A 72,089-nucleotide genomic window follows, 5' to 3' on the forward strand; every position below is an offset into this window, starting at 1 on the left:
TACTCTTTTTCTTTCATTCATTCATTTTTTTTAACTCGCTGCTTACGGGGCAGCCTGCTCCATTTTACGCATTGTTCCGGTGGGCCTTGGTTGCTTGTTGAGTATTGTCTGCTGATTGTAACTGTAAGGGTTTAGGGAATCTCCATTACTCTGAAGCTGCTGAAAAAACGCAACTTTTAACTCCTGCTAACTTCCTCTCCATTTCTTTCTTGTTCTGTGCTCGTCCTGGCGCTGCTCTAGGCAAGCGTTATTCTCAAAACAGCTTTTGAACCTGCTATGGACGTTCCCCCCTTTTTGTGATTCTCTGCCCTTTTGTTTTCAAGGTTAGGACATAAAAAGTGGAAATATATTTTCCAGAGTTTCCCCGCTTCTTTCTTTCTTTCTTTCTTTCTTTCTTTCTTTCTTTCTTTCTTTCTTTCTTTCTTATGTTTGATCTCAGCCACTTTGGTGGGTGGGGGAGAGGAAGAAAGAGGGGGGCATTTCATAGTCAGCCTTGACCTTGAAGCTTTGGGTCTGGGATTGTTTAGCCTGTTATTAAAAGCAACGGCTCCCAGTTCTGCGCGAAAACAACCAGCTCTGCCGGTAGATATTTGGATTCAGCGTCAATCCCACTCCAGGATTTAATTGCTTCTGATTATGCCCCACCCCCATAACCTCCCCCCACAAATACGCTGCCCCTAGTGCTGGGCAGATCTGCGATGGTGTAGTGCCCCGGAGCTCTCAAGCCAGGTATGTCAAGAAGACTAGGCCTGGAGAGAGGCTAGGTATAAATCCCCCAGTGTATACTAGTGTATATGCCCATCACTGAAATAGGTGGCTGTGTACACACCCTTGCCGGAGTTGCTGTGTGAAAGCCATCATCCGATCAGATGCGCGCACATCAATATCTAGCTAACGCTGCTTGGACCCGCATGGGACCGGATAGATGTTAGGACACTTCTCCCCATCCCTGCGTGCCCCTCTCCATCACAACCCCCGGTCCCCGCCCAGCTCTGGGCTCTCTCCAGCCCTCTCCGGGTAAGAGACCAGATGAACTGGCCTTTGTCTGACGTTCAGTCTGTGCTCGGCGACTTGCTGCCTTTTTCTTTTTTTCCCTGGCGGCCATGCGGAGTTGGGGCAACCCGGGGAGCCGAGAGGAGCCGCATTCCTGTGGGTGCCGAGCGGCTCCAGGGCTGAGCCGCAGGGCCTCACACCCACACAGGCGTTCACCCCCACGCAGCCCCACCATGCTCGCCCCTGGAAAGTGCGCACACCCACCCACACACACACCCCTGCCGCCGCGACACACACAAAGTCCCCGCTTCGCCTCTGCCCTGCAGCGTCCTCCTTGGCACCCGATTGCTCCGGATATCACAGTAACAGATGGCGGATAAATCGCCCAGGAGCCTCTCTCTGCCGGGCTCCCCTAACCCTGGGTCCCTGCTGGGCTCCCTTATTACAGACAACCCGTCCCCTCCTGACTCCGGGTCACGCGCCGGAATATCTCCCGGGCCCTTTCTGCGGATGGAGAGCCCTTCACCCCTGAGAAATGTCCAAGTTTCCTTCCGGGCACATATACACACGCCAACCTGTCACCACACAAACCCCAGCCAGCGCAGGCAGGCATTTTTCTCGCTTTCACTTCTCTAGGGCTCCCCAGTAAATGATCCCGAGCTGCAACTATTCCTTTGTACAGGCATTCGGGCCTCCAGACGTTACACATTTCAGCTCTGGCAGCACGGATGTGGGAATATATCAGAAAGGGGCTTCGCACATGTGTTATTTATTACATATTTCTACCACGCAATTTTGCGACTGACAGTCTTTAGGGTGTTCAGTTGTGGATTACAGAACATATATATATTGCTTCAGTTAAATTAAACACACACACACACACACACTCACCCCTCCTTGCTTTTAGTCATCGGAGCGATGTCTGCAGTAACGCAATAACCTGGTTTTTAGGTCGGACGAGAACCTTGGAGATAGAAATTGGGTAATTTACATGGAGCCTCCTTTTTGGTAAGGGAGATCCTTTGCCACAGCAATTAGATATTTCTGTTCTTTGTTCTGCGGTGCCTCTGTTTACATGTGATTTATGGGGATAAGCAGTATTTTATCTGCCAAACATACATACCTTATTGGGCCTGATCCACATCCTCAGGCAAGAAATATACAAACCCGTAAAATACCACACTTTACTACCTTTAACCAAAGAAAAATACCTCCTCAAGACACCACAGAGTTTTCATTTCATTCGGATGAGGAAGCTCAGTTTAGGTTCAGCTGTGCACGGCCAGCCACCAGATGAAATTCTGAGCACAGGGAACTGCAACCTGAAATATGGGCTGCACATCGTAGGATTTCATTGTTTTCTGCCGTTCAGAAAAGCCTGTTATGTGCATAAGACTTCAGTCGATGCGTTTGCAATAGCGATAAGGAAGCCTTTCTAATACAAATTCACTTGAAGGGCCAAATCCTCAGCTAGTGTAAATCGAGGTAGTATCATTGACTTCATGGTTGCTGAGGATCTGGCGCTAAACGTCAGATTCCAGGAAATCCTTACGGTCCCCTTTACATGTACCATATAATGTGTTGGGTAGGCTTCGACTTGTATTATCCCTGATCCTCCCTTTTCCTTTCTACAGGGTATTCTTATTGATTTCCATGAGGAACAGGCGCATACAAATCGCATATTATTAATATTCACTAACAGTAACATTATTAACATTCCCAAGAACGAATTTAGTCCTTAAAGGTCATAAATCCACACTGCATTAATCAATTCCGCCCTATAAGGAGCCCAGGACAATGGACTCTGCAGGAACTATAGGAATTTACCTATAGAACAGTTCGAACTCCTTTCCAGGTTTAATACTGAGTGGGACCAACACTATAGGCAAGAAAATACCCCGTTTGCTACCATAAACCTACAGTGATTAACCCAACATCTATTTCCTGGATCGACTTGTTTTAAAAGGCTTAACATTAATACAGTGGTTATTAAAAACAAGCAAGCAAACAAAAGCACTTCGATGATTTGGCCCATTAAAAACGAAGCAGGATGGTTTGCTTCACATTCGGGGTTAATATAAACTAATCGTGAGACTAGAGCCAATAGCCCATGGAGTCAACCTGACTAGCTGTTAGGCAGCCGTGATAGTCAGGTTCCTTTGTTTAATTAATTACCATTAAGGCATTCTCTGCTAATTTCCTGTAGGACTCCTGATGACTTCTCCACTGAGTGAACGAGAAAGGGAATTAGGCCTATGGGCTCGATACTCTTGTGCTTTTTCCACGATGGCCAGATAGGATGTAAATTCAATATGGATCTTTTATTATTATTTATTATTATTAATTATTATTATATTATTAGGAAGAAAATGGTTCTGTTCCTAGCAAGACGTGCAGATGGTTAAATCATCTGAGAGAAAGCAATCACTCCACTGACAAATTTGCTTTCTTTTGGGGATGGGAGGGACCATAGGAGTGTTTAAAAAAAACCTAGGGAAATACTGCCTGGGACGAGATGAGCTGAGAAAAAGAATGATTTCAGACAGCAGCTAGCAGAAGTATCAGCCCCTGAATGCACAAGAGACTCACACTATCTGAGATTTGGACACGTAACACTGCAGACCACTGATTTGCTATTTTCTTAATTCCCGCTCTTCCTATTCCCTATGAATCAAACAGTCTTTTGTCCTTCAGAGTTTGATTTGATCGCTACTGTTCACATTTCACTTTTGTATTTTTCTCTTCCTATACCATTACTCATTGAGTGCCCCGTGAAATTACAATCCTACATTTTCAACTCAGCAACCCATTTGCAGTGCAAAAATAGGGTCTAAATAATGGCTGAATTAGCCCTACTGGACAGTTTCAGATGTAACACTCTGTAATAATTATATTGCAGCCTGGATTAGGATGCTATTATCATAATCTGGACGTTTACAATTATCTGTAATTTGCAAAGATGCGCCAGGTCTTGATTACAGCAGTTTTTTTTTTTTATCAAGCTAACCATCACTAAACAGTGACAGTAATAACAGCTAATTTTGCTGGCAATATAAGAGGTGCTGGGGTGTGCAAACAATTTCACACCTGGATGTGCTCACTCAACCAAGAATATAGAGAAAGAGCTTCTGCCCTGAGACTGCTTCTGTTCAGTATAGATTTCTAGACCCTGATCATTGCTTAACAGATTTTCACTGGGGGTAAGTTTTTATTTTTTGTATACTTCAACGCACAGTTCATCTTTATCTTTTCACACTTTCGTGGTTACTTTTGCGGTTTTTGTAATTTCTGTCATCCTATTAGACCGCTGTTTCATAGATTCAGAAATCTGTCCTTTTTATTAGTATTTCTACATAGTCGATAGGATTTGGGTTGGTTCAAGTTCTGTGACAATGGCTTTCGCTCCAGAAGCTAGGGACCTATAGGAAATTCTCTTTCTCTAGGTAGGTTTGCTAGTCGGCTGGATAGACGTTCAGAGTGGACTTGGTTTCTATTTAGATGCGTTGGAAGAAGGCTGATCGCTATACCGCAATAACTCTGAGTGTAAATCGTGAGTCCATTTTTTTGAACTGCTAGTCAAAGAGCGCACGATATAGTCATTCAGATCTTTCCCTGATGCCATGTATTTTGTACTCGTGTACCTCGTATTCATTGTCATCAATACACCGTACATTTTGAGAGGCAGGCTGTCGTTTTAACCTTGCATTTTAACTCCGAAGATTTGCTTACTGTTATTGCAAAGGCGGTAGAGTTTCTGATCAGGCAAGCACCGTTCCATCTGCAAAGAGGCACATGTAAACTACCCTTTGCCAAAGGTTTGGTTCAAAGCTCTCCCCTTTTATCTGAGAAGGGGTGGGCTTTGAAAGGAGCCATCATTTTATTTCTTGAGGTCCAAACTTTAATGCACCCCAAAGTTTTAGAAGAAAAATGTATTGCTTACCGAATATTATACAAACGTGCTGCTGAACAACCGTTCCGTGAAACCAAAATTGTAGGAAGCCATAAGGAAAGAATACAGAGAGACTTGTTCCAATTCTATCTATAGAGGACGCTGTTTCATGCAACTCTCTTTTGGTGGCAGCTATATAATGTTAGATGACACTGTCTTTGCTATCATTTGCTCACCATATTACTCTTGGAAAGGCCTGCTTGTGTCATCGTACATGTCTGTATTGGGTTCATTGCTTTTTTTTTTTTTTTTTAAAAAGTCTATCCTTGAAATATTCATAAAGTACAAGAAAAATTGTATCACATTTTTCTATGCAGTACTCCACAACGCAATGGCTATTGACAAAGCGTGCACATGTATTTTACACTACAGCAGCAACATCTACTCCAAAATACACCAGTAAAGCTCTTCTGATTCATCATATTTATGGATCACTCACACCGATTAAGTCAGTGGCTAGGAAAGGGTTAAGTATTAGCCCAGGCAGTTAAGGGACAACTGCTGTATCTTTGGATTCTGATAGAAATGGTCCTCTTGGGATATAGTATGTGTGAGTGAAGAGATAGATAGATAGATAGATAGATAGATAGATAGATAGATAGATAGATAGATAGATAGATCTAACATACATTTGCAACGTTTCAACTGGTTTAGGATTAACCTGCATAAATAGAGACTAGGTAGATATGCACTGGATTGTCTAAAAAAGAAAAAATACGGTTGTTTAAATGTGTGGTAGCTTTCTCTCTCACGTAATTTGAATAATTCAGTGAGACCCACTACCAGCTGTACTTCTGAAGCCTCTTCCATTCTTTTCAGCATTATAATTTTGGTTAATTTTCAATTTTAGGTCCTACGTCTCTGCAATTTGTGTATGAATAACAGAATAATTTTCCTCTTTTGTTTCGCCTTTCCTGTTCCTGAATCTAAATAAAGATGGCTTTTTAGTATTAAAAGTGGAAGAAAATTACAGGTAATTATCTTTGACGGTAAAAACGCTGTAATCAGCGGGCTACATGAAAAATTACTCTAATTATGGCTGCATTTAAGAGAATGGAAAAAAACCTTCTTGTGGATAAAAACCTTAAATTGTCCCCAATGTCTGCTTCAAATTGGATGGCACTGCAGCTGGAGGCTTTGTTCAGAATTGATCCTGGGGAGCTCTGAACCCAAAGTTTCACAGTAGGAAGGGGGGGAAAAGAAAAGAAAACATTTTTCTTAATGTAACAATGCGAGTGGTAGAAAATGACAAGACTGATCGGTTTTAAACCATTCTGAAGACTGACTGAGCGTGGAAGTTGCTCAACAAAAAAAAGGAACTCGTATATTGGTAAGTAGTCTTTGCTTTGTGTCTAATTATAGTGACTGTCCTTTTGCACGACTGTATGTAGCTGTCATTATATGGAGCACTCTGAGCATCTCTATTGACTTCTGATAAATGGCTCAGTGGTTTCAAGGTTCATAATTTGAAGGATGCCCAGGTCTCTAGCCATTAATTCTCGCAGTATGGGGCTTGTGTGACGAAAGGACTTTCATTTTCATTATTTCTGTGCTTTATACAATATAATAAAGATATAATTCGCCCTGGTCAGTGCATTGTATACCTATGCACCGTTCAAGCTTTGCAAAATATTGCACAGCTTTAATTGTCTGTCTGTTGATCAGAATCAAAAGGAGGGCAGCTCTTTCTCTCTACCCTCCCCCCGCCCTACTTGTGTAGGAAGTAATGCAAAGTACTGAATTTTACTTTGAGATAAACCTCAGATTAAATGACACCATAATGTTTTTTCAAATATTGGAATTACCGAAGTAACGTAGGCTAAGAAATGACCGGGCGATTAGAAACATCCACGATTCTCTTTGCAATACTTACGTATATACTGTCTCAGGTTTATTCTTTTTAAGAAAAATCTTTTCAAGGGTTTGTTGTTAGATATATTGCTCTCTATGTCACAAAATGTTTGAATATCTAGCTAGCTATTTAAGCGGGTGTTCTTTATAATATAGAGAGAAATACAGGACACAGGAACGTTTTGTGGCTTTTACTCTATATATGAAAGAAGACAAAAACATACAAAGTATATTTACAACTAAAATTCAGCAATATATACAGAAAAGGTTGCTCGATATAAACGTCTCTATAGCTTAGTGAATTGGTGAGAATGCCACCAATCAAGTACTGAACCTTTCAAAGCCATAGGATGGTTGTTTTGGTGGGTTCCTCCTTTGCCTTTTCCCTCTTAGATTTCAGGGGACTTCGGGAGGGGGAAGTTGGGGGGAGAGATCTGAGGGAGAGACAGTGGTTTCTTCTTGGTTGCTGTCCATTCCATTTTGATAAAGCATGCAGTTTTTGCTTCGTGGTAATGTTTTAATCGTACAGTATATTTTCCTTTTCAAGCACTTTCGCGCCCCCTCCCCTCCACTCTGGGTTTGGTGAATACAAATGCAGGAGCTTGAATAGCCTCCCTTTCATCATGTAATATCTTTAGCTCATTAAACAAGTAAAAACGTTGCCGGGTATACTCAGGTTCTTCTGGTGGGAAAAAGTCTGTAAAAAGTTTGCTTTGACAGTATACTCCAAAGCGACGAGGCTGGTTCCTTCGAGTCCAAATTAAAATATCCTAAAGAGAAGTGTCTTATGTGTGCCAGCATGGGGGAAAAAAGTCTCTTTCTGTTCAAGATCAATCACTGAGGTTACTAAAAGAAAAAAACCAAAACAAAACAAAACGAAAGCCCCACCTTGTCTCCTTGCCACACATACAAGTTCACACAGAGCCTGTTAAATTGGCACCGTTGGCAAGACAGCGGACTGCTTGCCATGTCGAGACTAGGGCTTCTTGATAGATTATTTCTCTTGGACAATTCACATCATCTGTGGTCTCTGCATTGTGTCTTGATGTGGAGAAGAATACCAGTGAGAATAACCAGGCATGTAGCTGTTGGGAGGCATACTGACTCCCTTGGCAGAAGCTGAAACGTCCCAGACTGGAGGCAGAGCTGGAGACCGCGGGGACAGGGCCGCGGAGCCTGGCAGAGGGTCGCTCTCATGAGGATTGCTGCCCTGCTTTAGCAGCTTCTTAAACTTGGAGCGTTTGTTCTGAAACCAGATCTTCACCTGTAATCAAAAGGCAGAAGAGATTAGGCCGCTGAGGAGCACCTAGCTGACAGCAGGAAGCACCCGAAGGGGGTTATTTTTGAAATATAGAGGGTCCTGAGTTTCCAAATGGTAGGGATGGAGATGTGGGGTCAAGCTGGCATTTTTAGGGGGTTAAACACGCCAGCATTGGAACTAGCCTATTGTTAATAACAGGAATAGTGACGCTGGGAATCGAGATGTAGGTTTTAAAATTGAGTGTCATTTTCTTGTCCAGACCACAAGTAGAGCACAGTAGAATTTATTCTGTTTTAATTTCTCACTCTCTCACCTACCTATGTGTGTACATTTAATTACTTACATGCACAGACATATATATATATATACACACAGATACAAATACACACATGTACACACACGTGTCATATTCCTCATTCCGTATTTTGGAGGTCGTTTGATCAGTTGGAGAAACTGTGGTTAAACAGAGGGAAGGGTATCATCCTATGCTAGGAGACCCACTAATAGTCAAAGGGCATCTTAAAAGTAAAACCTGAATCAGACAATTTGTACCACCAAGCTGTCCTTGTTTATATCCTTGGGGAAGGGGCTGAATAGAGCAAGTGCTTTATCTTCATTTTAAAACCAATTTTGCATGGAAATTGCCTTTTCAGAACGAGCAACTGATATAACTCATCTTGGGTCGCATCCTGCCCCCTCTAGACAAGTAAAACTCCCCTAAATTGAGTTTTCCCTGCATGGCGTCTGCAGGATCGGGCCCTCCATGTTCAAAAGGTATATGGGTGTAATTTAGAGATTCAAACTCTTGATCCTGCAACCCTAGTCTTTATGCAAGGCTACTATCTCAGTGGGACTACTCGTTTGTCTGTAGATTTTCAGGATCAAGCCCACATCTTGTGTGTGTCAGAACAAATGCCATTTGTACAATAAGCAAACATATTTTCAAAATTCATATCCGCTCAAAATTCATATCCGCTCATATCCGCTCAATTGCCCAGGTAAGCTATTGTTGCCAATTGCAATTATAAAATATATACATTATTTATTAAAGTCATAAATGCACATAAATATATTTTAAATGAATTGATAGTATTTATCCATTTGCTTTTCTACTAACCCCTGCTTGTGAAGTCTGTAATGCCACCATGTGTCTTTCAAGCTTAAATTAGCCAAGCTAGGACAGCTCCACCAGCCACTATTAACTATGGCTTAACATGCTATAATTTTGTACACGGTTGTCTTTGATCTTCAGATCTATTATCACCTTTTGTACATTTTGCCCAAGGGTAATCACTGCATTTGAGTTAGTCATCCAGGACGAATTAACTATTGATTTTACAGGTATTTTCTAATGCGCTCTTGCTTTCTCTGTCTCTATAGGTTGCCACGATCTGGCTTTTTATTTTTACCTCTGCCTCAGGCCTAAGGTTTTCTTGCCTTTGTTTTGTGCTCTTGTCACAACTGAACAATTTCATGTTGGTGCAGTAATTATTTTGAGCCATTTATTTTTTCTATTTGTGCCATCAAAGGGTAAAATTTGATAACTAGTCGGCAGGGGAAAGTGCAGATTATCAGTCAGTTATTTCAGTAGTAAGCCAGTTACTTTGTACTGTGTAATAAGATAACTCACATCACATTTGGCATAGTAGTAACATGTGGGTTACCTTTTCTACTATCATGTACGTGCGAGTGAAGATCTCTCTTTGGTTGGCCTTGTATTGTCTGACCAGGATTGCAATGATTTGGGTTTCCCATAATTTACCTGTGTCTGAGTAAGTCCTAAGGAAGCTGCCAGTTCAGCTCTCTCTGGAAGTGCCAGGTACTGAGTTTGCTGAAAGCGATGATTTAAAGCCTGAAGTTGTAAACTCGAATAAATGGTTCGAGGCTTCCGTATCTTCTTTCCTTTTCCATTGAATCTGATTTCACCGTTTTCAATCACTGTTGTTTTTTGCTGATCTGCAAGCAAGCAACACATTTGAAATGTCACCACCGCAGAGAATGCAGAGAACCCTCCTTGACTGTTTAACTTGGGCATTTTGTTGCTCTTCCCCCCCCCCCCCAGAACAGCCCGCATGCAATAATCCCATTGCTGTTTCAGTCCCACTGGCATAGTATGCACACGGTCTGAGTGCCTAAAGGCATCACACCGGAATATCTCTTATTAGAATAGTGCGAATCAGCGGACATAAAGAAGCCGTGCCTGTGTGCTGGATGGCTTGTTTTACTTGCAAAAGCACAGTATTTGTTTAATGAATGGATTGCTAGCTGCCTGGCCATTTACACTGCTAATTGACTTCATGTCGCCAGTTTGGTGGTCAGTGAATCACCAGTCGCAGTTTTAACAATGCTTTCCCCCCGCCCCCCCCCCCTCAGATCAGTACATAAAAATAATCTGCTAACTTCGGGGGGAGGGAATCACAACAAACTCATCTTGAAACTTTCACTCATCAGGTGTCTACAGTCATTTGCCTAATGCCGATCCCCTTGCCGAGTGTCACAAAGGAGCAACAAACATTGTCTCGTACCCCTTAGCTGAGGCTGGGATCACCGCAATCTACAGCATTGCTCCCCAGCCGTAAAGAGGCGGCTGCAGAAGCAGGGCGCTTGGTGAAATGCAAATGGCCAGTTTCACGTTAAATTTAGCTGAGCAGTAGGCCAGCGCTCGGAGTGTATTAATGGGCAACACAAACAAACAAACAAACACACCCACACCTCAACAGTCCAAGCCCACCGCCAAAGAGCGCTCTCGGGATGGAGAGATCGCAGCAAAGCAAGGAAGGGCTGTTGACATCGCCCTGGGAAATAGACGCCCCGGGCTTTATAGCCCCACGAAGAGATGTGCCCCCCTGAAGGCCACCCAGACCGGGATGTCCGCATAGACACGCATAGCTATAGGGACCGTCTGCAATGCATAAGCCGGCTCCTGCATTTGCATGCCATGCACACCGCTGCACCCCCCCCCTCCCAGGGCGAAGCGAAGGGAAAGCACCGCATTGTGCAAACACGCGAGCCCCGGCTGCTCCGGGGCCAGCGCCGGAGCCGGCCCCCGCAGGCTGGCGGCGGCGGCGGCGGCCGCGGCGCCCGGCCGGAGGAAGGAGCCGAACGCGAGAAGAAAGCGGCCGCGCTCACCTGCATCGTCCGCCCGCGTCTGGCTGGCCGCGCCGCTGTTGTGGTAGGGCTGGAGGTAAGGGCTGTGCTGCGAGTGGCTCATGTAGGGATAGGCGGCCAGCGAGCGGGGGTTGTAGGAGTTGCCGCTGGCCGGGTAGGGCGCGCCGTGGTGGTGGTGCTGGTGGTGCGGGTGCGAGCCGGCCGCCGAGTGCAGGCAGTGCAGCGGGTAGTGGGCGCCCGCCATGGCCGGCGAGCTCTGCTGGGAGTGGGGCGGCTGCGGCGGCGGCGGCGGCGGCGGCGGCTGCTGCTGCCCGAACTCCATGAAGGCGGATTTGGAGGAGTCCTGCGCTTCCAGCCCGTCAGCCATCGTAGTCATGGTCATCATCAAAGTTTGGGAGTGAGAGAGCGGATCCCTCCGGCTCGCCCCCCGCGCGCTCGCTCTCTCCCCAGCCACCTTAGAGCCTATTATCCTGCGCTGGGAATTAGTGAGGTGGCTTTTTTTTTTTTTTTTTGGAGCGGGGGGGGGGGGGAGAGCAGGAGTGAGAGGGGCCTTGTTCCCGGAGGGAGGGGTGAGGGGAGGGGTGTATAAGGGGGGGCTAGTCCTGTGATTTTTTCCCTCTCCTCTTCCCCTCCATTCCCCCCTTGGTGGTGGCTGGGGGGGGTTGTTGTTTTTTTTGGGGGGGGGCTGTTGTTTTTGTTTTTTGGCTGGCGGAGTTTAAAGCGGAGATTTTCGAAGGTGGATGCTGGTAAAGTTGAGCTTCTGCTTTTAGACTTGAGGCAGAGACGCCACAAGTCGAATGGTTGGTCTCCAAAGGGCAGTGCCTCCCCATTGGTCAGTCAACCCCTGACGTCACCATCCCGGAGGCTGCGACTGGCGTCTGTGCGAGCTTGAGCGGAGCCCGCTTTCGGCAGCTCCAAAGCCCGGCTCGAGCGCGGCGAGGCGGCGTGTGCGCGCGCGCGCCTGCCTGCCTTCCCCTGCCGCGGAGCTCTGCCGCTCCCCGCCAGCCAGCAGCCCCCCAGCCTCTGCAAACGCAGGCTTCCTCGCCGCTCGCTTCCTCCGAGCCACCGATGAGACAAAAGGCGTGTATGCTGCTGTCACGGCGGGCATTTTTTGCTCGTGTCGTGTGCATTGTCGAGCCAATGTAGCAGACAGCCAAGTGTAACGCAGCTACTAACCTACTAAAGGTATTTCAGTCCATCTATACAGCCCAGAGTTGAAATGCACCTTAGGTTTCCCTTTCCTGTACTTGAAAACACGCAGTAAACACGAGTGACAAGGAAAATTTAAAAGTGAAAAAACAGAACCCAAGTGCATGCTCCAGCGCCTTGTTCCTCCTGGGACTCGCTCCTTATTGATCAAGACAATATTTTCAATATTTTAGGAAGAGCAGCAGCCTGCTCACTGCAGCAGCGAATCGTTGGAGATCTGACAGTTGTGCATTTTTTCCTATTGAAAACAGAAGCTACTGTAATGCTTTCAAATATATGCAAATGATACATGCGGTTAGTGGTTTGGCAAATCTTGATTACAATATAAACTACCCAAGAAAATGTGCCTTCCTCCTAAATTTGTCTTTAGATTACAATTCCAGTTGATTTTATTTTATTGTCAACATTGTTAATGATAAAAATAGAGACGTTTTACGGTTATTTTTACTTTCTGGAAGGAGGCAATTAGACGTCTAATCAGGAATACACAAAAATCTCCCATGATTAACTGCAGTACTTTGTTCAAATTGCTGCTATAAAATTCAGAACAATTTGCCTGTAATGATTATGGACTGGATTTATTTTGGGAGGTGGAATAAAAGTGGATATAGCATAAATTATCCTCTAATTATACACCAGTGTCGCCTCAATTATCCTCTTATCAAAATGGTTGTCTAACTGCCGCATTTAGTTTCAATTCTCTCCTTTTTTTTCTATAAAAAGAACTTCATACCTTGTTATTATTAATCCATTTATTATTTGCTAGGGGATTTATATCTGAACATCCAGGTGGTATTACCACTTCTCTTCCAAAGATGGACTGGGGAAAGACATTTAGTTTTAACCAGCACTGTTGTGGATCTATCTTTTTTTTTTTTTTTTTTTGCTTCCCCTGTTTAAATCTCCTCGCGTCCAGCTAGAGAAAGCATGAACTCCAGAGCCAGACCCTACCGAAGAGGACCCAGGTAGAGAAAGAAAGGAGACGTGCAACTGGTTAAACCTAGAGAAAGCTGAAAGTTCTGTAGATTGGGAAATGGGATCAATCTTCGGGCTTTGAAAACCACCAGCAGCCGCAATTTGCAAAACAACTTTCAGGATTAAGCCCAGAAACGTATCCAAAACGAAGTACATGTCCTGACACTATCTCTGAGAGCGACATTTCCAGGGGATTTGTTTCGAACCTTTGCAGAATATTTAAAAACGCATCGCTTTTGGAAACATCAAGAGGGATTTAAAAAACAAACAAACCGTTGCTTTGCTTCTCAGCACGGTTATTAGCCCTAGGAAAGAGGTGGAAGTGGTAGAACGTGATCTCACCATTTGCATATTGTACCGTACATGCAGTCGATGGGTTTAAGATATTTTTCTCCCCCCCCCCCGGTGCATAGCCCCTAATCTCTCGACGTTTATAGTGCAATCTGATCATTTGGGGGAATTGAGGGGGGTGTCTTTTTTTTTTTAGGGAGGCTGGGATGTTTTATTCCCCCCCCCCACCACATCGGTGTTCAACTTCTTGAGCCTCTGGAGTCGGTTCAGTAACTCTGAATGCAGTTGTAAGTGTCTCGCTTTTGCTCTCCTCTTTTAACAGGAGTTCCACGTTAACACGCGAAAGGGTAATCCGATCCACGCGTTTACAAGTCTACAATGAATAAAAATGCTCATAGTAATACAGAGAGAGAGGAAGACAAGGGAAAGAGCGGACTATAACATTCGTGCTCCAGCCTCCAGTTCCTATTGGGACTCTTGATTCATAGGGTGTAGGTAACGTACTCAATAGGAACAGGTACATTTGGCAGTTTTATTGCTTTATACCCTCCAGCCTGTTGTTAACATCAAGAAGGCGTTTTTCTGCAGGTGCGCATACTACCATTTTCTCCACGCTTTTCGGCAACAGCAAGAGCATGCATGACAAAAGATGTCAGACAACGGGCTAAGAATGCATTCTTCAGCACCTTGTTTGGAAGGACTCTGGCTGCATGCTGTATAGCTCTGGATTAGAGCCTGCGACAGGTGGAATGCTTCACATATTTTTTTTTTTAGTAAAATCTACATGCCACGCTTAAGAAGGAACTAGACATCCTAGTCCTGAAACAAATAAGCAAAACAAACAAACAAACAAACAAGAGACAGGAATAGCCTAAAGTAACTGCTTCATCGATAGGCAACCTAGGGGTATAGATAGCTGTGTTTCATCTCAAAGCTTGGGCTAAGTGACGGGTGTGCACCTGTACGTAGAACACAGAGGGGAGTGTGTGTGTGTAAACTTTCACGTTAGAATAATAAAAGAATACAGGAGTATAAATAACAATAAAAGTATAAAGTATAGATATACTTTTTATTTATTAGTGATTTATTATTGCTCACGGTGTGTACACACACACACATTCTCAAGGTGTATGTCTAGATATAGATTACGATGTCCCTTGAGCAATTTACAGAGTAAGGACTGGCATTTTCTATAGGAGGGTTGAATACATCAAGCCGTATACTGGTAATTTCCCCCAATTCAATTAGGCAAATGTGTCAGTATGGAGCGGGCGCTTTTCAGGGTTGATTGGCTGATGTTAATAACTCTTGACTAAAAGGAGCGATTGTGGTTGTAAATATTGATCGTTTTCTTTTTGTCCTCGAGTTCGGGGGGACCACACCTTTAGGGAGTGGAGAGTGCTGGGAGGGGGTTGTTGTAATGCCGCACAAAAGGGGTGTGTGTGTGTCTTTTCTTTCCTGAACTCTGGTTTCATCGCCGGCAGGAGCTAGGCTGCGCCTCTCTCGCCCCATTGTCCCTGCGGCCCCCACTGCTTCAGGGTGTCCTCTCCCCCGCAGAGAAGGGAGGGCGATGCCTGCCCGGGAAGGGACCTCTATTATTCTAAAGGGGGGGGGGGAAGGCAATTTGGAGAAGATTGGATGCCGAAGCCTTTCGGGGGGGGAGGGGAGGACGGGAGAGGAGAGGAGGCAGGTGTAGATGATATTTCTTCTCATACGGAAAGGCAGGATTTGAGGCCTAAGCTTTTTGGGGGGTAGGAGAAAGAAAGAAAGAAAGAAAGAAAGAAAGAAAGAAAGAAAGAAAGAAAGAAAGAAAGAAAGAAAGATTTCTGAAAAGGGCTCTCACACTAATTTCTGTCTCAAACAAGAGTCTTGAACCGAGAATCTATCTCTTTATCATTGAGATGTGTGTGTGCCCTTCAATGTGTTGTACGAAGCTCTCTCTAGTAAAGCAGAGAAGTGGTTGGTTGCCAAGTTGGGCTCAGTTAACAGGTTGGTTCTAAAGAAATTAGACCTGTATAAATAGCCTTTGAATTCACAGAAATAACTTGGTATTAATTTACCTGGTCACTAAAGAACCAGATGCTATGGGAAAAGCCTTCATTTCTTTCTAGTATGGACTTCAAGTGTTTGAAAATATATCAAAAATCAATAAGCAAATCGTGAATCCGCACAGAGAAAGAAATCCCTTGCTCCCAAACCTGAAGCAAAGACAAGTTTGCTCTCCTTTCCAGATACTCTCCGGACTGAGGTGTGCAAAGTTAGTTTTGATGGGTTGTGAGAGGGTCTAGCCTCACTAGAAAAGCTCTTCGTACATTTCAGTCCCTTGTGGAACTGTTCAAGATTTCGACTTTTTTTTTTCAGTAGACATCAACTGGGTTCTCTGGGATTTAGACAAAAGCTAAAGAGCCACTTTTAAATATCATCACCCGTTAACAAATATTTCCCAAAAATGAAAAGCAGCAGTTAATCATTAATGATCTTTCTTCTAATTGTCTGGTTTGTGTACATTTCTTTTGACTGCCAAATTCGAGCTCCCGAAGCAAGGTAGAAAGACCAGTTCCAGAAAATGTTTATTCACGGCCACAAACCCCAAACTACAACCATTTCAAAGGTTTAACCGGCCTTTAGTCAATAGTAGGCCAACGCTGATTTCATTGCAGCTTTACCGAAACACAATGACTTTCATATAATAGAAATAAAATGCATTAGGCCTGTGTGATGCCACTGTATTTGAAACATTAAGTTAAATGCCTGGCAAGTTGGCATTTTAAAGAGAGATGTGTTGTTGTTGTTTTCAGAGAGGTACTGGCAGCTAGATGGAAAAATAACTCAATGCTATCTAGAAAAGTCCACCATGGAATTTAGGCCTTAAGAAACAGAAAATAATTAATTGGAGAGAAATGGATGATGTACATTCATTCTTACACACACTATCCTCATCTGCATATGCAGGTATGAACATACCGTGTATACATCTGTTTATAGTTTTTTAAACGAAAATGTAAAGCATGCAATACTAACAAAGCCACTTCTCTCTCTCCTATTTTATTTTATTTTTACGTTATTTTAAGTCATGTTTCTTTGCCCACAAAAGCTACATGTAACACAACGGACACAACCGGTTGAAGGAATTGACAACAACAGGAAACAGGAATCTATTTTTAGGGTATAATATGGAGTTATATAATCAGCCAGAGTCTTCCTAAATGCCTCCAAGCATTTTCTGTTTCATTCATTCATTCATTCAACAACACCAAAGCAAAACAAAACACCACATTTGTATTTCTTATTCTTTTTCTTTGCACTAAGGCTTATTCTGACAATATAGGGATGGATTTCTGAGATTTATTCTCTGCTGTATCAGGGACCTAAAATCCAGAAGCTTTTTGTTTGTTTGTTTGTTTATTGTTTTGAAATGGAGTCTTTAATTAGTTTAAACTCCTAAGCATGTAAAAACAGGCGCTAGCTCAATGACCATTTTAGACCGTCTTATTGTAAAAAGGGCTCAAAGCAGTTTTCTATGCATTTTGGACATCGGCGCACCCCCCCGTAGGCCAACACCCGAGATGGTAAACCCTCATCAACACATACAAACATGGACACATTTTGAGCTAGGGAATTATTTACCCAAGAATTGCTGGAAAAGTCAGATAGGAACTAATTTTATAGAGCTATTATCATGTGTATTTTCTAGTTATCAGAACAATGCATCTAGTTACTTAGTTTCTGAGGGGAAAAAGGCCGGTAATGTTGTATGATTTCTTTATGGAGCTGTCGGTGATGTAGTGAAAAGAGCTTAAAAAGGGAGGTTATTTATTTTAAGCCGTGGAAAAAGCATGTGTGTGTGTGTGAGAGAGAGAGAGAGAGAGGGAGGAAAATATTGCTCCTGGCGATAACCTGGTAAAGATATATTAAAATACACCCTGCTCTATCTATCTATCTATCTATATATCGTTAATTGTGTATTGCCTTTATTGACAGTAAAAAATTCTTGACTAACTAAATACACGGACTATGCATGTGCATAAATTCTAAATTTACAGCCCGGTCTGAAGGCGACTGGTTCACATGGGAGGCATGTTTCCTACATACTTTACTTTTGACATTGTTCACAAGCGTTAACTGCCCGGGAATGACGATTCCACAACAAATAAGCAAAAATATGCCTGATTAAAACCGTCCTTCCTTGGCAGCACCACTCTGCCTTCATTATTTACTGCTCCCAGAGAGCAGAGAAAGGCTAAACAAAATCTCTCTCCCTACATCTGCTGATCACATTTCTCTTTTCAGGCTCATACGCCTGTTTACCCCAAAACACATTACTGGTCTCTTCTGCCAGGATGTCATATTGCCATCGCCTTAATAGCAACTGAGTGGGAAGCAAAGGATCCCACAAAAAGAGGTCACCTCCTCAATATGAAAGCAAGCTATTTTAAGGAGAAGCTGGGGAGTTAAACGCTGCCAGTCCAAGAGTAAGAGCGGCGTGGAGGTTTTCTGGATTTCAACCCACTAGCATCATAACAGACAGGCAGGCGTCGATGGCTTTCCATACCGCTAGTGTGAAGGAAGTGGCAAGGGGGGAAAAAAACCTCTGAGCCTGCAGATGGATCACACACGCAGCTTTCTGTATTGTAACGTGGGTCAAAATAATAGAACTCAGAAGGGAAAGATCCGCAGAGAGCCAGCCACTGTCTCTTGTACAGATTTGTAGCGAAGCCTGCGCTGTAATTAAAACCTTACAGCCAGATTAATTCAATGTGTTGCTCTGCAGCGGGTTTTCTTTTAATAGTCAAAATCCGCTTTACAATTGAATTAGGTTTAAGGACTATTTCTGCGAGGCTCTTCGCATTTGTCAGGGGATGGGAGATAATGTTATTGCCTAGCACATTCTGTCTTCTCCCAAGGTACCAGATCCAGGGGTCGACTTGGCTGGGGAACATGATCGGTGCGGGACCCATAGAATGCTTTGGGCAGGGAGCTAAGCATGGTGGCTTTGGCAGTGAGGGGTAAATATATACCTGCCATGCAAACAGCCAGGATACGAGGATTGAGCAAAACACACCAACACGACTGATCGTGTTCAGTTTTCTCTCTCTCAGACACACACAGACAAGTACGTCTGTCCCCAGATTCATGAGGGAAAATTCCCCAGTCTATCTCGAAACAATTTCAGATTGAATGCTCCCCCGAGTGTAAATGATCGGTGCCCTCTCTCTATTAGCAGCTGGGTGACAGACAAGAGAAACTTGTGGTTCTTTTTTTCCCTACCCTGCTCCTCTCCCCTCCTTTTTTTTTTTTTTTTTTTTTGAAAACCTTCCAAAAATTAAGAGTAATATTTCAAGATCTCTGTCAAGATGTCTCCAAAGCTTTTTTATTTGGCACGCCCCCCTAGTGCTCTGGTGGTGCTGAAATAAATGTTTTATTATATAGAAAGAAAGAAAAAACCCTTCTGAAAAACACACTTCAAACTTTCAAACTCCGAAATGCCCGACTTGGAAAAGCTCAGAACCTAATATAAACTCTAGGCCCTTTTAAGTCAGCCACAGGCTACAATTTCTTCTGCGGTACCAGCCAGTCTACCCCCAAACCAAACTCAGGGCTCAGGGTTTCAAGAATTCTTATACCTTCCTCTGATCGAGTTGCAGCTCTTTCGTCAATGTTTTAGACGCTCAGCGGAACGTGTCTCTTAAAAACATAGGGCTTCTAGTAGCATTCACGATTAGTATGTCACTTCAGCACCGTTTGCAAAATCGCCAGCTCCTTGGCAAGTGAAAGCAGACGCTTTAATTGCAGCAAATTATCGCGAGGTCCTCTTTTCATTCTGTTTCGCCCCAGTTTATTTTTAGTGCGCTTCAAATGCCTACACATTTCCCTTGTTGGGATCAGTGCAATTATTTACTCTACCTTTAGGGATGCATTTACCCACTGACTGGCAATGTAGTAAACACTGAAAAAAGTCAATCCCGTTATTGAGGTTTATTTAATATTAAGGGAGGTAAACATCGTGGTTTTACTTTTTCTTCAGGCCGTCCTCATTATCTGGAAGAGATTGCAATGAGCTGTTCCTATTTTTCCTTTCAATATTGTTGTTTCTTTTTCAGGATCTCGGTAGAGAGTAAAAACAAAGCTTAAAATAAAACTGGAATAGGTATCCCAGAGGGATTCATTATCTAAAAACTCTCTGGAGAGAAACCTAAACAGAAACCTGTGACTGGGACTTAAAAAAAGGTAGAACCCTCTTTAGCAACCGTCTCCCCCAAATTCCTCATGGTCTGATCATCTGGAGCAAAAAAGATCCTGACAACGTCACTAATTCACTTTCACTGGAGTATTGAGTTCGCCTGCCTGATTAATTGCTCTCACATACAACACTGAGATTTAATTTTCTGTGAGTGGAGATCGTCACCTTTCCCAACCTGGATGGCCCCCTGAATCATCACCCCACGACAAAGAGCATCGTGCACTGAACAAATGCAATAAGAAAGGGACGGAGGGAAGGGGGTAGGGATAGGCCAGGTATCTGTAGCACGAAAGGAGGGAGGTATCCAAGGATTCTGACAGATGGATCTGAAACGTATCAGATCTGGGTTAACATGCCTGCTTTGTGAATTGTCTGCATTTGAGAAACCAGGCCTCCTCCACTCTGCCCCTGGCAGGTTTTGTTACAAAGCGCCTTTAAAAATGTTGGATCCCCCTCTCCCTCCTTAAAGATCCGCTCCCTTCCTTTCTCTCACATTAGAATATTTCCACTCTCTGTGAAATAAAACAAAAAAGCTCAAAAGAAGTAGAAACGTTTGGGGTTTTTTGGTTTGTTTTTTTTTTAACGAAAACATAAGTAACCTAATTTCATATCGTGGAAGTAAATTTCATGCTAGGATATATTTTGCATAACATGTAATCTCTCAGAGCCGGAAGACATTTAATTAAAGCCATACTCTGAGAAGTACAGTTAAAAGCGAAGTCATATCACCACATAACCTCATTCACATTCAGGATTCAGGACAGAATTCACATTGTTTTACTGTAGTATATCGCCTTCTCCGACGCCTGGAAACACCAGAAATAACGCAAAGGACGTCAGGAAAAACGATAGTACTTGAAGCGCTAATAAATGGGGTTCCTTTATTTTGCCTAAATACCACTGCTCTCTGGTTCATGATTCAGAATTTCCGAGCAAAATAATTTAGAGGAATACAAATAAGATAACGGTTGGTATAGGATGGAGGTCAGTTTAAATCTCTGGGACAGTTGTATGATGTTATCACTTCACTCTGCGGCGCTGATGTCTTCTTAAGACTGTTTTGGAACACATACACCATCGGGTCTAGAATATATGGCACATTTCAGGGGGAAGCGGGTTGCTCTTGGGCCGTTTCTGAAACTTCCTGCAGTTCATACGAAAAAAGGGCAGGAATGCACTTGTTTTTTTCAACATCTAGTACCTGCCCCTAGCCCAATGTTCTTTCTGTGCATGTGCACAAGCGGCTAGGGACCGAGTTCTTAGAAAACCAGACACAAAACTCCAAATAGCCTGTCTGCTCATTTAAACGTCAGACTTCTGGAAATGGTTGTATTTCCAACACGGCTGATCAGTGTGTGTATGAAAAGAGCCAGCAACACCAGTACCTTCATGGGATCTATAAGCTTTTATTCCCAGAAGAGTTTTGCCCCGCTGATAAATTTCTTATGGAAGTTTTTTCCTCCTCCCCTCTCAGGATTTTGACTAATCCGGTGTCATAATACTGGTTTAGCCCCAAAAGAAAGGGGAGAAATACCCACATTCCAAAACGTATGCATTTGGTAAAGAACTCTCAGCAGAACACCAAGGCTGCTCTGCTCAGAAAGGAGTATTCATCATTAGTCTTTTTTAAAGTAAAAGGACAAGATCATCTCCTAAATTCCAAATGGAAACAGTAGCCTTACTGCAAGGTTTGCTTGTTGGTTATCGTGTATAATACTTACACAGGCAAGGATATTTAATTATAAATTAATTATAAAGCCCCTTCTCCCCCTCCCCCATCTTTCTTCTGTCCAAGTGAATAGAAAAACTCCAGGGAATGTGTGGGAATAGGATCGGGCCCCAGGTAATAATTCTGTCTCCAGCAAATTTTGTCTCACAGGCTGCTAGATCTTTCTCCTTTCTGTGTGTGCTTTTGTAACTGGTGCTCTTAGTACGGTTTGATAGCCTTAAAAATGACTGTCTGTGCCCCAATAACGTGTAATTAAGATATTTTAGCTAGTTTTTTTTCCCTTTAAGGTGGTATCAAGACATTATAAAGGCGTGAAAAGAAAACAGCAGCAGTCCTACCTCACGGATGTGACTGTTTCATTTCACAGGAGATAAAATTCAGCGGTCAAATCAAATCAGAAAGGCTCTGGTTAGTCTCCATGTAGCGGTAATTAAAAATATTAATTGGCTGTGTCGACTGCTGAAGAAGACAAGTGTTGGTAAAAAAGCATCATTAATCCTCCAGTCATTAACATGCAGTAGTGGAAGCTGGGCTGATAGGACGCTCAAAGGGGCAATTTGTTTAGTAAGTGTTTCCCAAGACCGAAGAAATGATTTAAAAAAAAATCGTTTCCATTACTTAAAAAAAAAAATTCACTTTTATGTGGCACTAAGCAAAAGTCAGTGAAAGCGTTTTAAATGACCTAAGTGCAGTTTTAGAGGACTAAAGTTAACCCCCTCCTCCCCCGAAAGCCACAGCTCTCATTAATAAAAAGAAAAGGACTTGTGGCACCTTAGAGACTAACAAATTTATTTGAGCATAAGCTTTGGTGAGCTACAGCCCACTGAATGCATCCGCTGAAGTGAGCTGTAGCTCAGGAAAACTTATGCTCAAATAAATTTGTTAGTCTCTAAGGTGACACAAGTCCTCCTTTCCTTTTTGGGAATACAGACTAACAGGGCTGCTACTCTGAAAGCCCTCATTAATGTTGCTATCAGCAAGGGAGGCAGAGACGTGTCACTTCAGCTCTTACTGGTGTGTCCTAAGGGCCTTGCCCCTCCTCATCCCTGATTTCAGGAAGGTCCTGTTAAACTAGCCCGCAAACAGCTCTTCACAAGTTGTCAAGGCATTGATCACTGGGCCTGATTCTCCCCTTACCTGGAGTCACCCGCTGCAATGAATGGAGTTACACTGGTGACTGCGTGGAAGAGGAGGAAAATCCGCCCCATAATATGGAACCCGATTCTGCACTTCTTACATGCCCAGGGAAGCCACTGGCGAGCTTCGTGGGGCTCATTAAGAGAGCGCAGGATCGGGCCCGGAGTGGACTGGCGAGGAAACTTCTGCAACGGCCGAACCAAGTTTGCCAAACGCAAAAGCACGTTCGGGCAGATCCGCTGATCTCTGCCCCTCGAAGCGTCGGAGATAAGAGCCCAGGAGCAGAGGGGAGATCTGCGAAAACGTCACGTCTGACCGGATACAGGGAGGGGCCTTGCTGCGCGGTGCAGTTAGACTCTCCTTTAATTCACCGACGGAAACCTGAAGAAGAAGGCAGAGCCGACCCGGCCACCCGTCCTTGAAATCGCGGCTCTTCCATTGCCCAGCCAGTGCAGGGGACCAGGCTGCTTCCCCCAGCCTGCCCCCCAGGCTGAGCCCAGCTCCCGGGCCTCCCGTCAAACCGGCTCAGTTAGCCTGAGCCGGGAGTGCGCAGGCCGCCTAGCTCCCCGCTCCCGGTGGCGGCCCTTCCCTTTTCTGCCAGCCGCGGTGAAAGCAGCGCACCCGAAGACGGGCCAGCAGAACTCCCGGGCGGACCCGGGAGGGCGAGCGAGGAGCGGGCGTGAGCCCCAGGCCCCGCAGCAGCCGGCGCTGCACAGGGAGCCTGCTGAAGCCTGCTTTCAGGGGACTTGCCAAACAGCCACTTGCCCCTCCACGGGCGGGGAGCATTGCCCGCGCGCCCCTGCATTTCCCATCTCTCTCCCCTCCCCCCCCCGCCCCCCTACACGTGGTTTATTGACCGACCGACAGGCGACAAAGCCCCACTTTCCTGAGCGGCCCCCTCAGAACCGCCGCCTGCCCACTGCCCGGCCACCGCGGCCCCTCAGGGAGTGCGGCCGCCACCGGGGATTATGGATAGGCCTCGCCTAGGCCTTGCGACAGCCCCGCCGCCCCTGAACTCTCAGAGCCGCGGCAGTCCCTCGTGTGAACTCAGCTACTGGGCATGCGCGCTGAGGCCCAGCGAGAAACAGCCTTGCCCCGGGTTTGTCGAAAGAAAGTGACCGAGCATGCTCAGTAACCGATTTTTCGTATAATCTAGGACATTTCTCTCCTCCCCCCCACCCCCGCTCCCCGCCTTCAGTAATCCCCCCGTTGGGCTAATGGCCTGCAGCATCTCAGCTGACAAATAACATCTTGTTCTCTACAGAGAGAGGCGAGAAGGTAGACCATCATGTGAGACCGTCAGGCTCTTGTTGTTGGCCCCCTCATTTCAGTTATTGCCATTCACGAATTAAAGCACGTGTTTAAGGAGCTGTCTAAATGCCCCCACACTCTTCTCCAACCTAGCAGGCGTGAGCGCCGCGCTTTCTCTCCATTCCGCAAACTAGCTTTAAACCTTCCCCGGTTCAAGAAGCGGGCGCCCCAAGCTCAAGGCCACGGCTTGTTGTAGGGGATGAAATTTCCCCGATTACTGCAATGTTTCGGCATAAGGGAGTTGCCTGAGGCTTAATCTCCATGGCCATTGTCAAACGAAGATGCTCCTTTCACTTAACACCGTGAACGTTTTGAAAGCCCGTTCTGCAAACAGCTGTCGTGCATGGCAGTCACATCGGCCACTTAATTGGGAAAGACTCACTCGCTTTACTGCAGCTCCACTTGTGGTAACCCCAGCCTACGAAGTAGCAGCCCCGAACTGCCGCCATCTATTTATAATTCAGCACCAGGAACCAAGGACCCCATTATGGGGAGTTTTGCTTAAGGACGCAGAATCGGCCCCTAGATTTCTGACACGCGATATTACTGGTTTACTATAAAATCCCTATGCCACCTGAGCTCCAGCATTACAATTCCTTGAAGCTATACTTTCCGTAAAGGGTTGTTGGGTTTTTTTTGATCAGCTGGGGGCCATGCGCCTCTACATAAATGTAAGTGGTAATATGCAAAGTCTTTATATACCACTTACTTTATTTCAATAATCATTTATTTTGGATTTAAGCAACACGAACAAACCTGAAAGGTTAGTGTGGCTGTATTTTCATAACAAGGGACTTTTCCTACATTAAAAAAAAAAGTATTAACCAGTAGAAAGTAAGATATGGGGTTTTGATGCTCTGATGTGACATTAATAATTGTTGCATCATGTAACTTCCTACATCTTGGTTTTAATTTGCAGGGAACCAAACAGAGATATTTGCAATTTTTTAGATAAGCCCTCTATGTAATAAATGGGAACATTGTGCATGAATGCTGTTTCTTCCCCTTTTCTTTAGAAGACATTATTAGCTCTGACAGCATGCAGCTCAGGTTTGGAGGAGAGGATTTTGTAAAGGGATGACAGACAGGAAGGGCAGCAATCATGGGCTTCTTGGGCTAAAGCTTTTTTTCTTTTTTATCAGAATGTTCTGTTCGATGCCATTTATCCTTGATGATAGAAAATTGCTCTGTTGCCAGGACGCTGCTGCTGAAATAGAGGGCAGGAGCCACATTTCCATTTTGCAGCTTGAAAGCTATTCAAATGAATGTGTAGAAAGGGGGGGGGGGAAATCTAGAAATAAACAAATGAGAATAAATGGAGTTCCCCTTTTCTTTCTTTTCCTCCCTCTTTTTTGAGGGGATGGGGAAGCTTTTCATTTCTTACATCACATTTTTTGTTAATCAGTAGTTGGAATACCTGTGAAGTGTTGTAAATCAAGGGACATTTATTCTGGAGCTGCTAACGCTACTGAACATGTAAACATTTTAAAGAAACGTATGTATATGTGTGTGTATACACACCCACCCAACAGTTTTTATCTGTATGTCTATAGCTACACACGCAGAGAGAGAGAGAGAGAGAGAGAGAGAGAGAGAACTGCAAAAATGATCTTTCAACAGTCTTTCAATAAGTATGATTATCTACCAAGGCTTTTAAGTGTTGACTATTATGGAAACATATGCCATTCTAAGACTATTAAAACAGAAGTATTTAAATCGGAGTATTTACACTTCTTATCCACTTGCTTATTTTTGATCCTCTATTTTCACTTTATGTAATACACTAGTTATGTTTTAGATCTTTTCTGATTGCCAAACAGCTATGTACTAGTGCACATGACTAACGTTCAATATTTAGCCCAGCGAGGTTTGTTTACCTACATTAAAAGCTAGAAAAGGCAAAAATAAGTTGGGCCTCATATTTGTAAACCACTTTTATTAAAATGATAAATAATTCTGTTCTTCCTTGATGTTTATCCAACTTTCAGATCAGCTGAATAGTTTAAAAACAAATTCATGAAACCGGAGGAGAGGTTTTTTAAACAATTTGAATCTCTTGTTTCTTTTACAGGCTGCTGCTGTATCAGGCTAGAAACGTTGGCCATACCTTGACTGAAGCTGTAAAAGCTCCCAAAGCGCCCTTTTACCACGAAATAACTTTTAAAGAATTCTAACTGCACTGGTCTGTGCAAAGTCTGGTGCCAGTGAGTCATGGGGTTTTGCAGATTATGCAGCGTCCTCTTAAACACAGAATTTTAAGTGACCATAATGTATATGGTGACATACTAAATTTGATCCGCTGGGATTTTTTCACTATGTCATTTCAACCGAGTTTTGCCTCCTATTAATCTATAATTAGCATGTTGGCTTCAAGTATAATGTATTCCAAAGTGGCACCTTGTTAGATGTGGTTCCCGTCTGCATTGAAGAAAACCTGAAGAAGAAGAAGAAGAAGAAAGAACTATGAGTGAGAGACATTGATTTATTGGCCTTCACCAATAGCTTCTCCCTGCGTGTCCAATCCAGCCAAGCACAAGACTTCATTATTGATTTTTAAATCTCTCTTCAGCTGAAAGTATCACACTGCAGATAACAATGAAATATAATCACTGCTGCTATTAGATTATACTAAATACACAAATCCAAGGGCTCAAGAGTGTTCATTTTTCTAAATGATTAAGGTGATGTTTCTTGCAGACTTACCTGTTGGGGATATGCCTTTGTGCCTGAGCATACACATCAACTATCTGCCCAACAGGCAATTTTGGATATATTCATGTACAATATATACATTGTACATATATAATAATTACATATTAATTGTTTGCACTCTACGAAGCGTTTGTTATTGTGGTCCAAGACTTTTAGCGCATGCAAATGGGACATCCTAACAAAACAAACAAAAAAAAACCAAACCGCCATCTATATGGCTCAGCATACACCTAGCTGGCTCAAGCTTGCACTCTAATTTAATATGGTCTCTGGGGATATTTTAATGAAAAGTATATGCATATATACACACTTTCTCCTGGATTGGACACTCATGGAAAAGCTATTGGGGAAGGCCAATAAATCTCCTCCCTCCCTCCTTGTTCTTTTTCTTCAGATTTTCTTTAATTGCAGAGGAGAATCACAACTAACAAGTTGCCACTGTGGAATGACCTTTGTATCCCCAAAGTGCAGTACATGAACAGTGTATGCATTTCCCAGCCTATCTTAGACTATGGAGCATTAAATTGTGTTTACACATTGCGAGACTCTTTTCCTCTCATGGGCTGTGGTCGTTTCCCTACGCTGACAGGATACGTCCTGGCCAGTTTGGCCTTCCAATGAAAGAATGAGCGTAGATAGTTTGATTTGCTGTTGTGGGGGAATGGACGGTCTGCCCCGTGGGAAGCAAAATGCTTTCTTTGCAAATGTTGAACTGCGTCCATAAAGCTAAGGGGTCGCTGATCTTACAACTCTTGCTCAAGCGACTAGATCTTGCTCTCAAGAGGAATCACAAGGAAGTCAACGGGCTAGTCCCCTGATAAGGATTAGCAGGATGGAGCCCTGAATCTACACTTGCATAGAAGTTTCTCTCTGGAGACATTGAAGTTAACTGTCTCCCGGTCTGTATGCAATAGTTTAGAGACCAGGATTAATTGACTGTTCCCTAGACACACATTTTTGCAGTGTTATTACATTAGCCTTATCGTAAACACAGCCAGCGACCCATCGGGGCTGCTAAAGTCAGGAAAGTGACTGAAACACTTAGAGGAAAAGAAATCGCTTCAGTTTTCAGTATAAATGAGCTCTTTAGATACTTTTTTTGTGTGCAAAGAACCATCAGCCGGTACAATTGTACACAATTCCCTACCCATTTAAAGCGAGAGTTTAGCTACTTGACTCTGTGTGTGAGTGTAGGGGACCCAGTTCTGTGTATCGGAACCATCAACACTCGCCTGTATCATCTCCGATGCTGCGGGTCCGCTGCACCGGGGTGGCTCTCCGGTAGGTACTGGAGTTAAAATACTAAAGCTTTGGAGGAGGGACCGCTTTCCCGTCCCCGGTGGGGTGTGCAGTATGCACTAGTAACGGGGGCGGGTTTGATCACCGTCCCGCAATTTCTAGACAACGTGCGTGGCGTTGATTCTCGGGGTTGGCTTAAAAAAGCTGGAGTCGCACAAGCCCATTCGGGGTTCGCGGCGCCCCAGAATGTGACACCCAGAGCGAATGTAAAAGCGAAACACTGTGAATCTTTAACAGGATTTGGGGGGCGTGGGGAGTCAGATTTCCGCTAAAACGCTTTAGTGTGAAAACCCGCCGCGAGTTCCCTTGCCCTTGCGTCGCTGAACAGCGGCAGCAACAGCAGCTGTGTGTGTATGTGTCAGAAGAAAGTCATTATCGGAACGATCATGTTAATAATGTTTTCTCTCCCACACACAAACACACACACACTTAGTTCTGATGGAACCTGGAACCTACCGCCTGGCCCGAACTGCGCCAGCCCCACCTACTCTCAGCCCCCTGGGATATTTACACATGAAGGGCCAGATCCAAAGTCCATTGAGGTCATGGCAAGACTCCCACTGAGTTCAGTGAGGTTTGGATCAGCCCCATGTCAGGATGGTATTAGCATGATGCATAAGAAACGGAAAGGACTCTACATGGGCACGGATTTAAAAACTACTCGATGGGGAAATGCCTGTCAGCATTTACTGGTGTCCTTTAATTCAAAACTCGCCAAGTTCCATTTCCCCCAGCATCTCTAGGCTGCCTTCGTCCTTATTTGCCACCCCCTCGCCAGAGTTGGGTGATGTGCGATGCAAAGTGTAAAGAATTACATTAATCCCGCTTTGATCTCTAGTCTAAAGGATGATCACAGCAGAAATCAGGTCATCACAGAGACAGGCACCGCTGTGGAAATGAGCTTTTTGCAGGATATCTCCCTTGGCTTCAGGGCTTCCATTGCCAGGTGGCAAACCGCAGACGTGTCAATATAAAGGAACAAATTGCGATTTGCGGGTAGAGATTGAAGCTACTTCAATCCAAGCACTTGCTATTATCCAGTAGATTCACAGCCCGGTGTCTGTGCTTCCCACCCCTAGCCATCCGAAAGGTATTAACTTGTTGGACTTTAGAAAATATAAGATGATGCATGCAAGCTTAATGGCCTGGAAAGTAACAGCATCAATGGTTAAACCTCACTTTGGTTTTGGAGGAGGGGCTGGGGTGAGAGTCTAGGGTTGATTATGAACAGTTTACTTATTTGTAAAGGAGGACAGCCTTGGTGCTAACATCAATTAATTAAAATAAATTAACTAACTTTTTTTAAAGCTCCTTTTCCGCTAGGCTAGACAGGGTCATAGAGCACCGTGTGTGTGCAATAGCACCCAATCTGTTGAGAGAACTACCAAGACAAAGATGAGAAGACCTGGGTAAGTTTCAAAAGACCAGACTGAATTTTTGACTACGAAATATTGAAAGAAGAGGTGACAAAAGCCAGGAAAACTGCCTGCAAATAGAGTCTACAACAGGGACCGGCAACCTTTCAGAAGTGGTGTACCGAGTCTTCAAACAACAACAAAACATAGCCATTGCCATTGTCAAAACATTGTCAATACTGAATTTATCATATGAAAAAGGAAATGTGTTATAAACGAAGGAGAAACATTTATGCAGACATGCACTCGTTGTCTTGCACATTTCTTCCTTGGTATTTGATATCGTGCACACTACCATGCCCAGTCCACTCTATCTATCTATCTATCTATCTATCTATCTATCTATCTATCTATCTATCTATCTATCTATCTATCGGAGCGGGTAGTGTTGCCTATAATTAAGGTTGCCTGACACTTCCCATTGTAAAATCCTGTTTTCAGTTTTTTACAGTGACAAACTTTAACCATTCACGCTGAATATTTTCGTGTCCAGTGGAAAAAAATAGAATGTGATCATATCATTAAAGTCTATATCATAATCCATTCACACAAGGGAAATGAATTAAGGTTACACAGGCAACCTTAATTCTGGCTAGGGCTGTCAAGCAATTAAAAATTAATTGCAATTAATCATGATGTTAAAAAAATTAATAGTGATTAATCACACTGTTAAACAATAATAGAATACCATTTATTTAAATATTTTGGGATGTTTTCTACATTTTCAAATATATTGATTTCAATTACAATACAGAATACAGAATGTACAGTGCTCACTTTATATTTATTTTCGATTACAAATATTTTCACTGTAAAACACAAAAGAAATAGTATTTTTCAAATTCACCTCATACAACTAGTGTAGTGCAATCTCTTTTCTATGAAAGTTGAATTTACAAATGTAGAATTATGTACAAAAAACCTGCATTCAAAAAGAAAACAATGTAAAACTTTAGAGCCTACAAGTCCACTCAGTCCTACTTCTTGTTCTGCCAATCACTCAGACAAACAAGTTTACATTTGCAGGAGATAATTCTGCCCACTTCTTGTTCACAGTATCACCTGCAAGTGAGAACATGCCTTAATGTGGCACTATTGTAGCTGGTGTTGCAAGCTATTTACATGCTAGATGCATTAAAGATTTATATATCCATTCATGCTTCAACCACCATTCCAGAGGACATGTCCATGGTGATGATGGGTTCTGCTCAATAAGGATCCAAAGCAGTGTGGACCGATGCATATTCATTTTCATCATCTGAGGCCATGTCTACACTTACTGGGGATCGACGCTGTTGCAATCAATACAGCAGGGGTCAATTTAGTGGGTCGAGTGAAGACCCGATAAATTGACTGCAGAGCACTCTCTGGTCGACTCTGATGCTCCACAGGAATGAGAGGAGTAAGGTAAGTCAATGGGAAAGCATCTCCCATCGACACAGCATGGTGTAGACACCGCTGTAAATTGACCTAACCTACGTTGATTCCAGCTACGTTATTCATGCAGTTGGAGTAGCATAACTTAGGTCAACTTACGCGGGTAGTGTAGACAAGGCCTGAGTCAGATACCACCAACAAAAGATTGATTTTCTTCTTTGGTGGTTTGGGTTCTGTATTTTCCACATTGGAGTGTTGCTCTTTGAAGACTTCTGAAAGCATGCTCCACACCTTGTCCCTCTCAGATTTTGAAAGGCACTTCAGATTCTTAAACTGTGGGTCAAGTGTTGCAACTATCTTTAGAAATCTCATATTGTACCTTTTTTCTGTTTTGTCAAATCTGCAGTGAAAGTGTTCTTAAATTGAACAACATGGGCTGGGTCATCATCTGAGACTGCTATAATATGAAATATATGGCAGAATGTGGGTAAAACAGAGCAGGAGAAATACGATTCTCCCCCAAGCAGTTGAGTCACAAATTGAATTAAGACAGTATTTTTTTAATGAGTGTCATCAGCATGGAAGCATGTCCTCTGAAACAGTGGCCAAAGCATGAAGGGGTATACGAATGTTTAGCATATCTGGCACATAAATACCTTGTAATGCTGGTTATAAAAATGCCATGTGAATGCTTGTTCTCACTTTCAGGTGACATTGTAAATAAGACGCAGGCAGTATTATCTCCCATAAATGTAAGCAATTGGCTGAACAAGAAGTAGGACTGAGTGGACTTATAGGTGCTAAAGTTTTACATTGTTTTGTTTTTGAGTGCAGTTATGTAACAAAAAAATCTACTTTTGTAAATTGCATGTTCACATAAAGAGATTGCACTACTCTACTTGTATGAGGTGAATTGAAAAATACTATTTTTATTTATCATTTTTACAGTGCAAATATTTGTAATCAATAATAATAATAATAATATAAAGCGAGCACTGTACACTGTGTATTCTGTGTTGTAATTGAAATCAATATATTTGAAAATGTAGAAAAGCATCCAAAATATTTAATAAATTTCAATTGGTATTCTATTGTTTAACAGTGTGATTAAAACTATGATTAATTGTGATTCATTTTTTAAATCTCAATTAATTTTTTTGAGTTAATCTCATGAGTTAACTGCAATTAATCAACAGCCCTAATTCTGGAATTTCCTAACTTTTGGATGCTTGACTTTGCAACTTTAGCATTATTTTAATGTCATTTGTGTGTGTGTAATCTCTATATAAATTGAACCAAAATGAATATGTCTGGAACCTTGTCTGTAAATCCCTTTGAATCTGAGTTTGTTGATGCGTTGGATTTGAGTATCAAGAACAGATCTGTTCCTACAGTTTTGTGTCTGGGTCTGGCCTAAATCCTGTTTTGTGACTCTGGTTCAAATGTAGCCAAAGTCTTATGGCAATAGCTCATGAAATCTCATTGTTATGAATTTGAACACAGCTTGGAACCTGGCCTAAACTGGATCTACATGTGAATCAAAACATCACCTCCTCAGCTACCACTATTTAAGAGATCACATATCTGAGTGTTTAGGAGGTGAATATTTATCTATCTTTCCTTAGCTCTTCATTACTGATACCTCAAAATGCTTAGATTTTATTAACAGTAGCATTCCTTAGACTACTACATCCTGTAGCAGCAACCTTAACGGAGTTAAGTTTTTTTTAATAACTATGTAGGACTAATATAGAGTGTAAGAGGTCCACAGGGTCTCTATAACACAGATCCCATGAGCTCTGCAAGGCTCCTGGTTACCACCAGACTCCACTGCCCTGCAGATGTCATGAACTCCACAAAGTACAAGGGGATCCATTCACAAGGGGGTTGCCACTTTAGGTGCATAAGTCCAACATTTAGGCCACCGCTGGTATTCACAAAACCACCACTCATCTACCAACCACCAGAAGGCAAACTACTTATACACGCACTACAACCATTATAATTAGATACAATTATTAATAACTGTAATAATTACAACCTATTTTCTTCTTCTAATACAGTCTGCACATGTTTTTAAGGAGATTTAACCATGTGGAAAATCTGGAGTAGTCACAAACCATTTTTTAGCTAGAGGGATACAAAGAAATGTTACACACATGTTAACATTTCAAGGCAGAGCAATTTTGTAATGATCTGAAACTCAAAACACTGTTTGACAAAGTTTATCCAAACATTGCAAAAAATTGTACTTAAGCCTTCAGAGTAAACATACAAAAAAAAAAAAAGAACAACATACAAAATGTGAAATTCTACTAGATCAGTGATTCTCAAACTTTTCTATATCATGATCCCAAGTTACAACAGAAAATATTTCAGGACCCACTTCCCATTTAGCCAACCATATGGAAAGGCAGGATGGTCATGATCCCCTGAAACATGTTTGTGACTTTTAGGTTGAGATACCATGGCTTAGATGATGGTAGACCCACCAACTGGAATATCTAATCAGGAGAGACAAAAAGAGAAAGGTTTCAGAGTAACAGCTGTGTTAGTCTGTATTTGCAAAAAGAAAAGGAGTATTTGTGGCACCTTAGAGACTAACCAATTTATATGAGCATGCTCAAATAAATTGGTTAGTCTCTAAGGTGCCACAAGTACTCCTTTTCTTTTTTTAAAAAGAGAAAGAAAGATCTTATTCAGGATTTATTTATATAGCAGAGGTTGTAAGGATGAATAAGTGATAAGAAAGGAGCAGAAGGATGGACCAGTGGGTAGGGTGTTAATTTCGGATTTGGAAGACCTGGGTTTAACTCTCCATTCTGCCACAGCCTTCTTATGTGATGTTGTGTAGGTCACTTAGTCTCTCTGTACCAGCTCCCCATCTTTAAAATGTGACTAACAACATTCCCTTACCTTACAGGGCTGTTATGCAGGTAAGCACACTAAAGATTATGAAAAAACAATGAGGAGTCCTTGTGGCACCTTAGAGATTAACAGATGTATTTGGGCATAAGCTTTCATCAGCATCTGATGAAATGGGTTTTAGCCCACGAAAGCTTATGCCCAAATAAATTTGTTAGTCTCTAAGGTGCCACAAGGACTCCTTGTTGTTTTTGCTGATACAGACTAACACGGCTACCACTCTAAAGATTATGAGGTGCTCAGATAGGATATTTCCATCTAATTCTTTCAGCTTCTGTCTGTTAAATCCCCAGGAGGGATGGGGCACATGTGGCAGGAATCTGTCTATGTGAGCCTGGATTCAGAGAAAGGAAAAGCCAAGTCAGTGATTAATCATAATCATACCTAACAAGGCTTCTTTTTTATTGCTTTGTAGGCCTGATCCTACATGCAATTCTCAGATAAAATTGTCCATTGAAATCAAATAGTAATTTTGGCTGAGAATGACTAATGGGTTGGGCCAGATCCTCAGCTGGTGCGAATCAGCACCAGTCCATTGAAGTCAATGAAGTTGTGCTGAGGATCTGCCTCTAAATGCTTACACTGTCTGAAAAATATTTTTCAGATCAGCATATTTAGAACAATTTCCCGCATGTAAGAGACAAACCATTATACTGCTGAACTGCCCAATGGAAGCAGTTTTAACTACTATATAGGGGTTTGCTGAAAAAGGGAAAATAATCAGCTATTCTCCTCTCCCTCTATAAGGGCTGGTCTAATGCCCATTAAAGTCATTGGGAGTCTTTCCATTGACTTTGGTTCATGGAGTTAAGCATGGGAAGAGGAGAACAGAGCCCTTTGGCTTTTAATTAAGGTTACCCAACTTGTGAAAAGTAGTTTTTCTCCAAAGTTAGATCTCTTTGCTCCACTATTTCATTTTTACATGTCCCACCCTAGTTCCTGCCTCCTTGCCAGACCAGTACACTTCGCACCAAAATTTCAGCCATTCAATGTAAGGAAACATATTGAATTTAACATGCTTCTCTTGGGAAAAATGCTTTTGCCCTCCATAACTGATGTCTGTTACATATGAAATATGTTCACAAAAAGAAAAGGAGTACTTGTGGCACCTTAGAGACTAACCAATTTATTTGAGCATGAGCTTTCGTGAGCTACAGCTCACTTCATCGGATGCATACCGTGGAAACTGCAGCAGACTTTATATACACACAGAGAATATGAAACAATACCACCTCCCACCCCACTGTCCTGCTGGTAATAGCTTATCTAAAGTGATCATCAGGTTGGGCCATTTCCAGCACAAATCCAGGTTTTCTCACCCTCCACCCCCCCACACAAATTCACTCTCCTGCTGGTGATAGCCCATCCAAAGTGACAACTCTTTACACAATGTGCATGATAATCAAGTTGGGCCATTTCCTGCACAAATCCAGGTTCTCTCACCCCCTCACCCCCCTCCCAAAAACCACACACACAAACTCACTACCCTGCTGGTAATAGCTCATCCAAAGTGACCATTCTCCCTACAATGTGCATGATAATCAAGGTGGGCCATTTCCAGCACAAATCCAGGTTTTCTCACACACCCCCACCCCCATACACACACAAATTCACTCTCCTGCTGGTAATAGCTCATCCAAACTGACCACTCTCCAAGTTTAAATATGTTGTCCAACATAGTCACATCATAGTGGATATGATACTTTTCTAGTCCTTGTTTCATTCTAAAAGGCAGAATAGTTAAATTGTCTTGTTTCTGAGGTTATGAAATGTATCTGATTGGCTGTCCGCTTGGAGAAACAGAGGCCTTGTCTACACCACAGAGTTTTGTCAACAAAAGTCAGCTTTCATTGACAAAATGGTGGAAGCGTACAGACTACAGTGCTCCTTCCAATGATAAAAATCTCCTGCTTTGCTGACAAAATAAAACCACCTTGACGAGAGGCATAGAGTTTTTTGCGGCAAAGTTTCAGTGTAGACACTGCGCTTGGTTATGTCACTGTAAATGGCCTCCAGGAGGTCTCCTGCAATGCTCATCCTGACTGCTCTGGTCAGCAGTTCGAACTCCATTGCTCAGTACCTAGGTATACAGGTATCCACCCCTCCCCATTTAAAGGCCTGGGAATTTTTGAAATTCTACTTCCTGTTTGCTTGGCATGGAGAGCTCACATTGCATCTTCCCATCTGACCATGGTGGCTCCATGCAGCAAACGCTGTCCCACTTGGAGCACACATGAGTTGTTGGATCTGTTGGCACTGTGGGGAGAGGAGACTGTGCAGTCCCAGATCCTCTCCAACCGTAGGATCTTCGATACCTATGGGCAGATTTCTCATGGCATGTTGGATAAGGGATACAAATGGAACATGTTTTGCTGTGCAAAGACAAAGGTGCTGAGGCAGACATACCAGAAAGCAAGGGAATCAAACCATCACTCTGGTGCTGTGCTGAAGACCTGCTGCTTCTATAAGGAGCTAGATGCCCTCGTTGGTGGCGACCTCACCTCCATCACCAAGAGACCCATGGATACTTTGGTGGGGCTGGACACAGCAGACAGCAGAATTAACCCCAAGGACAAAGTCATGGATGAGGAGTTTGAGTAGGAGGACAATGTGGAGTACGCAGGGTCATCCCCCTCCCCGGGGCCAAACTCACCCTGTTCACCCAGATTGTCAAGGGACAATGAGAAACTGATTTGTATTTAAAAAGAAATGCATTTTACTATAATGATTTGATGTTGTGCACGAACTAAAAATCATGCTTCTTTTTATTGATTCTCGTTCTTCTACAGATGTGGCCTTCAGGAGAACCTCCTACACAACAGCAGAGTGCCTCCACCAGATAAGGAAGCAACCAAGGAAGAGTAAGGAGGACATGAGTCAAGAGATGCTCCAATCCTCAGAGGCCAAAAAACAAGAATGCAGGGCATGGAGAGAGACTTTAAAAGAAAATTATAAAATATACAGGCAGGACAGAAAGGAGAGTCAAGAGTGAATTTTAGTGGTTCAGGAGCAGATTATAAAAGTGATGGAAGAGCAAATGGAGATGTTGAAGTGCCTAATCATGCTGCATGCGACATTCATGATGCTTCCCCGCCACCACAGCCGATACAGAACTGCTTTCCATGCCCCCCTGAAACTCCTCCCATATATTCCTTGCAACTTCCTGGCCTGTCTAGGTACCCCATTTATTCCATCCCTTCTGACAGCTTCAAAATGATAGCTGGACATACACACAGCTATAAGAGCCTACATTGATGTTCATTGTTATCTCCCTTCCCACCAAGCCTTTTGTGTGTGTTGTTAATTAGTATTTAATAAAAACAAACTCTCTGAAAGATAACCAATCTTTATTTGTGTCCTACACATGGTGGTTGCTGCTGGAATTAATACACAGCAGCAATCTGATCATTTGCTGAGTACAAATCATGGTCAGGAATCATCAACATTTTCCTGCAAGTTAACAAAGCATGGCAGAGTGCTGTATAGAAAGACACCTTACTGGAACTCATTGTCCAAATGGTGCCTCAAAGCCTTCCTGATTCGAATAGCCCCCCATTATGCCCCTCTAATAGCCCTGGTATCTGGCTGCTCAATATCAGCTGCCAGGTGATCAGCGTCCACATTTTACCTCCGGGAAAACGTTTCACCTTTAGCATCACAACTATTATGTAGTGCACAGCAGGCTGCTATGACCATGGGAATATTTTCCTCATTTAGGTCTAACCTGCCATAAAGGCAGCGCCAGTGCACTTTTAATCTGTCAAAGGTGCATTCCACAGTCATTCTGTACTTGCGCAGCCTATTGTTGAAGTACTCCTTGCTGTTGTCCAGGTTTCCTGTGTAAGGCTTCATCAGCCATGGCTTGGTCTCCCAGAATCACTATGATCATTTCAACATCCCCCACTGGAATCTTCTGGTCTGAAAAGAAAGTCCCTGCTTGCAGCTTTTTGTACAGGCCAGTGTTCCTGAAGATGCATGCATCATGCACCTTCCCTGATCACCCTGTGTTGATATCAATGAAATGCCCATGGTGAACCACAAGTGCCTGCATACTATAGAGAAGTACCACTTTCTATTAATATACTCCCATGCAAGATGGTCTGAGCTAAAATTGAGATATGTGTGCTATCTATTGCCCCGCCACAGTTAGGGAATCACATTGCCACAAAGCCATCCACTATTTCCCACACATTGCCCAGAATCACTGTCCTTTGTAGCAGGAAGCAATTAATGGCCCTGCACACTTGCATTAATGCAGTACCAACTTCCCAACTCCAAACTGATTTGCGACCGACCAGTAGAATTGTAGACTTGCCAGCTTCCACACAGTGATTGCCGCACACTTGTTCACTGAGAGGGCAGCTCTTGTTTTGGTGTCCTTGTGCCACAGGGCTGGAGTGAGCTCCACCCACAGTTCCAGGAAGGTGGCTTTCCACATCAGAAAATTCTGCAGCCACTGCTCATCATCCCAGACTTACATAATGATGCAATCCCACCACTCTGTGCTTGTTTCCTGAGCCCAAAAGCAATGGTGCACCATGTTTAGCTGCTCTGTGAATGCCAAAAGTAATCTGTGTTGTTTCTTTCCCTGGCACACAGCAGGTCAGACAATTCTTAGTCCTGTACAGATTGGGAGCTTATGATATACTGCATGGCCATCCGCGATGTGTTCATAACAGTGACCACAACATTAGAGAGCAGTGAGAAGCAGAATTTCATTTTGTGACATTTCACGTCTTTTGAGTACACAGAACGACAAGCAGCACTTGTTCATAGGAACAAGCTGATTCAGCTCTGCTCACCGGATTCCTTTCCAAGTGACACGTTTATTGAGTCCTGGTTTGGGGTGTCCTTCTCAAAGCCTGTTATATCTCAGGTGGTGCACCCTTTTGTGGGGTCTTGTTAAACACACAGGATCAGACAAGAGCTGTATTAAGTGTGGTATGAGAACCTAAAAGCAGTGTTCAGGGGAGGGGATGCCAAACCCTTCACTCAGCAGTAACACAAAAGGGGGCAAATGTAAAGCAGAAAATGGGGAAGAGAAAGGTCATCCAAAGGAAGTACCTTGGGACAAAGAAAGATGATCCTGGTGAAAAGCTTACCCTTTTCTAAAAAATAAAAAAATCATCTGTGATTGTGTAACCCACTGTTCAGTGTGTTACATATTTCCCTTTGTGACTGATCCAGAGAGGATCTGGGTTTGTTATAGCTACCAGCAAAAGCCATGTAACCCTTTAGCTCAAGCTGTAGAGGCTTAATATGCTCTTAACAGTGGAGGTCCAGGTTCATTTCTTAATGATGACCAAGCTAGCAGTATTGATAACTGTATGCCACAAGGATACAGAATGTAGGTTATTATCAGGGTTATCCTAGCACTCACCTCTCCTTGTTATTTTATCCCAACAGATGAGATCAGGAGATGCTCTCACAGATAATCCCTAGATTTTCATATGTTGGATCTGGAGGCAGGGTCTTCTCACTGGAGGACACACAAATCCAGAATTTGCTTCTCTCATTGATCTCACAGGGCCTGAGCATGTTGTTTTTCACGGCAAGCCTTATCTAGTCACTCAGGAGTATGCTGAGGGGTGGTTTATCCCTGTGGAGAGGTAGGGCTGAATTTCTTTTACTGGAGGGTTGGTTGAGTTCTGGTCAATTGACTTATGTCAGTTTTGCAGTGTTTTAGTTTAGTGTGTGGTTGCAGGATTTATTGTGGCTAGAAAATGGGATAGGCACATTCTATACATTATATGGTATTCAGTCCTTAGTTTTCTGCACTGGCAGATCAGGCTTTGAGTGGCATTACTCTTTTAGTGCATTTCTATCTATCTATAATAACATGGTCCTGTTCACCCCCTTCATTGGTCCCAGCAAGGTTTTCTATTTACATATATTTTGCTTCTCAAGTGTGCTTTATTTTGGCTTTAAGGTAACAAATGAGATTCCTAGGGCCTCATTCTCCTCTCATTCACGCTGGCTTCCACTTGTGTTATTCTACTGGCTCCTGATTCACACACTCATGTAAATGAGTGAAGAATCATTTCATTACCTGCAATAACACGGACCAGTTTAGTAAGACCATTGGCAGAGAACCAATCCTTATTCTGCTGAAACCACAAGGCTCCAAAAGCTGACTTTAAAGGGCATCACTGGAGCAGAGAGGTCTGTACAAGAATCACAAGGGAACTATATCACATATGGAAGATCATATAAATTATGACCACGTTTCTTAATCAAGCAATAATCTTTAGGAATATTCAAGTCATATTCTTCAAATAATGCTCTTTACAGTTAGTAAGGGACTACATGATAACACTGTTAGCTATTTCTCCTGTCAGATAACATCTGATGGCCAAAACACATTTGACAGACATATACGGACTTCCTTTTGGGTGAACTACAAAGAAACATATAGGTCAGTTTGATCCAGCCTTTCATTACAACTTTGAAAATATAAGTTTTTACAATGGAATAGCATCTTTGCAGTACCTAGACTGTCAAAAACCACAATTTTAGTAATTGTTTATGCATTAAGGAAACCTCAACCTAAATCTGAAACCATGTGAGTGTGAAAAGAGCAACAGCTGACATTTCAGAATAACCATTATGATCAAGCTGGAGATATGAGTCATCATGATCTGTCTGACAACAAGGAGGGGGAACCCCCCCGCAAAAACAACAACCCCCAACCAAGGTTGAAGAGGCATGGGCAGATTTCAAATGTCATTTCAGATGCCAGCCCAAGTGCATTACCAAGCAAGGAGACTTTCATCCCGCATGTAGGGAAGCAGCTCCCAACTGGTTACAACTTTGAAGAAGCCCAAATGCACATGTGGTTCCATTAGAGGTCACTTGTGCTTCAGACAGCCAAAATAGGGGGGGAGGGATCCAGTGGGAAAAAGAGGTTAGCCCTTGAAGAGCTTCAGAATTTTGATAATTTTTATCGTTTTTGAAAAAATATCACCCAGTGCTTTCTGGCATGCCACCTCCACAGATATGTACACCAGTTAGATCGCAGCTTTTCATGAATTGTGGAGGTCAGCATACTTCCTTCTGATCTGAAGATAACAAGAGCTGGATGATTTCTCTGTGTCTTAGATCCATAGATTTCAAGGCTAGAAGGGACCAATGTGAACTTCTAGTCTGACCTCCTGTATAACACAGGCCATAGAATGAATGTCCCCAAAATAATTCCTAGTGCAGCACTACGTGTGAGTTTAACGCCAATCTTCTAGACTTTAAATTACTGCCTAATTTCCTTCTCATGATGCCTATAATGAATCTCACTGATTTGTGTAGAAAAACCCCTCTATTGTTTCACTTCCCTGCCTTTGTCTGCCTGTCTATCCTTACTTAGACTGTAAGCTTTTTGGGGCAGGGACCATCCTTTCGTGTATGTTTGGAAAGGACCTAACACTCTGTGGGAACTATCACAAATGAATAGTAATTGCACACCTGCTTTCTTTATACCAAAACAAGGCATCCACAATGTGAATCTAACCATGGAATGAGGCCCTCAAATGATTTGTGACATACAGGTGCTGTGAGAACACTGGCTGACACTTCTGAAGCCATGCAAAGGATTCTGGGCTGTTTGAGACAATACTATGCTAAAGCACAATAGGGAACCATTGGTGTGCAGTAGCAGGATCGTAATGGACCAATCAGTTCACACCACGTTAGCGGCTTTAGAAATCCCACTCCTGTAGTGCTCATTTCCCCACTGTGTAGACAAGCTCTCAGACATGGGAGATGTGTGGTGAAATCCTCTATACTGCTTTGAAAATCTCAAGCATTTTGTATATTCTCACCAAATAAATGACAGATACCTAAACATCTCAAACAATGTTGCTAAAGTTATCCTCAGAAATTAGATAAATACATAAATATATATTAGGAACCAGACTCCTAAAATCCCTGTCATGTTCATTTGAAAAGATACTATTAAACAACCAGTAAATATAGTTCCATAATTTTCTTGCCTTCTTTTGTCTGTGGAGGAGGGTAATATGGCTAAAGAGTGCTGACCTGTGCACTTACACTAGATAACTGCATATTTATGTGTTTATAATGGATACATGGGCAAGGATTGGCATAACTAACTGTCCCTGTTATTATTTAGCATTTGTATTATGGGAGAACCTGGAGACCCCACTCAGGATCAGGGTGCCTTTGCGCTAGAGACTGTATAGAGCAAAAGATGGCCCCTGCCCCAAAGCTAATCAGAAGCTGTAAGTGTGCTCAGTTGACATGGGGACAGCTAATTTTCTGCTGCTCAATATGTACACAGGGTAAGGAAGGCACAAGGAGCACCCTGTTGCATAGCTATGTATCGGTGGGATACAAGTACAGTCCTTGTGTTCCCCAGAGGGCAGGGACTCCTTGCTCTGGGACATGACACTCTCCAAATGAATGGGGAGGAGATGAGAGGAGGCAAGTCAATGGTCTTGAGCCCATGTGTAATGTCCAGCTGACTGGCCATGCAGGAGGGAGTGTGCTGCAGCCCCTACAGGGATATATAGTGGGCACATTCTGCCTGGGTGCAGAGTTGTTCCAGGCCACGCCCTGCCTTCTAGTGGCAGAGTAGTGCCCAGAGCTCCTGCTGGGGTGATAAGACTTCACACCACTTCCAATATGGAGCTCTGTCACAAAGGCACAATGAAGCCCATGGTAAGAACCTGCATTTTACTTGCTAAATACCATCCAACTGCATCACACTGTAAGTTGGAAATGGAAAAGATCTGTTAGCTCAGCCAGCCCATCTCCCTGCCAAATTGTTCCCCACAGCACATTTTCTAGTTCTTTGTCCATTCTAATTTTAAAAGCCCAAGCAATTGGGCTTCCACCACTTCCCTTTGGAGACTATGTCAAAGCCTAATGCATCTCACTGTCAGGAAGCTTCTCCTTCTATTCAGCCTAAATTCCCCTTTCTTAATTTCATCCCACTACTCCAAGATATGTTGCCATGTGCCACACTAAACAATTTCTCCTCTTAAAATATGTGCTGCCTTTAGCCATCACCAAGCGGTAGTAAACACATTTTGTTGTTTTAATATTTCATCATGTCAGTATTTCATGGCTATTGGTAATTTTCGTTGCTAAGATCTGCAGACTCTCCAGTTTGTTTATTTTACTGTAATAACGTAGTTCCTGGAATCAACAGAGAATGCAATGTCCGCACATGCGTCAGGCAGCACTAATCTGCAATCTGTTGCCTATACTCCAGCAGCTCTCACAAATGCTCTGTCTGCTCTCAGAGTCTATTGGCTGTCGTTATCTCTTGCCTTGTGAGGAGCTGTGTGATTTGTTTCCTTGAATCTACAGCGGGGTGCTGTCACTTAGTATGTGCACTCGTGGTGTGGATAGTGATATTACCAAAGACACTGGGGCTATGGATCTGTCCTCAGGACAACTCTACAACACCTGCTCTATTAACTTGCGGGCCATGGAGTCGGGCAACAGTAGCTGAGAGGCAATACTCAGCAGTCAACAGAGAAACACAGAGATGGCATTTTCATAAACATTTTCCATTTTTGTTCAGATTTGACTTGTTTGAGTATTTCTTTATGGTCCACTGGATGGCTCTCTTATCACTTGGACACTTTGTCCACTACATTCTTGCACTCAATTGTGGTTCTGTCAGTTGCTCAATTTAAGGTCTAGGAAACCAACACAGGTTGGTTGTTGTTGGCAAGCTTTTATTTTCTGTGCTTAAGAGGCTGAGAGAATAACCATTTTAATTAGCCCAGAGCAACAGAAGAGGTTAAGCCATCAGTGCTGAAAACATAGGGGGCTGGTTGTATGGATTTGGGGGACCTTTCACTCTCTCTTGCTGATTATAATCCCTGTTCTGGATGCTCAGGTGGTCTTCTGGGAAATGCAGTATGTTGTGGTGCAACTTGAGATGTCTGATTGCCAGGTAGGCTCCTGTGAATCAACACAGCTGACGTACATTTTTTCTGCAGTGAGGCGTGTATAGGTCTAATGATATGCAAGTTCCCCCCCCACCCCCCAAAAAATTTGCCAGCAAGCCTGCAGACTTCTTTTTAGAAAATTAAAATGTGAATGTATTTCATTTATAACATAACATCTATTGTGCAAACAAATGACCACAATTTACAGTAAAGGTTATTTACATCGTTGTTTATATAGTAGAAGTGTTAACCTGGGGGGATGGAGGGGCAACTTAGCGGATACTATGGCTAGCTGGTGAACTGGCCCATTCACACCCCTCCAGTCACAGGGAGGAAAGAAGGGGGGAAAGCAGCTGGGGCAAGGGAGTGAGTTGTTAGTGGATTATGTTAGTGGATTATCAGATGTTCTGATAAGACATAAAACCAGTGTCTCTATTCAGTTAATGATTTTTAGTGTCTAGCAAAGTTATGAATTTAAGCTCCCAGGCTCCTCTTTTGAAAGTGTTGTACAGATTTCCTTTGAGGATGAGGACTGATGGGTCAGATATTGAGTGATCACTTTGTGAAAAGTGATCACTTTGTGAAAAGTGTTCACCCATAGGTAATGCGGTGTTTTTGTCTTTTATCATTTTCCTGTGGGAGTTCATTCGAGAGCGTAGCGATTGTCTGGTTTCACCCATAGTTGCTATTGGGGCATTTAGTGCACTGGATGTGGTACACCACATGTTGTGATAGGTATGTGCAGGACCCACACATCTTGAAAGATATGTTGTGAGGGGTGTTGATCACTGTAGCATTAGAGATATGTCTGCAGGTTTTGCAGCTGTTGTTTTGGCAGGATCTGGTGCTGCTTTGAGTTGGTGTGTCCTGGTCTTTGGGAATCTTACATCTGATGATGAGCTCGGAGAGGTTGGGGGTTGTTGAGGGCCAAAAGAGGGGGTTCAGGAAAGATTTTTTTCTGGATGTAGTCCCCAACAAGTATGGGTTGTAGCTGTTTAATGATACCCCATATAGGTTCCAGTGGGGGGGGTGATAGATGACAACTGGAGGTGTGTGGTGGGAGGGGGTTTTATTTCTGTATTGAAGTAGGTTCTCTCAGGGTATTTGGGTGGTCTGTTTCAGGGTGTGATCTACTTCTCTGATGGAGTGTCCTTGTTTGGTGAAGGAGGTTTTGAGTGTGTTATGGTATATATCCCAGACTTTCTCCTAAGAGCATATTCCATGGTATCTGAATGCTTGGGTGTAGATAACAGATTTCTTGGTGTGTTTGGGATGGTTACTGGATCTATGAATATAGGGGTGCTGATCATGGGTTTCTTGTATGTAGCTGTCTGTAGGGTTCCATTGCTGAAGCTGATTGTGGTGTCCAGAAAGTTGATGCTGGTGTGGATGTGTTCCAGAGACAGTTTAATGGATGGGTGGTGGTTGTTGAAGTTGTGGTGGAACTCTATGAGGGAGTTTAAGCTGTCTGTCCAGAGGATGAAAATATCATTGATGTATCTCAGGTATATCATTGGTTTCACAGTGCATTTGTCCAGAAATTCTTCTTCAAGATAGTCCATGAAGAGGTTGGCATATTGAAGAGCCATCCTAATAACAATGGCTGTTCCCATGTTTTGGATAAAGTTTTGTTGTTGAATATAAAATTATTAAGGGTGAGGATGACATGGATGAGTTTGGCTATGTGTTTGGGGTGGGTATCTGAGGATTGTCCATTGTCTTGTAAATATTTGAGGCAGACAGCTATATATTGGGACTCAAAAAAACCATCCTCAAACCACTCACCACACACTGGGCCAGCTTCTTCCAGGACACAACCAACTTCTTCCACAAACTCCGCAGCACTAACAACCTCTCTCAGAGCACCTTCCTTGTCACCATGGATGTCACCTCCGTATACACCAACATCCTGAGAAAGATGGCATAGCTGCCCTCCCCAGCAGCTCCCCCCCTTCCCTTCCTTTCCTCCCTATGACTGGAGGGTTGTTAATGGGCCACTTCACCATGAATGTCCCTTGAGATATGTTTTCACTACTTTGTATTACTTTCCACCTTGTATTTAGCTGTGACACTCTGAGTAAGTTTCCCAGACCTGAAGAACAGCTCTGTGTAAGCTTGAAAACTTCTCTCTCTCATCAAAAGAAGTTGGTCCAATGAAAGATATTACCTCACCCACACTGTCTTTCTAATACTCTGGGACCAACACAGCTACAACAACACTGCATAGTCTCTTGGACAGTGAAGGCAATCTAAATAACAAATACAGAAGAATGGACTGTTGCAGATGGCAGATACCATTGACAAAACCTTTCCATTAGCTTAATTTTAACTGCACTTTTCATTGCATTCCTACAAAATGGCTGTGCCTACAATGGGAGCAGAACTATATTCACTACAGTCATGCACAGAAGTCTTCCAGCTCAGAGGTTGTGATCTCGGTGAAGATGCCTGAGCAGAAAAGTGTGGTTTTTGTTTTGATTTGCTTTTAATAACTACAGTAGCAGAAATAATCCTTCCAGCAAATGCATAGCATTATTTCTTTACATAGTGGAAAACCAGGCCGCTTTGCTGCCTTCTTTCTTCAAAATATACAGAAGGAATCTCTTATACAGCTTTTACAGTTCAGCTTTTAGGGCTGCACCCTGAGGTGGGTCTAGGGGACAAGGTAACAAGAAGCAGGGCCAAGAAATAAGTGGAGGCTGGCAACCCATGGGAAACCCTTGAATCCCTGGCCAGACATGTGGATGGTTTCTTGTTCAATGCTCTTTGCAGGTTTCTCCTGGCAGCACTGGCAATATAAGTGCCTACTGGCTGAGCTACCACTGGATATACACTGTTCTTTGGGAATCCTCCCGTAGCAGGATGGTAGTGCTAATTTAAAAAATCATTAGCTCAGTCCTTTTTTTTTACACTGGTTAGCATTGCAATGAAGTGGGATAATGCTACTAGGAATGGGAGTTCCTTGGCTTCTTCCTTATACTCTGGTTATGGCCTCTATTCCCATGGACACATTGACTTCAGCAGTAGTTCAGGGTGCTCGGCATTTTATAGGAGCCCTAGTGTGGCCTGGGCCAGTATTTCCAAAATATAGACTTTGGGGTGAATCATTTTGATTCATCAGAAGACACCTTCTAGGGTCTTCACTAAAATCATTGGCTTAAGCACCAGCTAAGATATTTGCAGCTAGAAATATTCAGGTGGAAGAAACATCTACGAAAACATATTGCATGCTAAAATAAATATTTGTAATTAGTATATTGAACACAATTAAAAAACACAGAGACCATATGTAGGCCCTGATTCTGTAATCAGGTCTATACTAGTAGATCTTGTTGCAGGGCCTTAGTCTTCGTTGATTTCCTAGACAATAGTAAAGATGTATATCTATAAAATTCAAAAAAGGCTGCTGCTACCATTAATCAAAGTGATAGATTGTTTGACTGAGGATCTACTGTATTAAACTGTCATATTGTTGGAATCACATCATTTTAATTGCTATTGTAAGTAGCTGTCAACCACATAATGTCTAATGTCTTCGGTGCAATCTTTAACTGCGTTTGCTCTTCAAAGCCCCATCTTCAGGCCAGTGCTCCTTGTGCCGTACATTAGTGACCTCCTTAGTACCTACACAAAAGCTACAGTGTTCACTGGTCAGGCATCACGGTAATTCTACATAGGTGCAACAGATCATCCGATGTCACAGTGACATTGTAATATGACTTTGCCAAAAGTTTCAGAACTCACGGAAAGATGCTATTTAATTCTAAATCCAGTGACAGAATTGTTTCAGAAGTTTCAGAACTAACTGAAAGATGCTATTTAGTTCTAAATCTGGTGGCAGATTGTTCATTCTAGCGATATAAAGCAAATAACCAGATCCTGCTTTTAGTTACACTGGTATAAATCTGGAGCGAATAGATTTACTCCAGATTTATGACAGCATGACTGAGATGAGAATCTGGCTCATCAAGTTTGCAGCAGACAAAACATAATATTTTTCAAAGTAGGAGTTGTGAAGGGTGCTGGTGCTTAATTATGTAATTGTCATTTCTGACAGAAGCAGGACATGTCTGAAGGTATTACTGTGGTACAAACTGTTTTCTAAATTTAGTATTGAGGCATATTTTTTATACCACTGTGTAATTCAATAAATATATGCTGGCAATATTTTCATGATAGATTTTTCTAAATTAAGATTAGTTCTCTTCCTTGACTGAATCTCACCTCAGGATTATATATAACAAAGACACAGCAGCTGATATCTATCTTACAGTCTGCAGAGTTGCAAGACAAATTGTCACCTATGCTTTGTTACACTATTTAAACTTCTGATAAACTTCTTGCTTTATAACAACCCTTCAGGTGGGATCATACAGTAATAATCCACATCCTTGGAAGACAGTTCTTAACAAATAATAGTGTAGAAAAAAATAAAAAGTGAAGTCCACATTTGATCCAGCCTTGCAAAATTCTACTTGCTCACTTGCCCCACATGTAATTTTTTTGACAGATGAGTAAAATATTGACTTTTTTTTCATTATCATTAATCACAGTATAGTAGGAGGTTAGTAGATTTTGTCAAACATGGTAAATTTTCATGGTAATGCTTGCAGGTTGTATTAATCTAACCTTCTGTTCTGAGATGATCAAAATGATCTATCAATCCAAACCCAATTTTTTCAATCTTCCCTCATAGGTCATATTTTCCAGACCTTTAATAATTTTCGTTGCTCTTCTTTGGACTTTCTCCAATTTGTCCACATCTTTCCTGAAATGTGGCACCCAGAACTGGACACAATATTCCAGATGAAACCTAATCAGTGCATAGAAGAGCGGAAGACTTACTTCTTGTGTCTTTCTTACAACACTCCTCCTAATACATCCCAGAATGATGTTTGCTTTTTTTGCAACAGTGTTACACTATATTTAGCTTGTGATCCAGTATGACTGCCTGATCCTTTTCCACAGTACTCCTTCCTAGGCAGTCATTTCCCATTTTGTAGGTGTGCAACTGATTGTTCCTTTCTAAGTGGAGTACTTTGCATTTATTCTTATTGAATTTCATCCTATTTACTTCTGACCATTTCTCCAGTTGGTCCAGATCATTTTGCATTTTAATCCTATCCTCCAAAGCACTTGCAACTCCTTCCAGCTTGGTATCATCTGCAAATTTTATAAGTGTACTCTCAATGCCATTATCTAAATCTTTGATGAAAATATTGAACAGAACTGGACCAAGAACTGATCCCTGGGGGACCCCACTTGAGATGCTCTTCCAGCTTGACTGTGAATCACTGATAACTACTCTCTGGGAACAGTTTCCAGACAGTTATGCACCCACCTTATAGTAGCGCCACCTAGATTGTATCTCCCTAGTTTGTTTTGAGAAGGTCATGCGAGACAGTATCAAAAAGCCTTACTAAAGTCAAGATATACCACATCTACACTTCCTTCCTATCCACAAGGCTTGTTACCCTGTCAAAGAAAGCTATTAGGTTAGTTTGACATGATTTGTTCTCGACAAATCCATGCTGACTTTTACTTATCACCTTATTATCTTTTAGGTGTTTGCAAATTGATTGTTTAATTATTTGCTCCATTATCTTTCTGGGTACTGAAGTTAAGCTGACTGGTCTGTAATTCCCTGGGTTGTCCTTATTTCCCTTTTCATAGATTTGGCACTATATTTGCCCCTTTCCAGTCCTCTGGAATCTCTCCCTTCTTCCATGACTTTTCAAAGATAATCGCTAATGGCTCAGATATCCTCAGTCAGCTCCTTGAGTATTTTAGGATGCATTTCTTCAGACCCTGGGGACTTGACAACATCTAACATGTCTAAGTAATTTTTAACTTGTTCTTTCCGTATTTTAGCCTCTGATCCTATCTCATTTTCACTGGTATTCATTATGTTAGCTGTCCAATCACTACTAACCTTTTTGGTGAAAACGGAAACAAAAAAGTCATTTAATACTTCGGCCATTTCCACATTTTCTGTTATTGTCTTTCTTCCCTCATTGAGTAATGGGCCTACTCTGTCCTTGGTCTTTCTCTTGCTTCTAATGCAGTTGTAGAATGTTTTCTTGTTACTTTTTTATGTCTTTAGCTAGTCTAATCTTGTTTTGTGCCTTGGTCTTTCTAATTTTGTCCCCACACATTTGTGTTATTTGTTTATATTCATCCTTTGTAATTTGACCTAGTTTCTACTTTTTGTAGGACTCTTTTTTGAGTTTCAGATAATTAAAGATCTCCTGGTTAACCCAGGATTGTCTCTTGCCATACTTCCTATCTTTCCTACACAGTGGCCTAGTTTGCGCTTGTGCTCTTAATAATGTCTCTTTGAAAAACTGCCAACTCTCTTAAATTGTTTTTCCTCTTAAACTTGCTTCCCATGGGATCTTACCTACCAGCTCCCTGAGTTTGCTAAAGTCTGCCTTCTTGAAATCCATTATCTTTATTGTACCATTTTCCTCCTACCATTCCTTAGAATCATGAAATCCACCATTTCATGATCACTTTCACCCAAGCTGCCTTCCACTTTCAAATTCTCAACCAGTTCCTCCCTATTTGTCAAAATCAAATCTAGAAAAGCGTCCCCCAGTAGCTTTTGTCACCTTCTGTGTAGGATTCATACAGGGTTCATGCACTTGGCAACATTCAGGGCACACCTGGAGTGTTGTGTAGGAGCAGTGCACACATGGCTCCTCTCAAGGGCATGAACCTTGGAACTCGCCCAGATGACATGAACCGTGGGAAGCCTCCCAGGACTGGGCTCAAGGCCCGAGAGCAAGGAATGCGGTAGATAGAAATTGGTAAATAAGAATATTAAACAAAGCCAGTGTATTCCTTTTATCTGTTGGAGTATGTAATGCGCAGGAGGAGGGAGAGAAATAAAAGAGAGGGTGGAAAGCTGACAGGCAGAGCAGCCTGTCGGCAGACCAGCCTGCTTGCTTGCTTAAAGCCTTGTTCTGTCTTGTATTTGAACCGCAACACTTCTGAACTAAAACATTGTCTCCAATACATTCCAAGAACTTGTTGGATAATCTGTGCCCTGCTGTGTTATTTTCCTAACAGATGTCTGGGTAGTAGAAGTCCCCCATCACCACCAAGTTCTGTGCTTTGGGTGATTTTGTTAGTTGTTTAAAAAAAGCCTCATCCACTCTTTTTCCTGGTTAGGTGGTCTGTAGGAAACCCCCTTCCATGACATCTCCTTGGTTTTTTTAAACCTTTTATCCTTATCCAGAGACTTTCAACAAGCATGTCTCCTATTTCCATCTTAACCTCCATCCAAGTATATACATTTTTAATATATAGGGCAACACCTCCTCCCTTTTTTCCCTGCCTGCCCTTCCCGAGCAAGCTGTACCCTTCTATTCCAATATTCTAGTCATGCATATTATCCCACCAAATCTCTGTGATGCCAACTATGTCATAGTGGTGTTTATTAACTAGGAATTCAAATTCATCCTGCTTATTCCCCATACTTCTCACATTAGTATACAGACATCTAAGATACTGATTTGATTTCCTCCCTATGTTCTCTCTTCCCTCCCTTATACCTGCTATAACAGACCATGCTCCCCCCTGATTCTGACTCTTCTTCCAGGTCTCCGTTGTAGTGGGCTTTTGTCACCTGCCCCCATCAACCCTAGTTTAAAGCCCTCCTCACTAGGTTAGACAGTTTGTGTTCAAATATGCTCTTCTCCTTCCTTGAAGTCCTGCTATGTTGGTATGATTCTCCTGCAGCCAGGCACAGTGGATTTAGGAAGCTTTGAATCAAAGTAATTCTAAGCAGCCTTAATGCCAGAGAGAAGCTTTTTGTATGAGTTTGACTTTCAACTGGTATATTTTCTATAATTTTATGTGGCCAAGTGGATCTATCTACCTTAGGGTAGATGTTGCCCATCACTAGAACTATCTAAGCATAAAATCAATAGCAAGAGCAAAGTCCACAGTGGACTTGATGCAGTCTCTGGCACTTCTCCCTTTTCCAGGTCAAAACAATGAGCAGCCTGTTAAGCTGTGTTTTGTGTTGTGCATATTAATTTATATGGGCTTCCAGAGCATAAGGCTGGTACCCACAGAGGTACTTATAAATCTAAATAAATAATTGCATAACATGAATTATGAATTAAATTCTGTCACAGATGTTTAAGCAAAAACATGTGTTAATATAACCAGCAAAATGTAAAAAAACAAAACAAAAGAAAAAAAAACATTAATTATATTCAGAAACAAAGCCCCTATTACATTATAGATTAAGGCTTAGATTTTCAAAGCTGCCTGGGGGATCTGAATATCTCATGCTAAAAGCTGATGCATTGTACATGCTAAAATGACATAGACCGAACACCAAGAGATCTATGTTGTTGGTATGCTTCAAGTTACATAACTGAATGAAACATATATTACCACAATAAATCTAACATAACTCCAGGGAAATTGACTTCCATTAAATTGTGTCTTTGGTATGTAAAAAATACCAAGATTAAAAAAAAAAAGTATTGCATGCCAAACTCTGGGAATACACACAAGTCATTCAGCCCTGAAGTAAACCTGCTGATTTTGGAGTAGATACATGTATCGATAAGTATTACTTTGAAGGTACTTTTTACTTAGATTTTAAAAATACATTAAATATCAGACTAAACAGAAATGATAAGTAATTCAGTCACATAGTTAATCTGGTTATGTAAATTAATGGTAATAACATGCACAAATTAATTATGTTGCAATTACATTGTGTAACTACTATGTAATTAATGTATCTGTATTGGGAAATTATCCAAAAATTTTATCAGAAGAAGGAGCCAAAAATATATAACCAAGAAATGCAAAGCCAAGATATGAAAATTTTGTTCTAAAAATTGGCAATATCCTAATTGTGTCTTTTTTAAAACCTAAAGTATACTTCAGCCACACAGTACGCATGACATGGCTTTATTGCAACATTTTCTGTAAGTAGTTTCCATTGTGGGACATTCTCACACATACTGCGATCTGACAAGTTAGGTTACAGAAAACGGGGACAGTAGAATCAAGATTTACATAGACCTCAAAGACTGAAATAACTTATGAAGCACACAGTATTAGCCAGATCTTTCAAGGGGATAAATCAGTATAGTTCCATTGACTTCAATGGAGCTATGTCAATTTATACAAGCAGAGGATCTGGCCCATGAATTCCAAATTCTCCAGAGAATATCAGAAATCCCCAGGATATTTCTGAGTGCAAGACTGTGTCATTTAAATCTGATTTAATTTGCTGGTTTTTAAATTCATGGCCAAACAGTGACTTATTGGCTATCCTTCTGAGGAAAAGGCTTAGATAAATACATTATTTCCTCAATGTTTTACTTTAGGTCAAAGTCTGCTGGGAAATATGGTACTGTAGCATGGGAGGAATTTTAGCATTTGATAAACATCTTCATTCTGTGCCAAAACACACCTCTTCCAGAGGGTGTTGACATGATGCAGATTTTAGAATAAGTGGGGAGATTGCTGTCAGATCCACCGTGACTCAATTTACCACAGCAAACAAGGATATTCAGTGCAAATGATTAATGAACAAGTCAGCAGATGTATCAGATTTGAAAATTCTGTTCTTTACTCGTTGATTAACTGGACATTATTTTAATGTTTACAGCTGCCATGGAAAATGACCAGAAACTATATTCTCAGAAAGCACATCCATCATTTTCAGGCATTCTTCCAATCTGTTAACATTAACTGCTACTAATAAGTGTCTCTGTCCAGGAAAACCAATCATTAAGATGGTTCATGTGGAATGACTTCCAAATAACGTGAGAAGTAAACTTCGCTTGGGCTACATTTCTTCTAATGAGTCTGCCATCTTCTTTCATTCTGTCAGCAACTTTAACAAAGTCAGATGTGTTAAAAATAAAGTCACAGGGCCAGCTCTTCAGCTGTTCTCAGTTGGCATTGATCCACTGAGGTCACTGGAGCTCTGCCGACGAACACCTGCCAAGGATCTGGCCCGCAATACTTTGTAAATCACCTGTTTTAGAGATTATGCAATGTGGAATCTCAGTGTATTTTCTTTTATCTAGAGGGGAGTTACAAACATTAGAAGTTGTGTTCACTGTATGGTGTCATGCGGAGCAAAATCAGGCATTTGGCTTTTTTCTTCTGTGTACTTTCAGAAAACAATACTGAGTCTACTATTTACAATACATAATTAACAACACAAACAAATGCATAAGACTTAAGGAATTAAAGTCTGCTTCATCTCGTGCAACTTCAAGGCCCTAAATAAAGCTAATCACTGAGTATGGTAACATGATGGGTCACTGCCAGAAATCTGAATACAACTGGCCCACCATCTGAGCCAAGCTTGCATATGGCAATGGCTGCCTCTGTTTTCCCCTGCTGCGTCTCAGGACCATTGTGGACTGAAGAAGTGGCCAGCTTGCCTCTGACTGGCATTCATTATGGAAAAGGACTAAGATGGTCTTTCCATTGTCTGGTCTAACTTTATGGAAGTCTTAAGGCACCATGCCTTTTGCTCCTGGCCCTGGGTTCCACTGCTTGTCCCATACTTTCTTTGGTCACCCCTGGAGCCCCTCACACAATTTGATAGGTGCTGCCAGCACTTTCATGGGCTACTAATCCTCAGTGTTTCTTGGTTTGCAAGAGTGCTGCTCAGAGACACTTGTGGGATGTAGCTGTTGGTACTAACAGTGGCCCTGACTCCTGGGAGGCAACTCAGCACTCCAAGTTCCTTAGGAGAGTCTTCAGCGGCCGTTCGGTCCACAGGGCTTTGTGCTTATTGCTTATTGCAAAGCTTCAGCTCACTTGTCTGCCTTCATCAAGGTACATGGAGAGTAGGGATGGAGGGGCAGAATACCATGCCAGAGCATCTGCAGCTGCTCCAGAGTCTCTATGACCTCCTTCCTCCACCTTAGGCAAGCAGTGCCTTCATTCAATAGCACAGATATAGGTGTGAGGTTTTTTGCAGGAGTGGTGGGTGAAATTCTGTGGCCTGCGTTGTGCAGGAGGTCAGACTAGATGATCATAATGGTCCCTTCTGACCTAAATATCTATGAATCTATGAACATGCCTAGGGAGTTCACCAGGCAGGCAGAAGTGTGGGTAGCACAGAAATGTGATGTACTGCTTCTTTTGACAGTGGAGTCTGTCCTTGCCAGGATGTGGCAAAGGCTTTGTGACAGTAAATCACAGATTTACCTTTCTAATTGTTCTACTATATTTTATTCTACAGGGTGTTCCCTTGGAGTGTTTGGACTGCTGACCATAGAATTTTTTTCTGAGCTTAGAAATTCCTGGCCACCAAGAGGCTGGGCTCGCAGCTGCAATACCATGAAGGCATAATCTGGATCACCTAGGAAAGGACCAGGATTATGTGTTATGACCCTCATCATGCAGCACAAGCAGTTTCCACCATCATCAAGAACCAGCTTCAAGCCATTGGTTAAAGTAAAGTAGGACTGGATAGCACTATAGAACTTCCAGAATCCATGTTGTTCTGATTTGTACTTTTCCCATTTGGGTCCAGAGATCATACACTGGGAGATTAGAAACCATACTTGACCTTGCAGTGAACAAGGCATAAATTAGAGAGAGAGAGAGAGTTACTATGAGAGTGCCATGCTGTTTTGATGGGCTACTCTTAAATTGGTGTACATAACTGAGCTGCTTGGTGGCCTCCTGGACACCCCAGTCGAGTGCATTGGGGTGGAATTTTGAGGGTAACTTAATTCTTGAAGGGAGGGGAATAAGGTCCATGCTTCTTACCAAATTCCATAGTTTCAGGAACAACCTGCACTTGGGCAGCCGTGATATAAAGCAATAATGCAACAATGACCCCAAGAGCAGTGCACAGTTAATAGCATCCTTTTGATGAGAGATACTACTACGTTGGTTGGTTGTGGTAATGATGATAATGAACATAACCGCGCATGGGTTTCACAAACCTACTTAGGTGCCCCACTCCCATTAATATCAATGGGAGTGAGGTGCTTCAATACCTTTGTGAATCCCAACCTACAGCTCTTATTTATTAGGTGGAATTGAGCACCAAGTAGAGTCCAAAGGCAAAAGTGCCAATTATTGTAGGTTAGAGGACGAGCACAAACCTATAGAATAGAAACCCCCTCACGCTGTTACTATGTGTTATATGGGAGGGGCTTCTTCTTTCTGTAAATTACTGTTAAAAATAAGAATGAACATGAGCAAAGAAAGTCAAGATTACTGCCAGGTTGTACCATTTGTTTGGAACCAGAACTCCTCCTTGATTTCCGTGCCGAGTCCTGCTTACAAACGACTGGCACAATAAGGCCCGTACAGTACTACATAAATTGTACAGCAACTTACACAGCCAGTGAAATACATGCAAACATTAATTAAGTTAACCTGGCTCATTCATATTCATGCATGAGAAAGCCATTTTCCCTGGAACTTTTCATACTTGTCCTTTGATTTATGTGCACAGCGCCACATTGACAATTCTATACTTTTCTTAGACGAAAAGTCAAGAGAGGAAAGAGGCAAATGAGTTTACCTGTCTCTGACCATGTACAAACTACTCTGGGCCAAATGGAACTGATGCACTAACTATAAGAGTATATATCAGAATTCACTAAATGCAGAGAATGACCTCCCGATACATCAAAGAATATTCACATTAATGCTTCATGAGTGTAATTAACGTTTTTAAGCATTGCAAGCCTTTTGCACTCTTGTGCTCTGCAGCTTACTAATCAGCATGTTTGATATTTACTGCTATTGCTTCTCTGTGTACATTGGGTTCGTGGTAACAGATTCATGAATGAAAAAACAACAACATTTGAATGCTACATCTCCTGGCCCAAAGAACACTGAAGTAAATGGAAAGACTCCCACTGGCTTCACTGGGCTTTGGATCAGATCCAGTAGCATGAATGAAGAACTGTCCATCATTTTGGTCTCATGCCAGCACTTTTACCTTCCACCTATAAAATGGAAATAATGATATGGACTTCCTTTGTAAAGTGCTTTGAGATCTCCAGATAAAAAGTGCAAAATAAGAGTTAGATATTATTATATAAATATAATCCCTTAGACATTTTAAGCAATAAAATAGCATTCAAAGAGAAAAGGAGTACTTGTGGCACCTTAGAGACTAACCAATTTATTTGAGCATGAGCTTTCCGTGAGCTACAGCTCACTTCATCGAGCTGTAGCTCACAAAAGCTCATGCTCAAATAAATTGGTTAGTCTCTAAGGTGCCACAAGTACTCCTTTTCTTTTTGCGAATACAGACTAACACGGCTGTTACTCTGAAACCATTCAAAGAGAAATACTGTATTTCACTATCTTTTCTACAGCATGACTGAAAAACAAATGTTTTGTTTAAAAATCAGGCCCCAGATTCGGTTCTGAGTGCACTGTTCTATACTAAAAGTAAGACTAATGAGAGCAATTACATGTTCAGAGTCCTGCTCGCTCACAAACGCCTTCCATTGTGAGAGTGTTTATGCAACTGTGTGTGTGGCACAAAGGTTTTTACTACCTTACTACCTTCTCTTACAGCAGCCTGTATAAAAACACTTTCTTTTTGATTGTCTCTCTTTATATTGTCAAGCATGTTTGCATTCTAAAGGGTTTTACCTCATTAAAGCAATTACTGTTAGTTTGTTGCTTTTTTTTTTTTTCTCTCAGCAAACAGCTCTTGCTAGCTCAGGATGTTCTGTATTGCCCAGGGTAGCAGTGGGAAGCACCATTCTGAGAAAGAATCAACACAGCTTTTCTGTAGCTGGAGCACCAAAAACAGCACTAAGCTTAAAAGAGAAGGAAAATGGAACTGAACTCTACCTGCTCTAATAGTCCCTGCCCTCCCTCTGCCTGACACAGGTTCAGGAACAGGAACAAAAATTTTCAGGTACAAGGCTTACCATGATAAGAAAGCAAATATATTAAAGACTGATTGATCTGACACAGGGCCAGATTTTAGCTCATCCAGAAGTGACTCTTCAGAGGTATAAGAGAAAGTAAGGCATTCCCACTGCTGCCTGGCCCTCCTGCATTGCACTCTAGGTGCTAGAAGGAGTGATGGGCCCATATGTAGTATGGCCCTTATTGTGCCAGACCCTTAATCAGTTGGGTGGGGAGAGGATGGAACCTTGAGTCTTCCCCCACAATGCACCAGCCTGTGCTGCTGAGCCAGCGCAAGGTGGGGAATATGTCACACCTGGTAAGGTGCGTTAGCAAATTGCTTCCTGCTGGAGCAAGCAGGGGAGGGAATCAGAGAGGGTCATAGATCCTCCCTTGGGTAGCACGGTTACATGTCCCTTATGCCGGGCTGAGCTTGAAGGCGAAGTCTACCTCACAGTAACTTTTATTTATGATGAAATAGAACAGGGGTTCTCAAACTTCATCGCACCGTGGCCCCCTTTTGACAACAAAAATTACTACAGGCCCCAGGAGTGAGGCCTGAAGCCTGAGCCCACCCAAACCCGGCTGCCCTGGGGGTAGGGGAGGGCAAAGCCAAAGCCCCATCTCCCCAGGCAAGGGTCCTGTAACCAGAGCCCTGCTGCGGAAGGCTGAAGCCTTTGGGCTTGGGCTTTGGCTTTGGCCCTGGGTCTCAGCAAGTCTAAGCCAGCCCTAGCGACCCCATTAAAATGGGGTTGTGACCCACTTTGGGGTCCTGACCCACAGTTTGAGAACTGCTGAAATAGAATCATTGTCAGGGCCAGACCTAATTATCTGTGATATTTTACTTAGCAGCCAACATGGCAGTATCTGATGACAAATGTCCCAAGAGAATGAAAATTCCTAGAGAGAAGACCTGAAATGTGTGTCTCTGAAGATCTAACCTTAATTGTGATAAGGAGCAAGTTGGTGCAGGAAAATAATAATTCATTATAGATTTAACAGCCTGGAAAGCACACAACACTCAATAAGGGGACCCTTTACTTTGCAGAGTACATATAAGCAACTAACCTGAGTCTCTCAGTATCTATAGAATTATGAACTGAGCCACAAAGAAAAGAACAACTGAAAGAGAAGGTTCTGTAGCATGTTCAGGGCAGTCCTTCTTGAGGAACTTTTTGATTATTACCTCTATTAAACAATACACAGTGATCGCTCCAGATGGGTTTTTGCCTTCAGATCTTAAACCAGGAGGATCCTAAGATTCCGGGACAGATACTCCACTGCTCTGCACCTTTTGTATTTATATTTGTGTAAAGTGGATACAAAATGCTACCATTAAGAATTCTGATTAGGTCTCATTTTACACTCACTTGGTACAGGTGTGAGTGACTATATACAGCAGTAGAGAAACAGATCCTCTGGTTCAATTATGAGTCATGCTCTGGCCTGTTGCTCCTCAGGTAGATCTTCCAGGAATTCTCCTGGTGTAGAAGAATTCCCGAGTAGCTTTGAGCCAGAGTAGTTGGCTACTTTGCCATGTCCCTTTCTGGTCCCCAGTCCAGGGAGCACAGCTCAAATGCCACTGCAATCTGGAGATCCCTGGCTGGTACGTGAGAGCCATAGCCAGATCGGTGAAGTTTAGAGTAGTTTGGGGTAAGTGGGCTTATTTGAGGATTGAGTCTTGTGTTCGACTCACCACTACCAGTTATGCCGTGTGAATAACTGGGTACAGGCAGCAGGAAAGGCTGAGGTTAACAGGAAGACTTTAGAGCACTCCTTTCTCCTCCTGGCTTCACACAGGAAGGTTGGATTATCTTAATTGTGCCCAGTCTTAGCTGTTTTACTCATGTAAATTTAATTGGAATTTTGCATTAGTAAGGACTATAACCTCACTGTGTAACTGAGGGTTAATTCCATGCCCAAAACAGAAAGCAAGTGATACAACAGTGATTGTAAAGAGTTCCTCTCTCTTTTCCTTACTATTGGCTGCTCATGCTGCTGGCTCGGATTTCTGGGAGGTGCTGAACAGCTCCCTTTCAGGCCCCAACTCCAAATCTTTATTCTTTAAATGAATCAAAACCTTAAAACCCCCAATGCCTCTTTCTTTGCAATCATATAAACTACTTAAGCCAAATAATTCCCTCCAAATGCCCCCATCAATTCAGAGTCCAAATTGATGTTGTTTTTCTTTCATTTGCTACACTAGTGCAAGATTTTCAAAACATCTGCATGATCAGTAATCCTATGGTTTTCTTAATTTATCTTATGCCTGCCTGAAAGGTCTACTGTGATCAAATCAAAATCACGGCAGTTTATTCTAACGTGATCTCCCAGTACATCTTTATCCACACGCACTCTTTATAAATGTGGCTTGTATTTATTTATTGATTATCTTGATAACTCTATAAAGTGTCAGTGACTTCATTAATAAAATAATGCTATTGCAATATTAATAATTAATTATAAAAGGGTAATAATTTAAGGACAAAGGAACTTTAAAAAAAAGTAAACATATGACCCACAGTGGCTGCTTGTTGGAAAGTAGCAAAACATGCATTGCAAAGACTGTAATGACTAGCATCTGCTTCGTCTGTTCAACAGCCAACAATTCTAGACATTTATCATTTCTCCAAAAGAGTGATGTTGACCAAAAACATGGAGAAAAGCCATTCAGAAGCTATTTTGTGTAAATGAAGTGCAGATCTGTGTATGTGAGATGATACCCCCTTTTCTGTTTCCTTTCATTAAGATCACAACATTAGCACTGGAAAATAATTATTACTGTTACAGTCAAAGTCACTATAATGCTAAAGGCACAGAGAATCTCAATGAGTTCAAGGAAGAAAAAATCTTTTAGAATGGAAAAAAAATACTTTCAGTTAATGACACTGCACAGGCTCTGGTATCTTATTGTCTCATCTTCTCACCATCATGTCACGTGTGTCATTCATTTTATTCTAAGAGAACATTTATACAGCAGCACTGTGAATTTCCCAAGGCTGCATACTCTAGCTGTGGGATCTTTGCTAGTACTTAGGGCCAAATCCTGCTTGCTCACATGACCAAAATAATCCCTCGAGTCACTACATTGGAGGGTGACCATACATCCCGTTTTGGCTGGGACAGTCCCCTTTTTAAGCTCTGTGCTGGACATCATTGGCAAAATTGGCAAAAAAATGGGGCCACGAAGGAACGTTGGGGCAAGAGAAAATGGGACAAATGCCCAGTTTTGCCAAAAAAGGCATGACGTCCATGACCTTGGCTTGGGCAAGCGGCCACCCCAGAGGGCCACGGGGTGCTGGCCTGAGCCGCCTGGCATTGCTGCTTACCCAATGTACTGTTTTCACTTTAGGGAAATATGGTCACCCTACTACATTGGCTTCAGTAGAGTTAGAGTTCTCTCAAGGATGAATCTGGCCCTTTGACTCCCATGAGTAGAGCTGCTCCGATATTACAAAAGCTGTTCGTAAATGGTTATATGAATTCTGAATGACTGTTCCACATGAGCATGTTCTCATCCCCTTTCTATTCATGAGCAGGCGCCAGCTTGTTTGTTCAAACAAGTATATGTGGGGATGGCTAGTCATATAATTATTAGGATTCACACATGAACAGGAGGATTTGTACACAAACAAGTGTATTTTTAATTCACGATTCATCATTCATGATTTGTCGGTGGGGTGCTCGCGGGATGAGGCTTGCTCTCCTCAGCAAGGGTCTGCTGGCTCATGTCCTGCAGGAACAAGATTCAACCTGAGATCAATATGCAATTTCTGAAGAGCAGATGACTGAGTTTTATGTCTTTTCCTATTTATCGGCATCTCTTGCTCAGTCTCCCTCTGTCTGTGCCTCTTCCAAGTTTATTCACGCTCTGTGTCACTCTGGGCATGGCTACTCTGCAATTGTGGGATGTGATTGCAGCTCAAATAGACATAACCCAAGGTAACTTTACTCTAGCGAGCTCAGGTACAGGAGCAGTGAATTTGCAATAGTGCAGCTCAGGGTGTACCTGGGTAATTACTGGTGGGGTTACCCCTCATTGAAATATGAGTTGCTGTGGCTTCACTGCTCTGGTACCTGTTCTAGCTAGATTAAACCTAGCTTGGGTATGTCTATGTAAGCTGCAATCACACCCCTTGATAGCAGCGTGGCTGTACCCTTGGGGTCCAATCTTCCCCTCATTGACACTGCTAGCAAAATTTCCATTGACTTCAGTGGGAATGGATTTGGGCCCAGACTCTCCACCCTACCTAGTAGTCGCACTGTGAAATCCATCTGAATTCTCCTTATTTGCAACACCCATTTTCTTGTAGGTTACCTACAGCCATATCCATCCTGATCTGTTGAAGGCAGTAGGAGCTTTGTTTGCCTGCATAAAAACCACGGCAGTCATGGGCTCTTTAACAAGGAACCTTCAGACACAAAGCACCACCATTGTGCTTTCAAAGCCATCATGGAAAAAGTCTACTAACCTATTTGTTACACAGACCATTCACCTGCTCTGTTAAAATAGCTTTAAGGTAAAAATGAAAGTGAGATTTTTTTGGCTTTATTTCTAGATCCAAGTTAAATTCTGTTAATGATTGGTCCCCAGAGCAGAGGAGTCCCTTCGTTCCTCATGTGCCTGACATCTTATAAAACTGCAACACTTCCCTGGAGCTTAGATGGATTTGGCACATGGACAATGCACCTCCACATTGCTGGGAGAGGCCACTGAAAGTACACAATCCCCAGCCGGGAATGATTTAGTGAAATTAAAACAGCCAGGGGGCCCTGAAACCAAGAGGTGTCAAATGTTCCCCCGGCCCCACTAAGAGATGTGGTTGCTCTGTATACCTGCCTATCTCTTCTTCATTTCTGTCTAATTTTGAAAGCTAAAATGCACAAAAGGAATGAAATACAGCAAGGGGACACACTTTTAATTATGGGTTATTATCACTTAATTTCAGTTCAGTCAAAGGTGGCCGAAAACAGGCTTCAGTGGGTCTCAAGCCTCAAGAGGCATTGTAAAACATAACATCCAAGGGCCTCTCTGAACTCCATTGCTTCCTCTAGCCCACAAAGAATTTGTTAATTCATATTGTTTGATTTTTCCAGATGCCTTCGCTTTCCCACTGCAGTCCCTTTCCCTTATTAAATAGAAAACTGTAATACACCAGCAGACTGTAGTGCTGCCGAATTACAGCAGGCAAGATAAAAGAGGGAAAGTAGGAGGGCCGAGCTGGATTTTGAAGAGCAAATAGCTATAAACGTTAAAACTAACAAGACATTATTTCGGTATATCAGAAGCAGGAAGCCTGCAAAAGAACTAGCGTATCCACTGGATCACCAGGGATAAAGTGAGCAATTAAGGAAGATAAGAAAATGGCTGAGAAGCTAAATGATTTCTTTGCATCAGTCTTCACTACAGATGATGTTGGGAAGAAACCTACCCTGGCCCTGTTCTCTCCTAGTAATAAAGAGAAGGTATGGTCAGAGACTGAGCTGTCAAAAAAGATGTTGGAGCAAAATGATAAATTAAAAAGCAATAGGTCGTCAGAGCCGGGTGGTACACGTTCATGAAGGGGAGTAAGCATAAAGTGGCAGAGCTGCCAGCAAAAATAGCTACTATTCCAGAAGATTGGGTGGTAGCAATTATGTTGTACCTAAAATAAAAAAGATTCTAGAGGTGATCCAGGGAATTACAGATCAGTAAGCCTTAGGTCTGTCCCTGGTAAACTGGTCAAAAAGATAAGTTAAAATAGAATAATCAAACACTTGGGAGATCATGATCTGATAGAGTCTAACCAGCATGGATTCTGCAAAGGGAAATTGTGTCTCACCAGTCTCTTAGAGTTCTTTAAATTTGTGTCTAGTCTTCTAAAAGAAAGATGTTGATAAATTGGAGAGGGTTCAGAGAAGAGCCACAAAAATGATTAAAAGGTAAGGTAACATGTCTTGTAGACTCAAGGAGGTCAATCTGTTTAGTTGAAAAAATAGAATGTTAAGGAGAGATGCAATTACAGTCTACAAATACCTCCATGATGAACAAATATTTAATAATGGGCTCTGCTATCTAGCAGAGAAATGTATAACATGATCCAACAGCTGGAAGTTGAAGCTAGACAACCTTAGACTACAGATAAGGTGTAAATTTTTAACTGTGAGGGTAATTAACCTTTGGAACAATTGACTAAGGGTCATGGTGTATTCTCCATCACTGATAATTTTGAAATCAAGAAGAGTGCTTTTCTAAAAGTTACGCTCTTGGATTATTTTTTTGTTGCGGGGGGTGGGGGGTGGAGTTCTACAGTTTGCCTTTTAGAGGATAGAGGAGGTCAGACTAGATGATCACAATGGTCCCTTCTGGTCTTGGAATCTATGAAAGGACTTTGACAAGGTCCCCCACAAAAGGCCACTGAAGAAACAAACTAGTAAAGGGGGTGAGGTACAGTATTGTCATAGATCCAAAACTGGCTACGAGACAGGAAAGAAAGAGTAAGATTAAATGGTCAGTTTTCAACAGAGGAAAACATTAAGAGTGGGATATGTCGATGTTCCATACTCGAACCAATGTCATTTAGTGCAAAGGCAAACCTGCAGCAGGACCAGGACCGCTTGCTGCAGAACGTGCAGTGACTCATCTCTCAGGCACGCTGCAGCAGCCTATCCCTGGGCAGAGCCTGGGTCAGATGATCCCAGGGCACAGGTATTTCACTCTTACTACCAGAGCCACAGGTTAATCTGTGCTAGGAAACCTACTGCTGTCTCATGGTGTTACAGACTCCCTAAACTTCCAACCTACCCCCTTGATCCTGTCCCTGCCTGAGCCTAATTCCAGCCCACTTCAGCTTATCCATATCCTGTTCCTGACCTACTCCAGCCCTGCACCTGCCTCCTGAAACCCAGACCCTTGGACTCACTCCAACCCAGCTTTGACCTTTGGCCTGCTTCCAGACTCAGACTACAATCCTGATTTGGCTTGTCTATGGATTTTGATCCTGGTTCTGACCTGTCCCTGGACCCCAGTTTCAGCACTGCTCTTGGCCTGGTTCCAACTCTACATCTGGCCTCAACCCTTGGTAACTATTTTTGACCACTGCTCCAACCACCAGACCTGACCATCTGGAATCTAGAGCCTGACATTTAGTCTATTTATTAAAGATCAGGAAAAGGGGAATCTAGAAAATTTGCAGATGACACAAAATTATTTTTCTTAGTCATTCATTTCTTAGTCATTCAGAGAGGACTGTGAGGAACTTCAGAGGGTAGTAACCAAGTTAGGTAAATGGGTAATACAGTGGAAGATGAAATTCAGTGTTAGCAAATGCAATGTAATGCACATTGAAGGGGAAAAAATTGTACTTCTCAAACAGCTTACAGGATTCTAAATTAACAATACTGACTGAAGAAAGGGACCTGGGCATCATTGTGGCTGGTTCACTGAAGACTCAATGTGCAACTGCATTAAAATAGAAAAATTAGGAAGCATAAGAAATTGGATGGAGAATAATTCAGAAAATATTACAATGCCATTATATACATCAATGGTGTGGCCTCATCTGGAATATTGTGTGCAGGACTTGTCACCTCATCTTAAAAAGGGCATTGCGGAATAAGAGGGAGATCAGAGATGAACATAAAGAATGATGGAAATGGTCTCATATCGAAAGAGATGGGATTGTTCACCTTAAAAAGGAGAAGGATAAGAAGAGGCATGTTAAAAATATATAAAATAATGAATTGTCTAAGAAGATAGATCAGGATCTTCTGTTTTACCTGTCTCTTAACACAAGAACAAGGGGACGTTCAATGAAGATAAAAGGCAGCAAATTTAACACTGATAAAAGGAAAGATTTTCCCCCACACAGTGCTTACTTAGACCAAGGAACTCCTTGCCACAGGATGTCACTGAGGCCAAGTTCAGCAAGCTTCAGAGAAGGACTGGACATTCATATGGACAACAATATCCAGCGTTATCATAGTTGATGCTAAGAAAAAGAGTATGGAAAGATATAAAATCTCATGCTTTGAGCCAATCTTTGAGTATTAGGGATTAAGTCGAGACCTTCCAGGGAGGGAGATAATCCCACATATACCTACTGTGGGATTCCTTCCACCTTCCTCCAAAGCATCTGGTGCTGGCCACAGTTGGAGACACGATACTGGAGTAGACAGACCATAGGTCTGATCCATTATAGCAGTTCCTGTTTTCATATGCCGTCTGAGCTTAGATAGGTGTTTTTGCTGGGCTATATAATATCAGTTGACTGTCAACAACAGCCATGGCTTTCTTCATGTGTTTGGCAAGAAAGAGATCTTATGATTGAATAATTAGAATTCTGCACGCTACAGTTTGCTAATGTGAGCATATGCTATACCTGGGGAACGACTGATGCAGATTTTAAAACATTCCCTTTTATTCCGGTTTTAAAGTGAAGTGACAAGAAATGGTTAAAGGAAGACATATAGCCTGAATCCCTCCTCTTCTGTCCTACATGACTTTTTACAACACACAAGCGCCATGAGCCAGACAGATAGGGCACTCAGTATCTTTCATTTTCTGCAAATACTCTGTATTTAAAATACTACTCCAGTGGTTTCTGACTACTGCTTAGGGCAATTTTGCTTAGCCTAGCAGAATGTCCTGGAAACTACTGGCAACGATTTAGCCCCCAAAATTGGAACACATTTAGCAGAGACAGAAAGCCTGTGAACAAATAATGGACCAGTGCCAGAGTAAATACGTGTGGTTCATGAGCTGCGGTCAGAAATGTCTCTCTTTCAGTATGCAACGCAAATCTTCTGCCAACATTTGCCATAAAGTTATTACACAAAGCAGTTTTTCCTCTCAGTAAGACAAACTCAATGAAAGACTGCTTCTAGTCCAGCAGCCTACCATTAGGGCTGCAATAGCCTGTCATACCAGAAGAAACCTGTATGCAGTGGTGTCCTTTCAAGCTCCGCTTTTCATTATGTTTGTTGGGCCTTCTGTGCACACACACACACACACACACACACACACACACAAAGGCTCCTCACAGCTCAACACTCCTCCAGATCGCATGACAAACCACAGAGCGAGGCCTGTTTGCCTCTCCTTCCAAACCCAAATCCTGGCCCTGACCACTCAAGTCCTTTTAAAGCACTTTATGAGGCTATCATTACAGAGTGAAGTATTAAAGGCATCATCACCAGGCATCAATGCCACCTTCCTTTTCAGATTTCTGTCAATGGCTCTGAGACAGATGGGGACAAATGTAAATCACCACCATTTTATTATTATTATTAAAATAAAAAGGAAGTCAACTACTGAACCGCAATATTGCAGAAGGATTTAATGGGTCTGTATTGCAAAATACCACTGCAGTTTTCTGGTGAATGGTCTTTGCCGTAGGGTTTTGGTTGCATAAGATTTCTATTCTAGTATCCTATATCTCGTCAACCACTGAAACCCAGGAAGAGGCAACTCATGCTATATATAATTGACCAGGAGAAGCTAATGAATTTGTATCACCTCTCAGTATCATTAAGAACCCTAAGTAGAATCTCTTAGCTGAAAGCAAAACTGTCAGAGATGGTCACGATTTGCCCTTCTCTCACCTGAAGGTCACTTCCAACCATTATTAACTTTTCAATCCAAAAAGAGAATGAAAGCCTTTTTGTAGAAATAGCTCAGTCATTCTCAGTCAAATCAACACGAGGGGAAAATAGAATCATAAACCAAAACTAGATTTCCTGATCTATTTGCCCTTCCTTCTCATAATAAGTAGAAGCACAGAAACGGAGATGAAAACCTCCGAATACTGAATATATAGGTCAGGCGTCAAAGCAAACACTTGCTCACCCCAGGAACATTGCCATATAGACTCTACTATCACGGATCTGATCAGGAAGGGAAACAGCTGAAGAAGTGAAACATTATCATTTTGTTTAAAATCTTTTTCTGCCCCCAAAATACACATCCTGCCCTCTCTCTAACCCAACTCTGTGACAGAGTCACAGGCCCGATGCTCTGGAACTGCTTGGTAGGAAGCCAGACAGGATTCTGGGTAGCGTGGCTCCACTCAGGGCATGCTGTCCAGGGCAAAAAGCCACCTTGGCAATGGCCTTCCTGGTCTGATCCTGGAGCATTCAGCATCCCGGTTCACGCCACATACTTCACCTTGGTGGGGGAAGCCAGAGGGCCCCGCACCCCAACTCTGCAGTCATCAGTGCTTCGCAGCCACTGTTGTAAAGCAGAAGGCTTTACTGGTCAACAGGAACAGAGCATAGCACAAAGTGTGGTTGTTCAGAAGTCAGTGACTTTCAGCAGAGTCCGTCTTGGGGGAACTCCAGGCCAGATGGCCTGGATTCCCCCTCTTCCAGTCCCCCACAGCAGACTGCCCCACATCCTCCTGCCTGGCCTCTGACAAGCCCATTGCTCCTCCTCTGGTCTTTTGTCCTGTTTCCCTGGCAAAAGGTGTCACCTTGTTGCATCCCCCTCCTGGATCTCAGGTTACAAAGGGTGTCAGCCATCACCTACGTGCAGACCTCTGAGCAGCCTCCCATGCCCTGAGGGCCTCAGCAAAAGTCACACACCCAATTCCCACCGGCTAGGCATTGGTGCAATACAGAGGGAAATTGAGGTACACACAGTATTAGTATAGGACAATAAGACTCACATGCAACATAACAAGGTGAAAAAAACCCCACTTTGTCACAAACACACCCCCACTCATTATTATATATACACTCCACTCCCATTTATCCAAATGCCCTTTATCTGACAATCCTTGTTATCCACCTGTAACCTCTCAATTAGCTTCTTAGCACCTGTTCGCTTTAATAAACAGTGCTGCATTTGAATAGTGGTTCTGAGAGGTTACCTGTGGTTAGTGAGACCTAATTCTGTTTCAGCAGCAACAGCAGCGCTGCAGGACAATGTCAAAAAGAAAAAGATCTGTATTGGATCTAGAGCAGAAACCACAGATTCTTGAGGTTGTTTACTGATATTTTTGACGTCATGCAGTGTTACAATCGGGGGTGCCGGAACAGGGTGACCCGGCCCCGCCCTACTTTTTACTGGCTGTAAGGGTGAGAGACGGTGGGAAGGGGAGGAGAGGAGCGAGCAGGGCTAGAGGAGAAGGGGTGGTGCACGGGTGGTGACTCGGGGAGAAGGGGCGGTGTGAGGGCGGGGCCTCGGAGGGAGGGGTGGTGTAAGGGGAGGGGCCACCAGTCGGGCTCTAGTGCCCCTCTCCCACTTTTAGGAAGCTTCTGCCACTCCTGGGTGCAACACTGATCACTCCACCATGTGCAACGTCTGGGAGGTGAGGGACAAGCTGCAGAGCTGTGCTGTGAGCATGGACAGCGGCGTCTGGGTGAAAGAAAGGAAAACCATGCATGTGTGCCATGACATGGCCTTGGATTATGCAGTACACATGTGGGTTGTACACAATTGCATGAAAGGTACCCTGATATCCGGCTCTGGGCTTAAAGAGAAGGTAAAGCACTTCCACAGAGAGCTGAATGGCCAAGAGGCAGTTTTTACAGTTCAACCGGTTTGAACAGCGGCATGGCACCCATCAGATGAGTATCAGTGAAATAATGAGCACAGCTAATGATTCCAATCACACCTTTCTGTAGCCAACTGCTGGAGATTATGGAAACATAGGCAGGGGTGCTGGTACAATTTGTACAGTGCGGGTGCTGAGAGCCATTGAACCAAACTGCAAATCCTAGATATGATGGAAACCACTTCAAACCAGGGTGTGCAGCAGCATCCCTAGTTCCAGCACCTATGAATATCGGGCTCCCAGACCCCTGGTGTATCTGATGCCTCTGATCAAGAGCAAGAAGCAATCACAACCTCTGCACCATTCGCAAACAATTTTCTTTTCATGCCCAGGAGGCGGAAAACCGGGTTGAGACCGACAAAGCTGATGTGGGGTACAGAGACTAGTCCGGCAGTGAGCTTGTGTAATCTGGGTTACAGCAGGAGCAGACCGAAGTTCGTGAAACTGGTGATGTGGGAGTCCTGACTGGTGCCTGGAGAAAGCTATCGTTTGATTAGAAAAGCAGGCTGACGCAGATGACGTACAAATTCTACTGTTGTGTCAACTCCATCAAAAGGGTGTACAAAAAAGAAATGCTCACAAATGACAGACTGTGATTAGTCTTTTTTTTTTTTTTAAAGATAAATTCTTCAGAATTAAATTAGGTCCACAGTGACTTTAATCCCATTCTGGGATTTTAATAAGATCAATAAAGTTGTTTTCTAACTGTTTCATCAAGTGCAAAATATTAAGCAAGCATCAGTGTTAGTCCTTGTTCCCCATATTTCTGGATCAGTGAAACTGCAGCTCAAATTCTGTTTATCCAGACGCCCAGTTATCCGAAAGTTTTGGATGTTCCGAGGCCATTTGGAAATGGAATGGACTGCACAGATAAAACAGCCGCACAATGTTTCCAGCCAGGTAGAAGGAGAACAGGAGATTGTGGGATAGAAGGGGAGTCTTAATGAAAATACCTGAGGCAATAGGAATCCTGTTGTTTGCCACAGCTGAATTAAACTCTTGGTCAGATTTGTTGCTGAGAGTCTCTGGATATCTCCCATTGAATGCATCCAGGCAAATGAGGCGAATGTATTTCAATGGCACCAGCTAGACGCTGAATGGCAGTGACAGAGATGGAAGCCAGCCTAAATTTGTCTTTGGAATATTTCTTCATGCTAAATCCTTCAACCCCTCTCCCAACCCAGCTTTCCCTAAAAACAACTGAATGCATTTCCTTCCCTCTTCCCCCATCCCTTCAATAAACACGTATCATTTTGTGCTCTCTCTGCCGCAGCCAGCAGATGTAATAATAATGGCTGCTGAGCTTTTGCAAGGAGTCTTGCAATACTATCCCCTTCCCCTCCCCCAAGGTAAAAGAGAACAGGCTGACACGGATTCAAAATGCACAGGCAATATAATGGTAGCAAATTACTTTGAAAAGAAAAAGGTTCCGTAGCGCACATGTCAATTCAACCCACGGTTACAAGGCAAGGTTTCAGCTTCATCATTTGTGTGCCCTCCCCCCACACCCCAATTTCCCTCCGGAAGGAGAAGTCCCTGCACTACAGAGCAATAGGAAGTCTTTGCTGGAAAGGGGGAAAATAGGTCCAGTTATTGCATCCTGCCCTCCATACACACAGCATAGCTACTCCATTCACATAATTATTTTAAGGGCACACTTGAAAGATGTGAATTAATTAATTCTTTTCTGGCTCTGCTGCTTAATTCCTTGATGTAGGTTATCCCGGCTCAATGCATGTTTTCCTAAGAAGCCCCATCCAGTATGTGCCATTAGGCTCTTGTCACAACAAAGATTTTGCAAAGCCAGCGATACAATCTCTGCTAAAACTCAGGGAGAAACAGGGCTTAGCCATCATTTCGGAAATCTATTTACATCCTTAGGGAAATTGCTTTGGGAAATGATTGGGCTGTTTAGTACTATATTTGTTTATCTTGCTAGCCAATTAAAAGAAGCTTGTCTAGTGCCCTGAAGAACCAAGACAATCCCACTAGTTTTGCGTATGCCAAATTGTCAGCTGTTATTCTGGACCCACAGCTATGAAATGGTGAGAGATTATTTTGTTCCCATAATATCTATTTGCTTGTCTGTGCTCTTCCTATCCATCCTGTTCTTGGTTGGCCCTTGTGTTGTGGTTTTGCAATTCATAATACATTTTACAAACCTCCATATTTATTTTTGCTAAAAACTTAGGCTCTTTCAAAGGCATAGCAGAAACACAATTGAGAAATGGTGTAAATCAAACAGATCCACATTTCTGATGTGTAATGTGGCCAGGGTGTCTGGACACTGTCAGGGCATTGTAGCACATATCCCAAAGTGACTTTGTTATAAGAAAGGAGTTTAATTTTTTTCCTCTTTGTAACCTTGTGAAATTTCCACATTAAAAAGCAATCACATCTTTCAAACCAGCAATGATTGTGTTTGGCATAATGGCTGTAAACCCCTAGTGTGCTGGGCTGAGCTTGTTTGGACTAAAACAAAATCAGCTTTCAAAATAAATCATCTGCAACAACATTATATTCCCTAAATCTTATAATCCTATTAACAAAATTTCATTTTTCATTGCCACCAGACTGACAAGATTGGCCATGTGTCAATGCATAGAAACAGAAAGCCAGTTAAGGATGTAGCCAAGACATGCAGCGCAGGCCCAAGACTAGCTCTGCCAGAGCCTGTGGTTAGAAGCTCTTAATGACTATTGTAAGCTCTTAAATATAATCATCTGTATTTTACCTCCACCTAATGTACTTCATGTGTAACATGTTTATCTGTTCATACAGCAGTTCAAGAGACTCAACAAATAGCTCTGTTTGAAGAACTAGGGAACGGGCAGCCACAACTCTTCAGTGAATAAGACCTCTATGAAAATTACATAAGAGTGCCAAGGTGCTCACTGAAAATGTGTCCAAATTAGCCTCCGCAAAGTCTCTTTGCCAGAAGTGGAAATTAAGTGGTAATATCAAAAAG

The 72,089-nt window shown here is 42.6% G+C and overlaps 1 protein-coding gene and 1 long non-coding RNA gene across 2 annotated transcripts; one reads left to right on the top strand and one right to left on the bottom strand.

Moving 5' to 3' along the window:
* Positions 1–5,930: 5,930 nt before the first annotated feature.
* On the top strand, positions 5,931–37,123 carry LOC311516041. Its single transcript, XR_014710297.1, has 2 exons — positions 5,931–6,272; positions 36,573–37,123. It is a non-coding gene; the product is annotated as an uncharacterized lncRNA (long non-coding RNA).
* On the bottom strand, positions 6,988–11,641 carry DLX6 (distal-less homeobox 6). Its single transcript, XM_084619661.1, has 3 exons — positions 11,184–11,641; positions 9,817–10,010; positions 6,988–8,057 (listed from the first exon to the last, which is right to left on the bottom strand). Exons 1-3 carry the CDS (start codon positions 11,545–11,547, stop codon positions 7,806–7,808), a joined length of 810 nt encoding a protein of 269 aa, XP_084475787.1. The 5' UTR covers positions 11,548–11,641; the 3' UTR covers positions 6,988–7,805.
* Positions 37,124–72,089: the final 34,966 nt, after the last annotated feature.

Source organism: Lepidochelys olivacea (assembly GCF_965140295.1).
Source record: "Lepidochelys olivacea isolate rLepOli2 genome assembly, chromosome: 2".
NCBI lineage: Eukaryota > Metazoa > Chordata > Testudines > Cheloniidae > Lepidochelys > Lepidochelys olivacea.

Bases quoted from the DNA above. Each gene is read 5' to 3' on its own strand.
- DLX6 (XM_084619661.1), bottom strand. From the start codon at position 11,547: ATGATGACCATGACTACGATGGCTGACGGGCTGGAAGCGCAGGACTCC. The intron at 10,011-11,183 runs GTGAGCGCGGCC...GCTTGCTTGCAG, and splicing joins GACGCGGGCGGACGATGCAG to ATCAGCAAAAAACAACAGTG. The intron at 8,058-9,816 runs GTAAATTATGGG...TTTTGATTACAG, and splicing joins TAGGACTTACTCAGACACAG to GTGAAGATCTGGTTTCAGAA.